General features: G+C 37.2%; 1 long non-coding RNA gene across 1 annotated transcript; it reads right to left on the bottom strand.

Annotated features, from left to right (window-relative positions):
• Window positions 1-40971: 40971 nt before the first annotated feature.
• On the bottom strand, window positions 40972-59325 carry LOC116719461 (uncharacterized). Its single transcript, XR_004339184.1, has 3 exons — window positions 59272-59325; window positions 42514-42516; window positions 40972-40982 (listed from the first exon to the last, which is right to left on the bottom strand). It is a non-coding gene; the product is annotated as an uncharacterized LOC116719461 (long non-coding RNA).
• Window positions 59326-72089: the final 12764 nt, after the last annotated feature.

Below are 72089 nucleotides of genomic sequence, written 5' to 3'. Positions count from 1 at the left end.
AAGTAAAACTAATAAAATAGCATATTTTACTGTGCTCATAAAACAATTTTAAAACTCCAAAGTCTTCTTAAAAACATTTAAAAGTAAGAAGTCAGCAATTTATGTTTGTAGTATGCTTTTTAGTCAGTGCTGCTCATTTTGCCACCTGCCTATTCAGATTCTGCCTCAGTCATCACCCGAGGTATTCATGCCAGCTACAACAAAAACAAAAATCATTTTTCTGACATTTTGTGGGTAGCAGAGACTGAATTGCATTTAAGGCAATGCCACAATTTCTATTTCTTTATTTTGTTCTTAGGCTTCCCCTAAAGTTTTGTGATGCAACACCACTGTCATAAAAAACAAGCTTCTGTCAGAGCCCTGCTGATGCACAGTCCCACATGTGAATTTGTTGTCATGTTGAAGAGGCTGGCAGAGACACCACCTCAAACCACCAAGAGTCAGCTTGACAATTTCACCAAACATAGGAGAACCCAGCGGGACTTTAAGTTTTATACACTGTTATACTGAGAATCTACATAACAAATATTACTTCAAAGGGCCATTCTAGTCACTTTTTAACGGGCAGAGGAACAGATATTATGTTCAAGAGAGAAGCAAAAACACGTTTTACAAGACTGCTTTTTACATAGATTTGATGTCCTTTTTTTGCCTTCACTGCTTTTGAGAACATAACCCTCAGATTCTTTGCATATCCAGTGCAAAGAAGCACGATTCTATGAAAGGGTCTTTACTCAATCTCACATCTGTAGTTGCCTCAATGCATGTCTCAGCAAAAGATGTGCTCATCACTTCTGTCATTGTGGCTATTGATTTACATCATTACTATGTCCTCTCAACCCCTAGTTATTGTTCTAATCATTGTAATTGGTACAGCATCTAAAATGTGGTTAGTAATTTCCTTCTTTGAAGTTTTCAGCGGCTTTACTAATTTCCTTCTGTTGCCAACCAAAAAAAGTCTAACTTGTGCGTAAATGGGAGGGGAGATGCAAAATGTTCAACAAAGTTGTTTTCATACTAGTCTGAGCAGTCCCAAAGCTAGCTAAATCATGTTAGTACTTATCCCTCTAAAAATAAGTACATTTACTATGCAGGTGCTTTTCTTTGTAGACATCACAAGTGGGACATGAAGGTTCGCTACACAATTAAAAATGATACAAATCCCTCTATTTTTGTCCATTATTACTCAGTTGTCCTGTTGGCTGCACTTTGTGTTTCTTTGGTAGGACAACAGAAATTGTGAAGCAGCAGAAAAAAGGATATATGGTTTTCAACATTTTGGACATAACAATTCCTTGAAAATATCATTCATATATTTTCAACTATCTTTACTTTGATACCACTAAATAAAACTCAGCACAAACATCTGTCAAAACCACCACATCTCAAATAATAACTGGGGTCACCTGTAAATTATTCTCAATATGAATGCAATGTGAGTGAACAAACAGCTTCATGAAGCCCCCCCAAAAAACAACAACAACAAAAAAAACATGAGACAGGTCAGAGCACTTTGGAAACGTTTAAGGCAGGGTTACATTGAAAAAACAACATCCTAATCTTTGGAAATGTAAAAGTGGAAATAGTATTCAATCATGGCAAACGCATTAGAATATGACTGTCCACTTAAACTGACAGGCTTGGCAAGGAGAGCAACTAATCAGAGAAGCAGGAGGAGTGCAGAAATCCATACCTCAGTTGGAAGATTAGCTAAAAGAAAGCCAAAGGAGTTCCTTTAACATTTTTCCACAAGACGTGTAAGAGAGACAGAAAGATTTCACATTTGCCAAAAAATGTGAAGTGTACTATTATCCAGATCCTGCTGCTTGAGGACCTCAATGACTTGCCAAAAAGTCATATCTTGTTTACCCATAAAATCCCCAAAAATAATGATCATATGATGAATAGATAAACAACATTCCGATTGTGTGATTGCACTCAAGCTTTACACAGCAGGACAAAAAGCCAGAGAACATCAGAATATCTACCTCTAAATAGCTTCAAGAAAAACATGCTAAATGTCAAAGTTTGACTCCATTTGGATTGAGATGCCATGACATGGTTTTAAACAGGGCATTCATGCTCCAAAACACTTCAACGATGCCAAATTTAAAACAATAAATAATTTTTGAAACAAGAAGATAAAAGGATAATTTGTCCACTGTGATGTAAAAAGCCTAATTGCCAGTTATCAGAAATTTGTGATGGTAGTTGTTGATGCCAAGGTGGGCAAAATCAGTTAGGTATTGAGTAGAAATGGTCTTTTCTCAGGACATGAAAAAATTGTCTTTTTTCAAGACTTTTTAAGTCGACTTTCAATTTGACTTTCAAAGCAACTGGAAAGTAATCCAAGTTGCTTTGGATGACTTTCATCCCGTTTAGTGAAATCAGCATTTTGCATTTACTCAGGTGATTATTGCCATTACAATTTGTTTGATTATCTGAAACATTTAACATGAAAGTCGAAGACCTCTGTGATGGAACAAATACTTTTTCACTGCTCTTTGTGGCTCATTTTGAAAGACACTGCTTGTGGGGTTTGTTCTTGCAGTTTCTGTGTAATTTAGTTGTTAACATGCTCTCATTAAAAAGTGCTCACCTACAGTACAGAAGAAAAGAAAGCTGAACAGCGCTTACCCAGAACTGTCTTTGATTTTATCTCATGTTTCTATATCTGGTCACTGTTTTCTGACTAGCTGAGGTTTTAGATCTGCTTTTCTGTGATCATTGTACTTACTCCTGTGTGGGTGGATTAAAAAAAAGTGATGTAGGCAAAGAGAGGGAGAAGGAATAAAAAAAAAAAAAACTTTTTTCTTGCCTGTGTCATTCCCCTCATTTCCATTGTTACTGTTATGTTTTTATCTCCACTTCGCCTGATCTTCCACCACTTCTTTCTTCTCTAGAATCTTCTGTGGACACAAAAAAATAATTCAGTCATGCGTGTACGCCATGTGCGTACACAAGGCTGCCTTCCCAATAGGATGGAACACTGAGAGAAAGACACACACCAGTGCTGCCCAGTTTGAGCACTGATATGGATCACTGATGATCCCTACAGTGGATCAGTACCACTGTGCGCATTTGTTGAGACAAATAGAAAGTGTTTTCAGTGTGCTCTGCTTGATGAGAATCACATCTGTGGAGATTAGGACACACACACACACATCATGTATTTACAATTCTCCCATATTTCCATATTCGCATCCAGTGTCATCCGCCTCCTTTGTTGACATTTTATTACTTTCACTACCAAAACAACATGTCTATTCCTTTAAATAGACTCATTGTCTCACACACATATCCACACCGACACACACAGAGAAAACCCATCACCACACTACTTTACATTCATATCTTACCTTGGCTGTGCTTGTGATTAAATTCCCTGTCTCCAAGGACAGCAGATGCTATTGTTTCCCCCCTTGGCTGCTATGAACGGGAATGAGACTTGAGATTCCCATTCTGGCTCAAGCGCCTCGCAGTTGCACCGCATCTATGAGCCCCGACACATAGTGGGATGAAACTACAGGGGTAATATATGGTTGCCATTACCTTAAAGCCTGCTAGCTTAACCTCTCACATAGATCTCCCAGCTGAATCTCCTTTTATGTAGTTTTCAGAGTCAAGGGTTTGCTCTTTTAAAACCCTACTTTTTGTGCAGCCCCGGCTTAAGATGGGTCCTCCGGTCTCGTAGACGAGCCTTGTTCACATATGTATGAGCATGTGGTCGTTATCTGTCCAGTTTTATGAGCAAAATAATAATTCATCCAGCACAGGCATCCTCTGAGTAGCGTTCTTCTGATGTCAGCCAACAGGTGGCACTGCAACTCTTTATTTTTCCAGTCTGGAGGGGGGGGAGAGGATCTGTCCGTGGTGCTGAATGTAAATCTCTCTGATCTGCCGTTCCAAAGGGAGAGCAGAGGAAAAGAAGAGAATTTCAGCGAAAGGAAGAGATTCAGAGAATCTAAATACAACGAAAATGATGAGAAGAAAAAAAAGAAACAGAGAGTATGGTTTAAAGGCGAAGAAGGAAGCTAGAGGCAAGTTGCTAAAAAATTTAAGGAAAGAGTTAAAGAGAGGTTTTGAGAGGTAGAGTGTAAAGATAAAGGGATGATAATGATTATAGTAATGACATAAATGCATAAGTAAATGGAGGAGACAAAACAAACAGCAGACATAAACAGGTCTTTAGTAAAACAATATTAGATAAATGAGACAACAAAGTGAAAGAAGCACTCACACCATGCTTGGCACTTCTAAACTAATAAAAAAAAAGAAAAACGCATTGCAGGACAGGAATATGTGAGAAGAAATTGTGGCAATCCAGGAAATATATGTATCGTGATTCTGGAAAGATCAAAAGATATTAAAAAATGGATGAGATGAGTTTAAAAAAAAAAGGTGTGGAATAGAAAAAGGAAATTGTGTGTACATTAGCTCTTGTGCCGCTGCTCTTAGTTGCTGGTGTGTCTTACCATGTTTGTTTGCATCTGCAAAGTGAAAACAGTGTTTATTTGAGCATCAGAGGGAAGAGCAGAAGAACAGACGTAGACAGATGGGGCTAAGAGGGGTGGAAGACATTAAGTGTGTTGCGTCCGTCTGCGAGTGTGTATATGTCTGTGTTTGTGTGGGTGAGCACAGATGATCTCCGATGCAGCGGCAACATCAGTACTGTATGCATGACACAGATAGGAGGATTTATGCTCTCCACAAGACTACAGATGGTGACAGGGGAAGCCTGTGCTTCCCTTCATTTCCCAAGTATGACATTGTTTTTTTTTTCTTCTTTCCTGTTCTCAAACAATCACTGCTCTTCAGCTCTCACCTTCTGCTTATATTTGCTTTGCTTTGTCATAGTCATACACCGATTTGCTAATGGAATCGTCAAACTCTCTATCCTCGTGCACTTGAGGCCTTTCTGAGCAAAGCTTTCAAAGGGTAAAATAGCATTGTGGCAGAGGTTAAATGTTTCCCATTCTGTGTCTAAGATGTCCACTCAGGACATGATAGAGGAGGTGCTTTATGAGTGACTGTGAATGTGTATATCAATCAGTAAATCAGTTTTTAATATTAGAGCAGCCTTACTCACCAAGGGCGGCACTCGGTGCTTTCAAAGCTGAAATAACAAAATAAGAAAACAAAATTAAATAAAGATGTGGAAATAAACTAATAGAACAAACAGAATATGAAAAACTGAAACGTGTCATGAATAAAAGTGATGTTGGTTTGAAAGACTAGATTAATAATAATGATGGGACCAGAGTTGGGCAGGAACTAGTTGGATTTATTTGAGTAACTTTCTGGGAAAATTTACTTTCAGGAGTATTTTTATTCTGCTTCTTACTTGAGTAAATATGTTGAACTAGTGCTGCTCTTCCTTGATTGGTGGGTAATCTATCCACCTCTGGATGAAACAAAACAGATACAATAATTATGAGAACTAGAACATATGAAATTCTAAAAACGTTTACACAATACAAAGAGAAAGTAAATACTAAAACTAAAAACTAATTACTAAAAATGAAATTAGGAACAATCGTTGAAGTTAAATGTTGAGCAAAACAAATAGTCTTAAGTTTGCTTTTAAAGAACACAAACGGTCTCCACTTCCCTCAGCTCTCAATAAATGAAACTCCACAGATGAGAGCTATATGAAATCATGTGAAAATAACGACTCACTGTTGGTTTTTGCTAATCTTATGGGTATAATCAATAAATACTTTCAACTTTCCATGAGGGATGTGGATGACTCATACAGTAAAAGAAGCTGAGAAACATGTACATCAGTACTGAAAAGATTCAGTTGGAGACTTCTAATTTAAGTTTCTGTCACTATTTGTGTAGCTGAATTTTAGAGTCGCTGTAGATGGGTTGCTTACTTTTTAGAAAGCAGAATGTTTCAGTAATATATTCTGCAAACCATTAAAAGAATATAAAACTTTGCGCACTGGGACAAAAGAGAAATGGTTGAACTCGGACAGTGTTTTTCAGGTAATATTTACTGAGAGAAAAGAAACTGAATTTGTAGTTTTCCACTAAATCTCTTTGAAAGTTAAGAAAATATCGTATTTGCCCTGAATGAGCTGAAAAAAATATTGGTTATCAATGTTTAATATCTTGAAATCATTTAAAGTGCCATCAGTGATTGGTATAAGGAGACACGGCAATGTAAAGTTGTTTCATCCACATACCTGTCAAAATTGCTGTTTTGTTTCTTGATTATCTCTACCAGTGAATGGTATTAATTGAAAATTGAGCTTTCTGAAACTCCATATCACACTGTTATGTTTTTTGATGGGGAGTTTCAAATGCGTCTGAAAAAAATCTTTTTCTATTGAAAATGATTTAAACCTCCAATAACAGTTGTGGAGACACAAACACTAAGTGTCTGAGCTTATGATTTGAGTTGAAAAGATTCTGTTTGTTGAAATTTGGTGTTATTGGCCACTGACCGTTGTATCACTGTTCAGTCGGAGGGAGAAAATAGTTACTTCTCAACATTTACTGATAGTCATGTCTGATGTCAATGCCTTCTTTTAAGAAAGTTAGATTATTTCAATTTCCTGAATAAAAGAGACAGGCTCATGCAGATTTTAAAAGAAACACACTCTCTGCGGCATGCTGGGTCTTGCATCTGGTCTCTCCTGTTGTTTCTCAGTATCATGAAAAACAAAGAATACACCATGCAGATTTTAGGATCAGGGAATATCATTTATGTTGTTTCTTTCTTTGAATCACTATGTTTTGATTCATTTACTGGAAAATCACTGGCTCTTTTTTTCATGTTATAATCACAAACTTCTACATATTCTATTGGAGTTGTTACACAAAGCAATGCATAATTATGAAGGAGGAAAAGGACAAATGTGTTTTTTTTATTTTCTTTATACAAAGAAAGGTCTGTTATATAAAGTATAGTCTGATATCTCTACCCCTAATTTAAAGCCAATGTAACTAGTTATCTTCACACTCTTAACATTAACCTGAACACATGTTGCTCTCCCTGAAAAATGTTGTCAACAACATCAAGGTGTGGGGATTCATTTCTTTAACAGGCTGGAAGAATTGGTCAGAGTTGATGGGAAGATGGAGGGAGATAAACAGAGAAATAGCAATCTATTAGAAGGGACCAGTTAAGGTCCAGACCTGAATCTAATGAAAAGTCTGAGGAATGTCTTTAAAAGACACTCAGAGATGCTTGATTTATTTTAAAAAGATGAAGGAACAAAGCGAGCAGAAACAAATACCAAACAACATTAAACTTATTTTTTTTATAGAACTGGTTTCTACAAAGTATTAACATAAATCTGAATACAAATGCAAGCCATGCATTTCATATGTTCATTTCAAGGAAAAAGCAAAACCATGTTATTTCTGCTTCACAGTAAAATTACTTTGAGGTGGTCTACAAAAAGATCCCAATAAAATATATTGCAGTTTCTGGTTGTAACGTGACAAAATGTGATAAAATTTATTAGTTAATAACACTTTTGAAAGGCACTGTCAGATTTCTTGGGGAAGTGAAATGTAGCCATTTACCTTTTGCTTTGGAAAAGCAGCTTGTCGGCTCTACAGTCGGTGGTTTTTGGAACAACATTCCCCTTTTGCCTCGAGGTGAAAGATAAGCACAAACACCGTGACAAGAACCTTGCTCTGCCAATACTTCTCTCTACAGGTCTAAAGTTAACCGTAAGTGGAGATGTCTGCTGTCTGGCATTACCTTTACTTTACTATGTAGTCAATTCAAAGTACAAGAAGAATAGAATTGTAGACATTTTTTGGAGAAAAATCTTCTTTCTATTCTCATAACTGGTCACTAAAAACATATCTACTGTGATTTTCCTTTTCTTAAATTTACGAACATATAATATATAAATTATAATGTTTATGTTGTTTTTTCTAAGTATTGGTGCTGTTCCAGATCATGAAATGCACATTTTGCTGCATGTAGTGGGTGGGTTGGCTTCACTCGGTTACATAATGCATAGGCTGTCTTGGAAAAAGGCTGTGTTTTCTTTGTAAGGGTGCTATCTTTGTAATTTTATAAGGTTCACTCAGTTTGACTTGGGGATCCTCAGGCAATTTTTGATTTTAGGAGATGCAGAGATGAGCTGATCTCTTTAACAGCCTACGTTGGATGGCTTTACCTGTGATCTAAATAATATCTAAATAATTTGTGCTGTTAGCTTTTAACACCTTCATTTTGCTTGCCTCGGAAACAACCAAATGCGTAAGCTGTTTGCACATCTGACAAGGATCAAAATATTCTTTTCTAACACTGAAATCCAAGGTGGGGGTGATGAAAGAACATGCTACGTTTGAATAATCTCGTTATTATTGTAATATTCCTCTGACTTTATTTGTTTCTTCTCCGTTCGACTGTTTTCTAGTATGTGGTTTTCTTTGTGTCTTTTGTTGTTGTTTCATCTCGTTCGAGTTCCTACTTTGAGGAGATTTACCTGTCTTCCCTACCTTTTTGCAGTTTTTCTTTCTACCATTTGTACACACACAGATGCACACACTCTGATTTGTTCTGTCTTTCTCGACCTCTTGTTGTGAGATCAATGCCTCCCACAGGTAGGCTGAGTCTGAGTGTAGCTGCCACAGTGTGGGAGAGTTAAAAGGCAGACCAATGGCATATTCAGTCAAATTTGATGAGCACCTTCACAGCAGATCCTTGCATGCTTGCTATATTTGAAAATCTCTCAGACAAGGCTATTTCTGCTATCCAAAAGAGATCTGAGAGACATATTTAATACTGAAGGGGCTCTAAAAGAAACAGTTTGCCTTGGAAGTAAGCATAGTAAAATATGCCTAAATTTTACAGATGAAATGCTAAACATCAGAAAACTCTAAAAGTTTGGATTGCTTTGACATTTTATCAGTTTTCTCCCACTGACTTGCACCTGAGCAACATAACGAGCTTGTGTATTAAAACAGAAATAAAGTTGCACAATTGCTGCCTTAACAGTACTCTGACCATTTCAGACCAAAGCAGATTAATATTTGGCTCATAAGTGCATCTCATTTCTGAATAGTATGTTGACTGGTATTTATAGTTTAGCATAGAAGGTTCAACAGATGAATGAGGTTGTATTTTATTCACCTCCTTTTCCCCTTTTTGATATTTGGTTATTTTGTCACAAAGATTTTAAGTTTTAGTTACACTTCAAAACATGTTTTTAGCTATTGTTTTCCTTTATCTTAGTGTTTCCCAGAAACTGCTTGTGTTTCATCATTTTCCTTAGTTGCTCCTAGATTCCCGCTCCACTCACAGCTAAAGCTTGTTGAAACCACATACCTGTTTTCACTTCAATAATTAACCATACCTCATGGAAGCTCCTGGTAGCTCTTTATCATTTCCTTCCATCAAGTCTGTTTATTGGGGATCTTCTTGTTGACAAGTATAATCACTTGGTTATTTCAATACTTCTTAAACCTCTTTTTCCATTTTTCTGCCTACTTTATAATTCACCACCACCTAAAAACCGCTAAAACGGAACCTTCAACATGATACTACCATCACCATGCTCAATAGTTGTTATAATTTTATGTTTGAAAGCCTTAAACAAATTGTAAACCAATTTCACAGTATGTATCACCTCACAGTAAGCATTTTTTCCAGAAGGTTTATTAATTGTCTTTATTGTTCCTATTTGCAGATTTGTTATGTAAAGCTTGTATTTTGTAGTTTTCAGATGACCTTTTTAATAATCTGTTTTAGACATTCTTTACGTCTTTATATTTTGCTCAATTCTGTTCAGTAAGTAGGCGACCATTACCACCATCTCGGTGGGTAGACTAATCCCAGACCAAGGCCACATCATCTGATCCACCATCTGTTTTATTTCCTTACGCTCAAGAGATAAATCATATCTAAATTGCTGTATCTGAAATTCACTACCATGCCAATTTGTTTCCACAACTTTTATCTGAGTTTAAGTCTTATCTAATTTCCAGTGGAAGCGGGGGGTGGGGGGACTTTGCGATAAACTGTAGATGAAATGGCTTCTAAACAGAGTAGCTGTGTTAGCAAAAGGATTTAAATTAAGATAATTAATTGATTAATTATGCAGCTTCAAACTCTTTAACAGATCATTTTAGGATTTCTCGCACATTGGCTTCTGTGTTACTGTTTTAGGCCACTAGTTTCTTATCATGACTTTAATTCAAATTTAGCACATGGCTAAAAATAAAAGCTTTCAATCTCCTTTTTCCTTCTTGTTGAACATATTGTAAAGTTACAACTGAAGGGATGTAATGTAAGTAGTAGAGTACTGCCCAGCTTCAGAAAGCTGTACTTCCCTATTGAGGTAGTAATTATACCAAAGAACAGAGCCAAAACAGAGAATATGTGTCCTTTTTTTACTTAATTTAATGTTTTTGTTGGTAACCAACATATTCTGAATTCACTATCTACAACTATTGCCTTTCTGCATATCTGGATAAACACAGAAAACTAACTTTGTTTTTTTGTTTAAGTTGTTTAAAAAAAAAAAGAAAAAGAAACAAGTAACTACTCTTTCAGCAGCTTCTCACTGTTCCTCCCTGGGACCTTTTAACATTTAATATCCCACAAATACTCAGAGAAATGAATGCATGCAAATACATTCTTCCACTGTTGAAAGGATAAAAACAATCCTAACAGATTGACATAACACAGAATGAGAATTTATCATTTCAGAGATGTAATTTTAAATAATATAATTTGTCCCCACTGTGACATATTATAGGGCTTTTTCTTTTATAGTATTTCTATCTTGCAATCTGTAGTGGCAAGGACAGATTTTTAAAAAAAAAGGAAATCCTTAACACAAAATAATTAACTCATATTATTGTAAACATTGTTTCTGTGTTTCCAGCAAGCTTTCAGATTGTAGAAGGGATTGTTTGCTGGAGATGTAATTAAAGTAATTTAGCGGATTTGAGTTTTGTTATTGTGAGACACCAGGATACCAAGTCTGTAATAAACTTTGTCACCATCACATATGGTGATCTTTGATTTATGGAATAATAAGTATGACGGCCAAATAAATGTCCACTCATGTATTTATGTTTAATGTAATGACATCCATCTACCCTGATCATCTACCACACAGATAATGTCATGTTAGGAGTTACTGGAACAAAGATATTGTTTTCTTAAAGAACTCATCCATAAGCACTTCAAACTTAGGTTCAAGTTCTATATGTAATTCTAAACTGAATTGGAAACAAACATACCTTTAAAAGAAAAATAAAAGTTTATTCCTTTGTTTTCATTTTTTTATGGTTTGGCATTTTTTTATGTACAAAATCAGCAAGTCAGGGAAAATTTCATTGGTTTGGTCATAGACATGCCTTTGGACACTAACTAATTTAATCCTATCAAACATTTGAAAATGAGAATTTTTTAGGTCCTGGGTTCAAATCCCGGCCAGGGGTATTTCTGCATGGAGTCTTCATGCTCTCCACATGCATGCGTGGGTTCTCTAGCTTCCTTCAACAGTCCAAAAACATGACTGTTTGGATAATTGGTTTCTCCAAATTGTCCTTATGTGTGAGTGTGTGTACAGGGTTGCTTGTCCTGTGTGTCCTGGTGATGGATTGGTGACCTGTTCAGGGTGAACCCGGCCTCTCACCCAGTGGAGATTGGCACTTGGTCCCCTCCATAGATATGTTGGTATGGGCGGACAGATAATCTCAGCATTGACTCTAAATAAAATCTAGGAACCTTTCATTTGTAGCAGATTTCTCAGAGGAGTTATTATGAGACTCACTGATTGGTTTATAACCTTTAAATCAAACAAGCTTTAGCTTAAACACACAACAGTCAAAATCTCTGTACAGCCATCTTTATAAGCTTATAAATACATTTTTAAAGGAAACATCAAGTAATCGCTGACTGCTATTTCATGCTAAAAAAATCTGATTACACAGCTGTGCTGTTTTCCTCCCACAAACAACAGCCTGTTGTGCCTTGGAATGATGCTAATACATGGGAAATAAAAATATAATTTAAACTGTATTGCTGCCATAAACCTAAACATAAAAACATGGCAAAAAATATGAGGCTCTAGCAGTTTTCGTTAGTTCTAAATTGCCTAATTAAGGCGGTATCTATTGGGAACAAAACACAAGCTTACTGTTGAGACTTTGTCCTCGCAAGCATCACTAGACTGTATCCCTCCGACATTGTTCAGGAAGAAAAAGTTGTTACTTGGCTATAATTTCTTCATATAATTGTGAGTTAAACCTAAATGTATTTATGTAACTAAATTAGGAAAACAGTCATTCTTTCTCCTTCCATGGCATTTCAACCTGCATTGCTATTTGTGTTTCTTAAAATCCAAATTAGGTAATAAATTAATTACTTGGTAAACACCCATTTTGGCTGAGTCCCAATTATAGGCTTCTGTCAGTTTTTTGAACAAACAATGAGAACCGAACGTGGCAGATTGTCCTAAAGCTGGAGCTTAAAGCAACAGACAACTCTAATTTGTTTTCGAAAGGTTTATCAAGCTTATTTGCGATGTCATGATAAATATTAGATTTCATTTGAACTTTGACGAAATTACTGCAGCTCACTCTGTTTCAAACCCACCAGGGGGGATGCAGCCTGGGGAGATGTAGATGCGATAGCGTGGTGAGGTATATCTGCCTGGATTGGCACGCTGCTCTGGCTGGCATAGCGACGCAGTCACAGCTGCAGGTAATTGGGTCGTCACTGTTAATGTCTATTTATCGTTTCTGCAGTGAAGCTGCTGCCTTGCTCCCTCTGTGGTGTCTTTAGAATTTTTCTTGGACCACAAGATGGTTTACCATCAGCAGAAAGCCTTAATAATACAAAGAAAGAAAATCACCAATGAGACAACAACACCCCTCCCAGGTGCCCCTTATCTGTAATGCAGGTATGAGCCATCTGTTGGCCATCTGTTGGCCTTATAGCCTCTAAATCTGTTTAACCTGAGCTGCACTGCTTCCCGTTGTGGCTGTAGATAGGCTCACATACTGTACCTCCAACCTACTAAATGCTACATTAACTAGTACATGTGGTCCTGGGTAACAGATCATGCTTGTTCAACAATTTGTTTAATGAGGGACTTAATTTGTCTCCATTACAGTTGGACATCATTTCTCATTTTGGTGACAGTCATCATAACACAGATCTATTTTACTCTCCTTAATCTGCCAGCTTCAATTGACTTCCAGGCAACATACAGGTGAATCTCAATTAATCAGACTTTTGTTAAATAGATAGTTGATATAGTATCAGCTATCATACCTGTTTAAGCTTTGACCAGATGTTAAAGCTTTTCTTACTAGTTCCAGGATTTCTTCCTCACTGGAATAAAGTTTATGTGCCTGTGTTTCTGTGAGTGAGAGATGGTAAGAGTGAGCTTTGTTCACCCTCAGTTGTATTGATTGAGTCTCCGGAGCTAGAAAACAAGATATCACACAGCGAACCAATCACAGCACGGATTATGTCACATTTTTCACCTTAGCTTTTCACTCCTCTAGTGGACAGATCCTTAAGGTGAGAAGAAACCCATCACACATCCAAAGATATCAAACTCACATTTAATCCCCCCACTCTGGTTTTTAGCTTCCAATTATATACGATGCCCCTCAACTTGGTTGACTTTGAAAAGTCATTAGTTGCTAGAGAGGTCGATACAGTATCATAAATAACTAACCTAAGAATAAGGCCTTGTTTAAAGCTGTAGCAGCACACTTGTATTTGTGTTGTAGCTAAAATATATATCTGCCAGCTCTCCAAAAGGCAGTGCAAGAGACCTGCATGCACAAACTTTACCCTTCATGTCACTTGTTTTTTATTTCTAAATGGAAGAAAGTCACTCGTGCTTATGTTTCATGTGCAATCTGCTCTATTTGCTTTCTATGTAAGACACAACCCAGCAGCAAAGCCTGGTTTGAAACTTGTATGTAGCCATATGACATAAAAAAGTGATGCAAAGTTTCTTAGCTTTTAACAGGTAAAGATAAGCAACTCGAAGTACTTGCAGTAAAAAATATATTTGTTGTTTTAAAACTTGTGATGATGGAGAGTTTGTTGTTTTTCTGTATTGTTTTCTCTTTCTCAAGGGCCCAGCATGGTTGCGATGAGGTGGAACCATTGACATGCAGTCATGTGGTTGAGGGACATTAGTTTTCGCAACCAGCCTTCAAGATCCATAAGACATACCAAGCAAAGCTCCTCTGAAATCCTTCCCACTGCAATGTCCGTCATGGTGTTTTGTCATGGGTCTGGTTTACAACAGTACAGTAAACACAGTGCTCATGGCAGAAAAGATTGACTATTATCAGTTCACACATTCAGAGGAGGAATAAATAATGGTTGACAAGATGCAGCAAAATTCTTTGCCAAAAAATGAACAAAAGGCATCAGTGAGATGTTCACCCACTGCATCAGACCGGAACCGAGCAGGGGAGGTTCAGTGTTTTGGTCCAACAGTACGTATTTCTTCACGGCCTTGGACAATTGTTCCTTAAAACTGTCCATCCTGCTTTCTGGTAGAAAAACCAGCTCCTGGAAGTTGAGTAGTTGGGGCTGTTTTGTGTATAAACAAACACACCCACAAAATTCTGACCAATCACACATGAATTTTGGATGTAGGGTGAGTCTAAAAGAACCTCTAGGGAGTTGTGAAAAGAAGAGGTGACCGACATAAGGCTGAGAACAAAATAACAAGATTTTGGTCACAAAACTGTGACAATGAAATCCAATTTCGGTGTGTCAGCTTGACCCTGCTGGGCCCTGTCTTCCTCCTCCCTCTAAGTGTTTCTGATACTCTGAGTTCCTGCTGTCCTATTCACACACCTGTAACCTATTTACTCATCAAGCTATTGCATAAAATGACCAGCAGGATTCACAAACGTTGACATTTTATATATCTTATATATATTTTGAGACTGAAAATCCAATATAGTAATTTTCTGCAATGTTTTCACAACTGATTTCAGAGTCAAAGTAAACCACCTGACAAAAACACTGCATGTTTTTTTTTCTTACTCTGTTTGATGTTTGTCCAACTGCTGTGAAGGGACCTAGTTGTAGGGCTTATATCTGCATCCATTAATTGATAAACTATGCATAAGTATCAAAACTAATGTACTTAGTTCTTTCACAAGCTTATCGAAACACAAAACTTACAAACTTCAGGTTGTGATGAGATTATAAAACCAGGAGAGGAACAACAACAAAAAAAACACCACTGAAAATAAATATTGAGAGGACACATTAAGAAATGAGTAAGTCATAATAACTGGCTGATACTTTGGCTGACGCAGGGAACAAGAGGGAAGCTAAGGTAACTGGTTTGGGGCTGACACTACATAAACACACAAGTTGGGTCAAGAACTAAACTAATGGAATAACAAAATTATTATCAGTGTTGTATAAAGTACTGAAATCTCAGAGTCAAGTAAAAGTACAAGTACCTCTCCAAAATATGACTTTGGTAAAAGTCGAAGTCACTGACTGAAATGTTACTTGAGTAAAAGTCTTAAAGTATTTGAAACTTCTTGTACTTAAGTATGGAAATTACTGTAAAAATGGATGTACTCAAGTAATGTAATGAAAAGTACAAGTAAAAAGTAAAACAAAGCAAATGCAGTTTGAATGACATTTTTTATATTTTGGTAAACTTGTCAAATACACTTAAAATAATGTACCCAACCAAGTGCAGGCAAAATTAAACCTGCTAATAGATATACCTGCAGGCATCATTTAGTTAAGAAAATTAGGTGCTTTACCTATAGCACAAGGTTAACTTAACCTGCTTTACAACTGAACCAGCTTCTTAGTATACCCTCCAGGACAGAAAATACAAAGTTTTTGTAAGCCTTAAGTTTTCCCTTCAAGTAAGGTCAGTGCTGAAAATGAGAAAAATAAATAGTACAGAAAATGCGGCCAACATGAAGAAAAAGAGCTGTTACGATTACTCTACTTCACAAATCAGTGAATCAGTCAATCCTACAGTCAGTAGGTGGTGCACACAACTGGTCATTATGCAAAAGAAAAAAAGAATTGGGAGGGAAATGCAGCTTATTGGCATCTGTAAACCTGGTTTTGAACTTGCATGCCTTTCCTATATTCGTTAAATTTAGTCTAAATTGCTATCGCTATGGCTTCTGTCCCCCCTTGAACAGAGGAGACTAGGTAGCCTGCTACAGTCAACATTAGGCCTAAGCTAAATACACCACGTGTGGAACTGAAACAATGCCAAACAAAGTTCATTTATGGTCAAGATTTCACAATACAGTAGTGCCTAGTGACCAAGCTATAGTTACTGAAACAGGAGGATTATAACCATTTCATAAGAAGTTACCTCGATGTGTTTCTTCAAGTTGGACGGGGAGTTTTTGTAAGATAGAATTTCCATGTGACTGCTACTGATTGCGAGACTTGCTTTGTGTTTAATGGGAGAAGCGAAACAGGTGTATCCTAATTAAAAGTAAAGAAATCAAGAAATGGCAAAAAATGTGGAATGAAGATAAGAAAGGAAGAAGATTATATGAAGTACAAAAGTCAGTTTGAATTCGAAGCATTAATGAACGAAACAGAAGAGAAGAAATAATAATTAGTAGATTAAGAGTAGGTCATACCTACTTAAATGACATGCTTTATAAAATAGGGAGGAAAAATAATGATAAATGTGAGAGATGTGGAGAGAAAGAAAATGTAGAACACATATTGATGAACTGTAAGTCAAATGAACTCGAAAGGGAAGAATTAAAGAGAATAGTTAGAAATATGGGGCATGAATGGAATCTTAAAGGTATATTAGGAAATGAAGGAAACATAACAGATATTCACAAATTAAGGAAAGCATTGTTTATTTATCTTAAGAATACAAAATTAAAAAGTAGAATTTAATAGATATGAAGTAATGCTACTACACACTCATGTACAGTAGGTGGCGGTATGCACCTTAAAGTTGCTTGTGATCCGCCATAATAGAAAAGAAGAAGAAGAAGAAGTATCCTATTGGTGGTGATGAACAAGCCCAGGCAAGCAGGCTACGGACTTTGTTCGGTAGCCTACTTGCTACTTGCTAATCAGTAGGTGGGATCAAAACACTTGCGTTTCTCTCTCTCGCTTTTTTGTAACGAGTAACTAAACCACACATTGAAAATGTATCGGAGTAAAAGTACGCAATTAAGTTCGGAAATATAGTGAAGTAAAAGTAAAAGTCATCAAAAATTTTCATACTCCAGGAAAGTATGAAGTACTCCAAAATATACTTAAGTAAAGTAGTGAAGTATTTTTACTTCGTTACTATACAACACTGATTATTATAATGGTAACTTTAAACTTTGTATGTCTTGTATGACTATAATATTTCTAAATCTTGCATAAATAAATACAGTGTCCACATTTTAAGTCCACATTAAAGTTTTTAATTATTTTTACATTATGTGCTAAAGCTTTTCCTTCTTTTAAAAAAAATTGCTTTCCATCTTTAATTACATCCAGAGGAGGCCTGTATACATCTTGTTTTGACGATGGCCACTGCAAAGCTCGACTGCAAAGAGCTACCGATTGTTCAGCTTTATGTATTCACTAGTTTGCTGCTAACTCTGTCTGATGTGTGTGTGTTCCTAAGAGGGGGAGAATATAATGTTTCCCGAAGGCTACATTGATGATATTGATTGTGTGAGATGGTTTCAACCTCAAACTGCAACATTTCCTGGAGAGAAATTTTATCAGTGAGCTAAAACCTACATTAAAGGTTTGTAAAGGAGAATTTAGTTTTAGCCCACAGTTCTTCATAGGTTAATTCCTTTAAGATCTAACTTTCAAATCCCACATAATATGATTTGGTGCATCATAAAACATTTACGTCAGAAGTCGTGTGAAGCTGCGTGTTTTTTCAGTTGGAAAAACACTAAAATCCTAAGGGATATATTTATTTGCCCATTTACCAATTTGATTTAAAAAAAAGATAAAAGTCAATAGGCAGCTCTCTCAGTATGAGCACAAAATACAGTAAATGAAAGCAAAAAGTGTGCATGCTAAATGTAAACTCATAAACATCTAATAACTTTGTGCAAAGTAAAAACTAAAATTACCACTGAACAAACATGCAAGTAACATAAAAGTAGAAACGAGCCAGCTCAATGGCTCACTGTCACTACAAGGCAATGTGATGTGACTAACATTCCTCCTATAAAAGAGATGTCATGTTGTGAACAATTAACATCATAAGTAATGTATAAGACATTGTTTCCTGCGGGGTTTTAAGCTCTTGACAGCAGAGCTGTTTCACATGGCTTAAAAATATGATGTTGAATGAAACTATATAAAGTAAAGTATGAATGTCAGGCATTTATCAAAATGGAGATGTCGTTATGTGTTCTTTAAGGAATAAAACAAATCTCCATGTTCGAAGTAGCATCAGCCTTACAGAAGAAGGAGTTTAAAGGAAATCATCTTATCTCAGGCTCTGCTTTTCATTGTAACAGGATAAAAGATTTTGCTGTAGATTTGTGTCAGAGTCCACAGTGGTGCAGTTTGAAGTAGCAATCTCTGTGTTGGCAGAAGCACTTTCAAAAAGTAATGTAAGTCTTGCATATTAAAGTAATGAGGCAAACATTACCGACAAAAAATCAAAGGCACTCTTCCTCGTTGCCACAAGAAAAAGATAGAATTTATGACATGAAAAGAAAATCAAAATGTAATGAAAAACCGACAGAAGAAAAGGTGCCACAGATAGTCCAGAGGTCAATGTGAGGATAAGGTAAAACATGCTATGTGCTTTCTTCAAGGGCTACACCTATTGGATGAATTATGACATATTCACACAGACATCTCAGTTTTTCTCTTTTTTTTTTTTGACAGGAGAGGGACAAAGATATTTTTATTTAATCGAGATCTCATTTCGGTTTTCAGCAAAGGCTCTCGGTTTAATAGGATTTCCTTGAATATTAAAAGGAAAATGAAACTATGTTAATATAATAAAGTAGCTTCCTTCTGGCTCATATGTGGCAATAATTAAGTCCCAAGAGTGGTGCTGAATGCGTGCGTCGGCGTGTGTGCGTGCGTGGATGTGTGCGCCTGCCTGCATACTGTAAGCACATGTTTAATAAAGCAATGTCAGTTGTTAACTACTTTTAATGAGTTTTTGCACAAAGCTCTTCATCTTTTTAAAATCCTAATTCAGTCATTGCTGTCTGTCAAGTGGACATATTTTGACATGGACATGCAGGGGTGGGTGGGGGTGTGTGTGTGTGCGCCTGTGTCTTCAAGTGGAGTGCGAAATTTATGCAGACTTTGCTTGCAGCAGCACCTGCAATTAATGGAAATCAATGATGTGCCTGCTCCAAGACTGCAAGGGGAGAGAAGTTTTAAGTTAATTGCCGTCAAGAAAGTCGCCACTAGTCGTAAATAGAGCGTGGGATTCTAAAACCTATAAGTATGAAATCTGTGACAGAAAAGGCAGCTCTAGAGGCAAAAAAGGAGAAACAAATGTGGTTACACTTTAGATTCAAAGCAAAATAATCTGTGCTCAGCTTATGTGCACCACTTTCAAAATGAGGATAAAACTGGTCATGCATTGGCAATCCTACCTTAATTGAAGCTGGGCACAGTTTTAATGCGGCACACATGGTAATGATCTGTGAGCTTTATTATGCAGATGGGGTCTTTCAGAGAAATACTTATTCTATTAATAAATAGTATAACTTAGTAATCTGCTTTGCTAAGAGTGTTTAACTTTAAACTGAATAAAATCAATTATGTAATGAGTTTTCCATGTCAAAGAATGATATGAAAATCTGTTTTTTCAAGGGATAAATTGATAACTGTTCTCGCCTGCATGCAATGGTTTGCCTACATCCAGGTTGCTTTTCCATTTTTATGAAAGCGGAAAGTTGTAATTTGGTTGCTAATGTGTGCAGCGGGAGCTTGTCTCTTGCAGTCAATTCAGTGTAGTTTATTTATATTTCACAATACATCGCCTCGAGTGCCTGGAGAGGACAATAAGGTTTTTCACGGCATTATTGTGGAATTCCTGATAGTGAAGAATTACAATAGTCCAGCCTTGAAGTAACAAATGCATCGACTACTTTTTCAGCCTCAGATGTGTACGAATGCCGAGTAAAGAGACAAACCCCTTTTCTCTCTCTGTCTTAAATCAAACAAAGAATTACCCTTTTTTTAGTCTGTTTGTGTAATGTTGTTATAATGAGAGAATATGCCATAGATTTATTTGTCGGTTTCCTGCAAGTGTGCTACAAGAAGAGGAACAATTTACTGTTTATTAACCATCATCTGTGCATATGCTAACTAGGCTTAGCATGCATGACAGGATTCTGTAGTGGGGAAGGAGCTGCAGCTGAGCAGAGTCCAAGTGGAAGGCTGTGAGCAGCCTGTCGAAAAGCATGATTGTCAGTGCTAAGATCCTCCTCCTGACTCTGATTGGTTGTTTCTGACCGAGCAGTGTATTTTTGGAGATGGCAGTAAGATCTGAGAGAGGAGGCAGAGGAGGTCAATTTTTAATATTAGATGTGGCAGTTTATGCACACATACTGGAAATGGTGAGGCATTTTAAGTAGAATTTACTAGAAAACTAAGTCATCGCAAAGAAAAAGAAGTAGGCAATGGAAGGAAAAATTAAATTATTCCCTGACTTATTAATGGAGATCAAAGCGCATACTGGAGAGTACCGGATTTAGATTTATAAAATAAATGATCTGATATTTGCCTGCTAATTGAAGTAAAATAAGGGGAAAGTGTTTATAAGTTGTTCTAAGACATCAATACAGTTCAAGTCAGATACATAAAATCAAGATAATGGTTAGAAACTCTGTCAGAGGTGGCTTTTCTCTTGCTACCACCTGACTCTTATTCACTGTTACTGCGCTTTGAGGAACTCAAAATGCAGGGATTTCTCACAAATAACTTCAAACATGTTTTTCATATAAAATCTTAGACATGTGACTGATTTGTTCAATTTATTCTCATATTGTATATGTAAAATACTCCCATAAAGAGTTCCTGAGAGTTAATATCCCATTATATTGCCCCTGAACTCTAGTAGATTATCTGAGTTATAGAGATATGCAGTAAATCTCGGTACCTGATTTTCTGTTGTTAGCCTCCCAGATCTTACAGCTCCTGTTTTCCTCTTATCCCAGAAGCAGAGGGGCCATTTAATGCTAAGTGCCAATTACTAGCTCTCAAGGTTAACGGGCCAAGCAAGCCCACTCTGTCTGCACTTGAAGAAGAATACTCACCTGGTTTCTGACCAGACAGACTTGTTCGCTTTATTGTATCTTTCTTATTTTTATTGTTGTATTATTGATATTTCTCCTATGTTTGACTCCTTGTTGGTCATCCCTTATGTCTTCATCAAAGTCAATTTCTCTTCACAAAGCTGCAAACAGAGGCTGCACATTTAAAGGCACCATAACATTTGTGTAATCCAATAGATCCTCTAAACAGCCCAAGTTCATTCACATGGGTGCATATGCGTCAGTGTCTGTATTGTGGTTGGTGTTTATGCATGCCGTCAGTGTATGTGCATTTGAGAGGATCTGATGTTTTGCAGGAATAGCAACTTTCTCTTCCATCTCTGTGTGCGTGCGTGCGTGCGTGGGTGCGTGGGGGTGGGTGTGCATGTGTATGAGAGAAGTAGCGATACGGGCCTTATGCTTCCCCTATGCGATCAAATCAAATGGGCCCTCATCTCCCAGTGAAGCTCATTCAAAAACGACAGCAGTGACTGACAGTTGCCGTGGGCGCTGAATGCAAACACAGAAGCACAAAACCAGAACTCAGATTTATCTGTCACAGAGCAGCAGAACAGCATGGCTGCTAGATGGATCTCAAGTTGGCCAGCTATATGCACTCAAGCGTGGTTATGCTCATAAGTGGCAGAAAAAGAAAGGAGTCTGGCTTCACTAAGAGTTCATGACACTGGTGATCTGTAGAAGTGAGATGCTGATCTTTTTTTTTTTTTTGCGAGCATGGCCTTTGTTTCCTGTTTTTCGCCAGACAGGATATGACCTTGTTAATAGCAAATTGGGAGCTCTACCCTCCTAGTAATAAAAGATTATTGTAATTTTGCAGGTATGACTACACAGAAGCTCATTTCCATTAACAGGCAGACAAGCCCGTATGAAATTGTGTGGATGAGATGTTGAACATTAGATTGACAAATTCTGTTCTGCTGAAATAACTGTGTTAAAATCCGCGGTTTAGTTTTTTGTTTGTTTTTAATCATTTAAAAGAGTCACACATATTCAGAATGTTTAACAAGTTTTTAGGAGCAAGTTTCACATAAAATGACATTCTCTTCAAAACAACAAGCCCATGAGAATTAATACTTAAAAACAATGTAATTTTTTGATTTTTGAAGCATTTAGAGGCAATAAATTAAACTAATAATGTGCTTGGCTAGGATGAAACACACTTTTAATTTGTAATTCATTTTCAATGTGGGCTATATTCCTCCAAAACAAAAAAAACCCCTTAAGCAATTGTTTTTGAACCAAAAGAGGAACAACTAAGAGTCAGCAGGCAGCTTGAGCTCTTACAACTAGAAACAAATCATTAGTCCTGAAATCCGGGTGTAGTGATGGACCTTAAGCTGAACATTCAGAGCCACTTAAAAACAATTACAAAGACGACCTTCTATCATCTGAAAAACATTTATAGAGTTAAATAACTAATGTCCCAAAAAGGTCTTGAGAAACCAATCAGTGCGTTTATCTTTAGTTGAATTGATTACTGCAACCGTGTCTTCACAGGCCAAGCTGCTGCTTGATTTCTTACTAAAATTAAGAAAAGACAACACAGCAACTTTTTGAAGTCCTTACACCGGCTCTTCCAAAACAATGCTAAAATACGGTCTATTATCATTCTATGATAACCAGTATCAGGTTCCAGTCAATTTCTTGATGTATCAATTTGTTTTAGTATTTTTTTTTTTTTAAATATGAGAAGCCAAGTGAAAACGTTTAAAGCATGACAGTCTCCTGTTGCTGAACTGCTTCTTTAACCTCCCTGATCTTTACAATAAAAATTTACAATTATAAAAATAGGAATGAGAGCACAGGTTAAACAACCATTGATTCGATTTGTTTTTTGAAGTTGTTCTAATTTAAAATGAAAATAAATTAAGTACACAATGTGCACAAACAAATTTCTATTTATATGCAATGTTGAAAGAGAAACACTTACACAGAAAATGTATTAAATAAATTACATAGATGGTACATTTTCATTTGTTATTGTAAGGTTTATCTTTTACGCAGAAGACTCAAATCAATTTAATGTTTCAATAATTCATTTAATCTACCACCAACACATTCTGACCCTGAGATTTGAGAAAGATCATACATACAAGCTCACTGAAGGATACGTGAGTTAATTATGCAAATACGTTCTGAAAATTATATCGCTATATCTACAGACATTGGCAATAATAAATAAAGCTGCAAACATCTTTACACAGCTGTAACTAAAGGAGAAATAATAGTTGAGTAGAGCTTTGAGAGCTAGCATGCACATACATAAAATTTTGCGAATGTTTCCTGTGTCAAAAAGAAATTCAGTTGAAGGGGATTAAACTGTTATCACTGCAGCACTGATGGCATGTGGAACATCAACGGTGTTGAAACATTCAGCTCACAAGAGCATATGTTGTACATTGGGTTCATTGAAATGTTACATTAAAACATTTTGACAACATTTTTGACAAAACTAACCCCTTCACATAACACAAAAGACTGTTTTGGCATAATTATTGACCAGATCTGGCCCGTTATATATATATATACAGTATATATACAGTATATATACATACATATATATATGTATATATACTGTATATATATATAATTCGATATATAATAACAGGTTTCCATACATTTCTTGGACTTAAATGGAGCTGATACAAAAAATATTGAAAATGCTCATTTGTGTGTTTGTTCAAGTCTAAAAAATATATATATCATATATATCATAAAGTATTGTGTTGCGTCATCAGTTTCAATGCAGCTAGTTAGATTTTCAATTACAGCTGATTCTAAAGTCTGGAGCTCTCTGCTTATGGTGCTGCCTCTGCGACATTGTGCCTCTGAAAAAGTGGGCGATAATGGATGGAGTCAGAGCTTATTAAGTATAATTCAATTTTTGTGATTTACCAGAGTAACTGCTAATGACAAAAAAAAAAAAACATACAAATTCTAGGAACTCTGAGTTTAAAATTTGTGCTCCAGTTCTGGCCAGCATTGTTACTTTGATGCATCAGCTATGTAGTTTCTCTGAACAACTTTCACCAGAATACCCCAATATTATGGAGTCATGCAGTGATAGTATACGTCTCATTTCTCTGTACATAACAAGCTTACAGGAGCTCAATTCTACTAGCAAAATGTATTTTCAGGGAGGTCTGTATCATGTCATTCAAAATCTGTTTGCACACAATATAACATTGGTTAGTCCTAAAAAGTCACTTCTATTGGGAACATTGAATGCTCACAAAAAAAACAACTAAAAACTTTCTTGACAATTCTGTGGAGATACTTATTCTTTAACTTCATTGCGGTTAACTGTATACTTTTATTGCAGTTGTTTTGTGTTTAGAAACATATTGATTTATGCTAATGTGAGCAAGATGCAAACTATATAGACAAGCAGAATAACTAGGGGAGAAGATGTTTATTTTTATGTGACTTCGAAGACATCTGAAATTCATATACACCAATATTCAAATCTTTTCTTTTTTTACTGGCAAATCTACTTTCAAGTAAGCAACATTTAATTATAATATCAATATATCATATTGCTTGTCATGCCTAATTACAAGCCAGGTTACTTTCATACTTTCTTGATAAGCACTCTAAAGAAATTATATAAGTGATAAGGATTAAGATGATGCTGTTATCAAAATAGTATGATTATCTATACATTATCATACTATGCCTTCCTGCTTAAGTAGTCATGACTCAAAAGACTGATTTGGACACTATAACATGTTGGCATATGCCTTAAAAAGGAATAGTATGTATCTATGTATTTATCTTTCTACTTGGCTTTAATTGTATTGGATCTTTGTACCCAAAAGCATATTTTTTATGTCTCAAATAATTTTTGTTCTGTTTTTTGCTGTATCCTTCAGTACAGAAGAAATACAAATCTGAGTGTTAACTTTAACATTTTGCCATAAACACACAAAAAAAATAAACCAGCTCCAAGTTGAACTGGCTCCACATTTAAATTCTCCTATGAAATTAGTTCCCCCCTACTGCGGTTAAACACCCTCTTTTCCCAAATAGCCTTCACATTTGGGCAGTGCACATGCTCAGCGTGTGTGCTGTTTTCACACACACTGGAGAAAATGCATCAACCAACATCAGAGACTAAATGAATGCTGCAGCAACAGATTACACATTTCCTTGCCCTTGTACACGCATCTCATTTTTTTATTTGTCCATTTCACTTTTTCAAGGACAGTTTGTGGTCATTTTTTGCAATCGTGGCTGGTTTTCCTCGCCCCCTGCTTTCCTTTCTTGTGCTGTCAATTTGTTATCATCTTGGTACCAACATCTTTTTTTTCCTACCTACATGTAACAAACATTTAATCAAAAGCCTTGTAGTGTCCAATAGGAAACATTGTTTCCTCTCAGCTTCATTATGAGAAGTTTCCTTTCATATTTTCAACAAGCTCTTCTCCTAAGCAGATTTCAGCTTATTTATATAAAAAGCACTTGTTACTTTACACTGATTATCCACTTTCCTCTCCTTGTACCTAATCCTTTACCTTGTTCTTTTCTCAATTTAAGAGTCCCTGAACTTCATGAAGTAGTAGCATCTGCATTTCTCAATATCTCATTTTCAATAGAGCAAACTTTCTTTATAAGAAGAACTGTTTTTGTAATACTCTTGACTGGTGAAGGTCTGTCCTTCAGGTGAGTGAAGCATTGGTTCTTGCCTATGAAAACAACCTTGCTTCATAGGAGTACTTTGCCATTTTGTAGCTTTCTTTGCAACGTATAAAAAACAAACACAAGCAATGACAACTGATTGTACAAAGAGCATAGAGTTTTTTGATCAACTGTACATCAAGTATTAAGTACAGTACGGGAGCAACTTAACAGCTCACAGCAGTGCTTTGCATTTTACAGGTAATTCTCTTTCTGAATGTTCCAATATCTCTTAATTAGTAATAAAAATAAAAGGGTTAGCAAAAGCAAACATGGATACCTCTTGTCAGCCAAAGGCCATTATTAATGTTAATTACACACTAAAATGTTATATTGAATGAGGTCTGCACCATCAACCTGTTAACACCCACTCTCATTCATCTATCAAGAAAAACTAAAAGCTTGAAAGCTTTCAAGTTATTAAAGTTTTTTTTTTTGTATTTACAGATGTACCATTGTTTTCTGAAATGCATTATAAAAGTCCAGGCTTTTGAATTCATAATCAAGTGAAAGATTGTAATTACATTTTTGGTTAAATAAATAAAAAAAACTGAAAAATGTCCTACAAATTAAAAACTAACAAATTTTGCTTGCTGGCAAGCTGGCTATATCATTATGTGACCCAAAATATTTAAACCAGAACAAACTGGAATCAAAGACTTATCTCCAAAATGTATTCAAAGGTAAAATAAGACTGTTCTTGCAAACTTCTACTATAGTGGTAAAACAATTGTTCAGTGGAACTGCATTCATTTATCACACTAATATTGAATGACCATTAACTAACAATGCAGGTAAGGTCTGCCACATCTGGGGATTTAAACCAGCTAAAAAAAAACACTTCAGTATGCACACATGCAGAAATAAACATTCATTGAACACATAATTAAAAGTGCCTGCGTTTTCAAAAATGGAACTCAACTTGCAATAAATCACATGCAAGAAATGAACATCCCACCCTAACCCCCCGTCCCATGTGGCAGAGATCCCTGTAAAGGCTCAGTTAGCCATTACAACTACGTAGGCAGAAGAAAACAGTATTTGGAAGAAAAAAAAAAATATTGTTTTGTTTGTTTCCAAGTTTAACACATTGTACAGAACTAATGCAAAGAAAGAATCTGGAGAGAAAGATAACATCTGGCAAGCCTCATCTGCCCCTGAGTCGACGACCATGGGATAAACAAGCGCATGTTGACAGAATCCTTTTAGCACATTCCTGTGAAAAGTGCAAAGCGTGAACTCGGCGCACACGGGTAAACTGTTAAATGATTATGCTCAGACAAATGCACACACAGACACATACCAACGTTATGTGGTCCTGCTGAGAGGGATGTGTCGAGCTGCACATTTCCATGGAGCCACAAGCTACGATCACTATCAACCAGCCTGGCTTTGATGTATAAGCCATCATTGCCTCCAAAACTCTCCCCGTTTTGTTTCACAGTAATATAGATGACTGCCATTCCAAAGCTCGACAAAAACATGGCTGTGTGCGTGTGTGCCTGCCGAAGGTTTTCTGTTAGAAATTGTGCCGTCTGTGTGTTTGAGTGTGCAGTTATGTCTGTTTCTGTAAATCTGTTTGTACTCTGAGTGGAGATAGAGGCTCGTTTGCAGTGTCATTTCGTGATTGCGCAGCGGGTTTGACAACATCAAAAGAGCAAAGACAAAGCCTGGTGGCTGGAAGAGCGTCTTCATCCCTGCTTATCATTGTTTAACTTAACTGCTTTATCAAGATTGAACTGACGTTTGTTGAGCCCATTAGATGGATTGAAGCCACCACATTTCTCTTCCAGCATGTATGTTTGCTTTATTTTTTGTTTAAAACAAAGATATGTATCATTCCTCCTCCACCCACATACATCTGCAGATTTAAAAGCTGCTCCTGCTGTGACCAGTTCACAGCAAATGTTTGCAGATGAGATGGCATCAAACACTTAGCACATCACATTCATTTATTGCAATTATTCAAAGTTACAAAGATTAAATTGTGTGAGACCAAAGCTGGCAGCAATAAAACACAAACACCTTTCTATTGGAATGAACCTGAAATGTAAAAAAAAAAAAAAAGAAGCATAATATGCACTGTTATCCCAACATAACTTGGACTTACACACCTAGGGCATAACTGCACACACATTTGCAAAACAGTGCCTTGAAACTAAAAAACAACTGAAGAAGTAGAATTAAAAGACAAAACAATATTTTTCACAAAAGCCTATTTTGTGAAAAATAGGCTTTTTCACAAAATAGTCTTTTGTGAAAAGCCTATTTCCACAAATAGGCTTTTTATTAACCTATTTGTGGAAAAAAAGGGGGGAAAAAAACTGAAATAAGAAATATTTTTATGTTTCAATAATGCTATTGAATCATTTTTGGTTTAACTTGGAATGCTATTTTATGACTTGGGCTGCACAGAGGCACAGTTGTTAGCTCTGATGCCTTGCAGCAAGATTTTGGGTTTGTATCCCAGCCTGGGGTCTTTCTGCATGGAGTTTGCATGTTCTCCCTATGTGGATCCTCCAACCATCCTAATTCTGTGTGTGTGAATGCTGGTTGTTTGTCCCGTCTAGCAGTCCATCCTTCCTACGATGGACTGCTGACCTGTCCGGGACGTACCCCACCTCTCACACGTTGACTGGTGGAAATGGGCACCAGCCACCCTCCTGACCCTGCAAGATAATGGACAGATGGGCTATTTTATGAATGCTTGAGCAATGGTCATGTTTTCTTTGGATGGTTATTTACATTACACAGGAAATGGAGGGAGGGGAATGATCATCAATGGGATGGCAATGATCTTCCTGTGAAACACATCCGGAGAACGGAACATGTGAAGCATTTCTGGACAGAGTAAATTTCAAACAGAAACAAATATGGCAGTGTAAAAATTGCAAAGTAGCATTCGCTTTTTCAACACTTCACATTTATTCCCAACAGTCAATCTGAGCAGAAATGCTTCACGTGTTTCACACAGGAAGACCATCATTCCAGTGTAAACATTGTTTTCTTTGTAAATAACAGCACATAAACATAACAAGTGTCTAATGGTTCATAAAATGGTGTTCTTATGAAACAATATGATGATTGAAGATAGGATTTGTTTTAATGTAATAAGTTGTTAGCTTGCAAGCTTATACTAAATGAAGTTGCCAAGAGGTTTACTGCAGTTAGGATATACGGTTAATATCTTAACAGAATCTCACTTAAAAGATCTTGAATATTACTGGTGGTCATTTTGGCATTTAATTGGATGTCTCAGAAGGGATCAAGGTCACACACCCATTATTCTGCCATGTGTTCCTGAAATTCTAATAATCCTTTCCATGGCACTGATCTTTATACTCTATTTGCCTCTTAGTTCAGAGAACATTTTTCACTTGCCCACATGGAATGGATATTCTCCCCCCCCCCCCCCCAACACATATCAAATTAATAAACATCTTGCTGAATCTTCATTTAGTTATGCCAAGGAGTTAATGATCTTGAGCTTTAAATGTTGAATTTGCTTCATTTACATTTTTTAAAATTAATTATTTGAACTCCTACAACTAGGCTTCCAGATGTTCTTGACACATTTTAATTGCCATCATGGATTTTGGATTTATTTTTTACTGATATTTGAGCCCTTAAAGTATTTTGTGAGCTTGTAGAATTAAAATGTAAAAATACTTTGCATAAGTAAAATAAATTATTTATTTTCACGGCCCTCTAGTAGTATTTTATTTTATTTTTTTGAAGATTTTCAGATGGAAAACAAAAATTCCAGCGCATTCACCGGTGTTCCACTAAGAACGCTGCAAGTTTGCTCAAGAAACCATTTTCATGTTGGATTAGTTTTGATCAATGAAACCACTGCTTACACCTATGTAAGCAACTTTACTTTTTCTTGTTCAATTCACTTCCGCCGACAGCATCTTTGAAAACGACAAGCAGTCACGCAGCGTGCAATTATCAGGAAGCACTTTGCATTTGATGTTTTTTTCATACAAAAATGTAATAGCTTTCTATTTGAGTATTCTCCAATGTAAACTAAAACCCCGCAGAAAGATAAACAGCGATTGCACTTCAAAAAGAAAGCTGTTGCAGGAAGTGTCTTCGTGTTCTGCTATTCCTTTAGAAACAATAAACACAATCTTTTAACTTTCAAACTCTCCACGGTGGCATGGCAGCAACTCACTCAGCACGGGCAAGGCAAGAAGCTTTGAAGGAGAGCGAAAGGAACTGAAAGAGACAGCATCTGAAAATAAACATTTCTCCTGAGATGCATAGTTTCTGTGTATGGACCATTTTGATGACAACAATCCCTTTGAATCTTTGTGTGTGTTTTCCATAGCGCAATATTTTGGTATCTGTGCCATTAAACTTTGTGCCTCCATCCAAACAACGTTTTTCTCAACACTAGTGCAGTTGAGCTCTTATGTAAGGAAAACTTGATTTGCTCATTATGTTAATATATCTTTGTACATGTTTGTCAGCATAAGGCTTACTGAAATCACAAATTACCTTTCTTTGAGTCAGATCATGTCGCATCCATGCTTAGTTATGGACTTATAAGCAAGAAACACTGATGAAATGAGCTTCGAGTTCCAGCGCAAATGGATGGTAAGATATCTCTTGAAGAGAAAGTGGAGTTTGTGACGCTCAGATGGGCCTTTGAGGTATTTTTAGCTAATTTTTGACACTGAATTGAATACGGTTTTTACCATTTGCATTGATCCTAGATTAGAGGCACACTGCAGAGGAACAGGGTGGCTGCTCATTCTTGATCCTTTGTTTGCAAGTTGATGATATTGTGGCTAGCGTATTAGGTCAAGGGTGTACAAGTAGTTACCACGGGCCATTAGACTTTATAATCCTGTAACAATGGGAGGGGGATGGATACAGAACAGGAAATTTCATGTCTTGTTCCCTGTCTTGTTGCTGCTGTGGCTTTCTTATTGTGCAGTTTTATTATGTTTTTAATTATTATTTTTTTTAAATCTAGTATTTTTACTAGACTGAGTGCCCACCATGCAACTCAATGGTCAATCGAGCTTTCTGGTTTAGGGCAAATCGTTTTAAATATTGTTTATTTTATTGTGTTTTGCTAAGCTGCTGAAGTACTAACAAGCTACTAAACTAATATAAATTAGTTTTTCATAAAGTTGATGACTGGTAAAGAGTCCGTTTACACTGGCAATGAGTGTGTTCTTCTTGATCAGTGTTTTGCCTTTAACTCCTTTTACTATACTAACATATATATATATATATATATATATATATATATATATATATATATGTATATATATATATGAAATGGAGTACTTTTTTCAGAAATGCTTTGCAGATTCGAACTGATTTATATCAATATGCTCCAAAATAACTTGTCAGCAAAAAACTTCACAGCTTTTATGCTTGTAAAAGGCAACCAGCACAACAAATGTATCACACTAACACACGTCAAACTAGTAATTTTAAGCTTTTCTGTTTTTTCGTTCAGTGATAATACATTTTTAATTGAAAAACGCCATGACATCCTCCTGATTTACTGTTTTTGTTGAGAAGAATTGACAATGAAGACAAATAAAAATAATGAATATCATAGCACATTTCGTGATGGTTGTTGTGACAGTAACACATTCAAAACTACAATGCTGTTGCTTTTTTCCAGACACTTGAAAAGCCTCCAAATATAATAAATTTGAAAGCATCGAACTAAATATTGCAATGGTTGCTGTGGCAGAAAAATGTTTGAACATTTGTCAAGTGTATTTACAAACGCAGCTCATATCCCTTTGTTTGCAGAATTTCTGTTATAATGCTGTTCCCATAACCTTCCCCTTCGCCCTACAATACCAAAACAACTCCCATGTCCCCTGTTATAAATAAGCAAAAATGTGGAATTAGTCCTCATATAGAGAGAAATACTACATTCAAATGTGTACACTGTCTTCGATATAGTGTCATGTTTTATGAGCATATTGACATTTAGCGAAGCTACGATTAACCAATTCCAGAGGGAGATGTGCTGCAAATAAGGAGGTTTTCCAGTACCCCACCTTTACTTGCATCTGTTTTTGATTTTTTTATCAGACAAGAAGGTGCTAAAGTGGTGAGAAAAGTATTTTAAAAATGTTCTTGTCCTTTATATCATTTTTTTAAAAGTTTGTGGACTGAAAGATATCCAGTCACAAAATTTTATCCATGGCGGTATTGTAATGGTTACTTGGTACAGTACTAGCTGCTTTCTAGAGAACCACAGTCAGATTATCGCCACTGGCCCTGTCCGTCTATTTAAACCCAAGTGTACCTATTTGCTGATGGCCACACCCAGTGGGATAATGTTCCATGTCACAAAGCTCAAATTACCCCTACATGGTGAGCCTGACAATGCACTTTAAGGAAGATCTCAGTCCAATGGAGCACCTTTGAGACATAATGGAATGCGACATTCCTGTTACGGAGGTGCAACTGACAAATTTACTGCAGCTTTGTGATGATACCATGTGAACATTTTCCAAAATCCAGAAATACTTTCTGCCTTTAAAACCATGTGTGAAAATAATTCAATTCAGAAAAAATTGAGGCATTTTTAATACCTTTTTTATTTTTTCTTGAAGGTCTTTAGCTATGGATTCAATTCTGGTTAACAGCCCGCTTCAAACTCTTTAACTCTATGATGCATTGGAAATACCCTGTGTTGGAGGTCATGGGCATCTCTTATTCCTTTCCACATTTTTGCCTTCCTGTTAAAACGTTCCTTGTGTGATTTCTCTGTGCTGTGTATTTGTATGACAAATACAGTTAGTCTCTTAACTCAGAAGATAAGCTGCATTTTTCTTTCTATCTTTAAATTAACTTGACCCTAGCACCATGAAACAGAACAACCGTCATTCTCTTGCAGAGTGAAATATAGTGAAGTAAACAATTTGTTTGTTTTTTGTTTCTCTTAACTAAAAGCATCCAACTTAGACCATCTAAAGAAACTTCACGGTCTCTATCGACATCACTTCTACCTCCTCAACTCCAAACAGCTTTGATGTACAAGGTCCGCTAAGCATTTGGAAGTCTGCATGACATTCCATCAAAGCATGTTTTGTGCCTTGGCACTAACTGCCAATTCTTGTGTTGCATTTGCCTGTCCTTGACAGAATGCAAGTGTCAAAATAGAGAGAGGGAAACACTTAAAGATAACCGTGAAAATCAAAAAAGCTTGAAGGGGGAAAATTTGGCCCAGCTGTAAAAGTAAGACGCAGAAAAAAGGAAGACGACATGAGAGAAGATGAAGAACAGGTGACATGCATAACCCAAGCATTGGGGAATCCTGAGTGCCTTCTTCGACATAGGCTGAAGGACGTGAACAATGTGAGACTTGATTTGCAAAACTTTTCAAGCGAACAGGCATAACATCACATGAAGTAGGAAGCTGTTTTTCAGGAGTTGCTTCATAATGTAATAAGCAATGCTGTGCATTGTGTGTGCTTAGTTAGACATACTTGGCCTTTTAATGGCAACATCACATTTCTTCTCCTCATAACCTCCCACAGGTTGGGTCTGCTATTCATCATCTGCTTAAACATGTTTTCTTATTATAAAAGAGGAAAGTGCATTCTGTTAAACAAAAAAATACATTTTTTAGCCTACTACCTGTCTGATAGTCACTGTAACCATGGAAACAGGTGACTGAATAAGACACCTGCTTTTGAAACTTGTTTGGGTAAGGTTATGTGCATTACCATAGACCTAGCATGATGTTAACATATCTTATCAAGTCTTTCAAACGATGAAGCCTCTGTAGTACAAAGTCACAACAAACATTTGTTAATACTGAGACACACATACCATATCCTTCACAGTAATTAACTTCTGGCATTCTGATTTTGCTACAGTGAAAATAATTAGGATTGATATATAGTGGTCCAATATATACAGTACACATAATTTTAGCAAATGGAATCAATAGATAAGACCCTTTTGCATCCTTTCCACAGTCAATGAATACGATTTCCGTGTTCATGCTGCTGAAATTATGGATCTAAGACATCTGTTGCTGCTGAAGGACACTTTTTAAAAGAAATCTTAATGTTACTGATATTATTCACTGCTGAAGCTCATATGCAAGCAAGCAATTGAGTAAAGTAATAAGAAAAAAATTACTTTAATTCTGTTGGTGGGATTCACTTTACTGTATGTCTACTATTTCTCCTTGCAAGACAAGATAGAATTGCAGAAACATCAGAAAAATATGATTAATAACAAGCCTTTACTGTCCTGCAACCTTGGTCCTTGGCACCTAAATGTACTAGATTTTCATAATGCATGCACAGAAATGTTGATGTTTACTTTTTGTACTGTTTTGGATTGATTATTGGACAAGCTTTTTTTAGCACCCTACTTTGGTGATAGATGGATTAAAGAGAGAAAAAAAAGCTTCTGTAACTTTGTTTTATTTGAAAATGGTGTCTTTCAATGTTTTCTAATCCCCATATTTTGGCTGTTCTTGAACTGTTCACTTCCAAATTTCTCTTCTCTCTTAATGTGATTGGACAAGCAAGATTGACCAATCGAGAAACAACTAAGTCATGCAACCTCTCAAGTTTAGGAGGAGGGACGTTGACTAGATTGTTCAGTGAGGGAAAAGAGTTACATGAGAAAGATAAGGGACAAATGTCAGCCCTTCATAGAAAATTGTTCTTGTAAATTTAAGGTGTTAGTTTGATGTTAATGCTAGTATTTTTTATGTTACAGTGTTATAGGCAGTATTTGATATAAGTCATACACTGTAAGAGAAAGGAAATTGTTCACTGACAGTCCCTGGTGTCTAAATGCTGAAAGTTTGCATTTCTTTTCAGGACTTTTTTTTTAGCCTTTTACAACTGATTTTATTCATGTTTAATACACATTCCTGGTGACTCCACTTTATTACACATAACTTACGTAATGACCTAACTTGTGTTGATATTTTGTTGTGTGTTTCATGTCAGGCCCAATAGAAATCTACCAAGAACAGTAATGCGTTCCATACCTACTTCCTGTGTAACACAAAGAAAAGTTGGCAGGCGAAACAGCTCTGCTGATCAGACAGGAGAAAGTTTCAGAAAGAGTGAGTTCTGATCGCTACAAGGGGAGTACACAGTAGTCCACAGCAAGATCCATAAACACTAACTGGCAAAGACTCAGCTGGCAGATATTCACCAACCTCCACTACTATCAACACACACACTCCCACACGCAAGCACACACAGTGGGAAGTGTCCTAAGGACATGGATATAGGTCCTCCCTGCTAAGTAACAGGGGAGGTGGTGGCCACCACACAGCCTCATTGATTTATCCAACAGCTTGCTCCTGTTAAAAACCCAGCTGTCTCTGTCAACTCGTGCACACACGTACCCACGTTGCATGTCTCCAGGCACGCAATTCACACACACAAATTTTGCTCCGTTCACGTTTAGTCCTTTGCTGATATCCTGCCAACCGCTGCTTCTGTCACTCTACCCCATCTCATCTGTGCTTGGCCTAGCGCCACTGGTGCAGTGAGCGTCTGTGTGTTTTCGGGGAACACAGAGATGAGTCTGGAGCCTATTTGTTCTTAATATCTGCCAGGAACCATTTTTACCTCATGCTGACTCTGTTTATTATGGCTGCGTGAGTACACACGGGCTCTACTGACCCATCACTTCTGCTGATGGTCGTTTTTGATGGAAAACTTGACTCCTCTGTCTGTTCCCATCTGTGCGCTGCCAACATTAAACTGCTGAGAGATTTGTCTTTCGTTTCCAAGTGTCTACCACTTTTTTGCATTTTTTTTTTAAATTTGGAACTGGTTTGATTTTCATTCTTATAAGATGTTTATGAGGGTCTCTGCTGCAGCAACACAGAAACACCCTGCCTGCATCCACCCACAGGGAATAAGCAATCAACAAATATTATGAAATATTATCGTGTTAAATATGGAGGCCTGTGGCAATGGTAACCTACAGGAACATTCTCCTGTTCCATATTCGGATGCCAGGTTAGTCCTAATCATGTTATGAGGATGTGAGATCGCCAAGGTTGCTCAATTATACATTCTCCCCTGCCTTTCATTCGTTCTGCCACCTCTTTTTCTCTTTCTTTACCTCTATCCCGTCACACAGATTATGCTCTCTCACTCTATTCTCAGCGGAGAGGCAGGAATCACACGCTAAGCTTTGAACATGAAAGGAAAAGCTGAAAAACAACAACAAGGACAACAGATCACTGCATGTGTCTAGGAGTGTTTGTGTGTTTCTGCTAACTTGAAGGCATTTTTTTTTTACTCGCTGAGGAATCTTTCCCTCTAACTCGGGCTTGTGTGCATATTTACGATGTTATTTTGGATGTGTCTGAGTGTGTTTGCGGGGGTCCTGACTTTCATGCTTAGCTTTTGCCTTTACCTGTGCTGCTCTATCAAGGTGGATGTAGATATGAAAGCATGTATCATTGCGTGTTTGTGTAGAAAAGCTCTTTAACAGGTTTACAGGCACCTATTTGCCAAAATATCTTCAATGAAGTAGTTATGTGACAGTATCAAGTCATTAAAACTTTGGTTTTGCTCAGGATGTGTCTGAAACCAAGTAACAGGGAAACTTTTTCTTAACCCCAAATAGCTGCGCTTTTCGAAAAGAATTGAGAAAACATACAAGTCTGTACCTTAAGTCTATCTGCACAAGGTGCTTGCTTTCTCAGTCGCTCGTTCTCAAGGATAAAGCCCTGAGTGAGCATAGTTTCACGGGAGGCTGGAGGTACAATGCTCACAATGTAATTCTAACAGTTTTGGTGCACAAAAGAACCACCCAGCAAGGAGTTAGACAGAATAAAGCTAGTCATCAAATGACACTCCATGGGATGTCACTTAAAACAAGCTGCTGGATGAAAGACAAATGTAGATAAAGAATGCAGCGCACACCACCAGCTCAAGTAAAATGGCTTCTCTTTCTCAAAGTGACACAATCATCTTTTAGAAACCCTCAAGCCATCAGTATGGCTCCAAACGTGAGTTTTGACTAAAAGCAAGTGTTGAAAGTAGATGGCCTGAGCAGAGAGCAACATCACACATGTAGCTTAATTTTAGCATACTCTGCCTCAGAGTATGCAGGGAGGATTTTATCATTTAGAGGCTGTAGAACAACGATCTCCACATTCCACATGAAGATTGGCATTGACAGTTGTGTGAGAGGTACAACTTTTGTTCTAAAACAAAAAGCCTACACAGTCTAAAACGAAAGTTACATATGTAACTACGGTTGTATGAATCCCTCCAGAGAGCGAGGTGGTGGCCAGAGGACCTGGTGGCACCATTGCGTGGCAGTATTGCCTCTGTCAGACTGCCCCAGGGCAGCTGTGGCTACAGTCCAGTAGTTTACCACCATCAGAGTGTGAATGTGTGGGTGAGTGACTGAATATAGTGTGAAGTGCTTTGGGGTCCTCTGAGTCGCCCCAATACAAATACAGGGCATTTACTATTTTCTTAGAGACTCCATGAAAACAAGACTTGGGTCATCCAATTTGAATTTATTGTGGATTTTCTCTAATCCAGGCCAGGCTTAAATGTTACACACAGGCTAAAACATTTAAATACGCCCACATTAAATAAACTGTCCCTTTGCTAGGTGCAGAAAAGCCACATACTGCTTTGGTCAGAATTAGTAGAGTTTGTCTAAATTGCACAATTTTCTGGCACTAGCCAAGCTTTTAAACATAATCCAAAAAATTTCCAATAGAGAATAAGGTCAGGGTCATAATAAAGGTTTATTGTTACCTTGCTTTATTTAGCCCAAAACTAGTTTAGATAATTTTGATTATTGTTCTGTTGGATTACTCAACTGTATCAAGGTTCAACCATTTAACTGTTGATTTAAGAAGCTAAAGACCATTATGTATTATATCCACCATTTAGGCAATGCACCAGAAACACTGGCAACAAAACCATAAGCATTAACCTGGCAGCAGGGGTCCTCAAATCCAGGCCTTGATGCCCAGTGCAATTTTTAGATGTCACTGGTCCAACACACCTGGATCAAATGGCTGAATTATCTCTTCAGTATGCAGTCCAGTCCTCCAGAGTCCTGCTGGCGACCTGATTATTTGACTCGTGTGCTGAAGCAGAGACATATCTAAAAGTTATAGAATGCTGGCCCTCATGGCCTGGAGTTGAAGAGGGCAATATAAACCTAACTTGGGGGGGGAGTTGTTTTTTTTTTCTCGTCTGACCATAACACTCAGGGCCTTACGGCAGTTTTATTTAGAATCAATAGTATATACTTAAAACCCAGGTCAATGCCAAGAACTACCATTTCTGACAAGAAATGTGGTCAAAATCCAGACAGAATTACATTCAAAAGCTGGTTGACAGCAACAAAAAGCATCTGAATGAGATTCAACTGGACAAGGAATGTCTAACAAAATATTAGTGAAGCTGTATGTATATCATTCCACATGTATGTGGGATTTTTATCCTGTGTGGAGAAAAGAAAATGCACAAATTGAAATTTGCACAGAGTACTTCATTTCAAAATTATTTGAAGAGTTATCTTGCAATTCCCCTCAAAAGATGTTTCCAGGCATTCTTGCCAATGGTGAATGCATGTATGCTTCTGATGGCTCTTAGTAGCCTCCTTGTGAGTGACATAATATATATGTGCGAGAAAAAGAAATCTAGAAAATCAAATATACAACTAAACTTTTGTACACTGGCCATCTGTGATACTACATTTGTACATCTTGTTGTAACCTGCTGACAGTTGAAGTGAAAACTCATCAGCCATCATGAGCTTCACAGGCCCCTTGTTGATACATCATCAACTCTCATTATCTGGCTTCTTCACTTTTTCTTCTTGCCATTTGTTGTAAAGCAAGATAAAACCTGCTCTTGCGCAACTTGTCAATGAGGCCTCTGCAGGAAGAAAAGGGAGTAAATGAACAGAGCACAAGGGGAAATATAGATTTATTGGTACTGGGGCACGTCCTGCTGTCATCTGTGGACACATCGTTGTCATCAAGTGTAATTTATTATGCCGCACAGGCGGGGGACAGTTTTAGTTTTACATGTAGTATCAATCACCAAGGCTGTCGTTTGGTTTTTAACTCAGTTGCGCACATAAACAGGCACATAAACATACACATGCACCTTCATTCACAAAGCCTGCTTTTAGAGGGAAAGCCAGGGCTAAAAAATGAATGCAGCAAACAACCATCCATCAAGCCAGCAAAATAACAGCGGCGACACTGAGCAGATATGTATAAACCCCTGCAATATCTGCAATCCCCCTGAGTACACAGACAATCAGCAATCACTGGCAGACCTGCACCACACTGCCTTCAGCCAAGCTTTGCAGAGTCTGTTCCAGTGTTGGCCTGAGCTTAAAGGTGCCATGCTGGGTCAAGGGTAGGTTTACTATAGCCTTGTTGACAAAGCTCCCAGGAGGACTTGTGGAGTAACAAACAGAATTTAACTTGCTGTTACAATTTTTAAAGAAAGAAGTACTTTTTCAGGATACATTTTCCTTTGGTAGTTTGTTTGTACCCTCTTTTAGAGTGGGTTAGCTGTTGCAAATTCATGGCCTTAACTGAACAAGTATTCTGTCAGTCCGTTAAATACTTTTAGATAAAGGGAGCATCAATGTATTTGGCTTGATTTAAGCCACTGGCTGATAACACATGTAGTTCTTGCACATGTTTATAGCTATAAATAGCTATAAATAAATATAGTTATTTATAGTTATAAATAACTATAAATAATTGCGGAGGCCTATTATTAACAACCAGCTGAATAAACAATACCTACTGTAGCTTGGCTAGTATTTAGACATTTAACATGTTTTTTTTAGGAATATTTCACATAGCTTGGTCCAAAGGAAGGAAAGCAAAACTCTGGTTAAATGAAATAAGCTAATGTTGTCCTCAAAAAACACTGCTTATACCAGCTGCGGTTTTCCTTACATACACAAACCCAAACACAATATATGTCAAGTCCGGGGTGGGATGATGGAGCCATGTAGATAGTGCTTGTTAATCTAGTCCTGCTGGGTCCCGTGTAGTCACTGACCTATTCCGCCCCACCATTTAAAATATCTGTTAATTTGATTGCATCCTGCACTAACTTTTTAAGTTGATGTTTTCCACAGGTTTTTCAACTGATGTGCTTTATGGAGTAAAAATTAATAAGAAAATAAGTAACACATTCCAACCACTGGCCCATTCGGCCTGGAGCAGACCAGCCAGCCGGGACACCTTTTCATCCATGGCCAGCCCATCCCTAATTGTGGGATTAATCGTTCTTATACCAGTCTCTTAGTTCCCTGTAGTTCAGTCCTTCAGGGCAGGAGGCACAACATGGTTGGCTATTATGTGATAAGAATTATTAGCAGTCTTAAACCCTCTGGGTGAGAATAAGCAGCTTCAGATTTAACTGACAGCAACAAGTGGCATGATAATCTCAGCACTCTGTATATTCCAACCTGATTTGCCATAGTAACAGGCTCAAGTCACAGATGGTGCGAAGCAGCAGCTAAAAATACCTTCACAGCTGGCGGACAGCTGTGTGGCTGTTGTGGAGCCAAATTTATTTGGAAAGCTCCTTAGAACCTGGCCTTTCCCCCCCAAGACTCACATAGTATGAATGACACCCTCATGCAAGCCGCATCCCTGAACAAAAGTTAAGAAGTAATCTCATAATTAAAACCAAAAAGGATATTTTCTGCAATGTAAAACTGAGGTAGTTAGAAAAATAGCAAAAGGTTAAGAACAATCACTCAAAAAACATGACTGAAACACTAGATAGGATAAAATATAGTTAGTGTGTCAAAAAAAATAAATAAATTAAAATACTCTATAGCATTTCACTACAGAAATGTTTTTGCCTTCTTAGACATTAAAGTCCCTGTAGTGACAGTGATCATCATCAATCAGAATTTCTAATAAGTCTAAAACAAAGGATTACATTCATATTGCTGTCTTTATGACTGTGTGTCTAAATTGAGCATACACAATTATAATAAAATTCAGTATTAAACAACAAATTTAATAGTTTAGGGTGATATGACAATGTCTACTTCATGGCAGTTCCTGAAAATGGATAACATGGGTGCTGGTATGATTTTGATAAATAGTAAAAAAAAAAAAATCCATGGGAAAATATAAACTCATTACTTTGAGTCTGTACATGATGTTTGGTTGAAAGAATAGTTCATAAAGGCCAAATATTGTCTGTCACACAATGTCACAAAAATGCTTAACATTGTTTTATTAACAGTTTGTCACTCTAGCATAATTACATGCAGGGTAATCATCTACATGTTTCTGACTAATTACCTCTAACAGCTGATTCAATCCACTAGTTTTGTATATGGTATTTATACATTACATTTCTCATCAAAATGAAGACCATTTAAAGCTACTATTATGAGCGGCGAATATAAAATTGTTTTATACTTTAAAGTTTACACACTGAATTTATGAAGTAAGTAAGGAAGCAGATCTTCAGTTGCCCTTTCTGATGGCTAAGTGAGGGATTCTTGTCAAGGTGGCTGACTAAGTAGAAAACAAATAGCAGCTCCTTTATTCCGGTTGCTGGTTTTGAGTTTCAGAACCAGCAACCAGGACAAACAGTATGAGCCTTCTTTTGCATCACTTTTAATTGAGTTGCTGTCAGATTAGGGCATACAAATGACTTCATTAAGCTAAGGTTCAAAAGCAGATACAATTTTTGAAAGCTACAACCACATAGCACTTGGTATTGGTCTTAATAATTTATTAATGTTAAGGGACTTATTTTTAAATCTATTTGAAAACCCTACACCATGAAAAACGAGAGCACAGAGTGCATGCCAGACAACTTTATGTGAGTGGGAAGTGAGAACATGTTTACAGAGGGCCCATGACTCTTTCTGACAGTCTAACAAGGAACGACGAGAGTGATTTATGATTTATAATTTAAGCATGGTAAAATATAGGGAATATTTGAAGCTTTGGATGATATTGTCAGAAAAAAAGCATGATTGGAGTTCACTGCTGTTTATGATGGCATGGACACTAAATAAGAAAATGTCAGTCATTAATTAAGAGATATTTGACTTAGATTTGGGAAAAACAATTGACCAACACATATAAAAACCTTTCGAGTTTCATTATGATACCACACTAATCAGCCTTTACTATGACTATTGTAAAAAAGAAATAACGCCTTTCTCGTAATGTTTTCCTTCTTGTTGCCTATTTTGCCCATTACATATCAAAGCAATTTAGTGTGCAAAAGGGTCCCGATATGAGCTATAAAGCAAATTCACCATTTATTAGCCACAGCATCCTAGACTGCTTTTAAAAGAATATTTCGCCCAGCAGAAAATAAGCTCTAAAATGACAGTCCTTCAGACCAAATCTTAAATCCCATGGGCACCTATGTGACACCATTAAGAAAAAAATGTCAGCTCGCTGATGCTCTGGTGTGGGTGAAGTGAGATCTTTGTTGGCTGAAACATCGAGGAAACTGTCACAGCAGCTATTAAAGAATCTGCTGATCCCATGCACAGACACTGTCAGGCGGTTATGCAAGCAGAAATATGGCATGCTGAATAGTGAACTATCTCTGCCGTCGTGTAAGAAACCAGCTGCGCTTCATCATTTGTATCTTTTAATGTCATGTCATTTAGAACTGGTCTTCTTTCTACATGTAAATGATGTGTTACTTTTGTGTATTTTTAGTGAATTTTATACATTTTAGGTGCCCTTAAGGCGCCTGAGTAGCAGTGAGAGTTACAAATGAAAGCACTTACTTCTACACTTATCACACAGCTGTAGCATCACAAGCAATTATTTTTCAGTTTCATCAAAATGTCCAAACAGCTCTCCCAAAACAGCTGTCCCACTTCCACAACAGCTGTGCCACCCTTTCCTAATCTCAGTGATTTCCCCTCAATGTCTTTTTTTCAGACATTGTTTGTGTTCCACATCAATAGTAAGGATTGGCATTGTCATGTACAGTACTTTGTATTTTTGTTGTAGTTAAGTCAAATTGGTAAAACCTGTTTTGGACTGTTCTTGCTGTTTAAGTGTCCACAAATTTTTGATGTTTATTAAATAAATATGCTCAGCAGAACAATAAGATTTTTTGAAAGTTACAAAAAAAATGTGGCTCAGTTTTGAGGAGAGGTTCCCAGGTTTCTTAGGATTCTACAATTTGTTTGTCATGTCACTTATTCAGTGCACATTCTTGCTTCTCTTTGCATTTTGTTGGTTGTAATAAGGCTGGGTAGTGTTTATGTGAGTGACAGGAGGTAGGCATTCTTTCTCAGACAGCACTCATGGCTGCACTGATGGATTTTAAAATAAACAAACTGGAGCATCTCTATTTTATTGAGGCAGGACTCAGTCAATAAGCTACACAATTAGGCTGAAGTTACCTTACAGGAACCCACTTATTGCCACATTTTTACTTAATTATTATTTTCTTAATGCAAACTTTTAAGGCAAATCAGACAAAGCTCCTGGTTTTTTAAATTGTTGAAGTACTGTAGTCCCTACATACAGAAGATCCCAGGCAGTAAAATCAGCATAACTAGAAGTGAAAGCATTCCATGCATGTATTGTAAGGATATTTTTGTTATGTATGAACCAAAGAATGATCCTACTAAAAGCAAGCTTTAATGACAAGTAACTACAATAGTATTCAAATAGTCTTTTAGTGATGTGATATGATTGCTGTCTGTCAGTTACATTAGTGTTTCAGGTAAAATAGTGATTTTAATAGTTTGTCAGGTTGAACAAAGCATAAAATCTGTCAGTTTTTATCTAAAAACTTCTGAAAGCACATCTATAAATCCATTCAGCACCCGCTAAATGTAGCAGTGTTGCTACATTTAGCTTAAACATTAACTAAAGCAGTTAATTGTTAAGAGGCAGGGCACACCCTGGACAGGCCAACTATAGTTCATGAGGAAATGCATGCATAAACTTACACATAAGGGCAATCAAGAGTTTCCAATTAACATGCAGGCTTTCAAACCTTGGCAGTAGGCTGGTAGGAAACCCACATATACACAAGGAAAAACATGCAAACTTGCACAGAAAACTGTTGGCCAGGATTGGAATCAAGGTCCTTCTTGCTGCAAGTCAAAAGGGCTAACAACACACAACTTGTAGTCTACACAGTTTCTCTCCATATAAGGGAAAATTTCTTCCAAATATCAAACAGGAAAATAAAATGTTTGTGCAAATCTATCTATTTACAACTTGCATGTCCACACAAATTGGTAAGTCCCACTAATGGGATCAACCAGGCATGAATGCTTCTCAATGCCTTCAGGCTTATTTACTTTCTCGAGTAAACACAATGGTGCAGCATATTAACGTCAGGAAACCCTAATTCTGTTTAATAGTTGAATGTCTGAAGTACGCTTATTTTTGTATGTTGTAAGGATCAGTGGAGACGAACAACATTCATTTATAATGATGTTTACATGTTATGCTTTCTATTCCAGTAGGAAGGCATGTTGAAGAGCAGCATCTATTTCATTTTCTCCTATCATTAATTTGATCTAAATTTTTCTAATTTTTTTTTTTTTTTTTTACAAAACAGATCTTCTGATATAGTCGTGTGATTTGATTGTGTGCATTTTAAAACTGGGATAAAATAATTACTTTTTGCAGGGTTAAGAACTATATAAATGGTAGCTGCTGTTCAGATTGTACATCTGGATTATGTGGATTAAAAATAAGCCCATACACTTTAACAATTCTGTCAGAAATGTCTTTTTGTCATTGTGTAACAGAAAATATAAGGAATGAAAACCATTCACCAATCCTTTCTCTGTATTAATTTATCCTGGCACTGTAATGTGTCTTGCATGTTTTTTTTTTTTGTTGTTTTTTTTTTGCTTTCATCATGAAAAACACTTTGAATTGTCTTGTTGCTGAAATGTGCTATAAAATTAAACTTGCCTTACAATATAGTGGGATGACAGCCATCTCAAGCAATCCTTAGTTACACCCTGAAGGAGTGACAAATATATCTCAAGGTACTACAGACACACACAGGCCATTCGATCTACATGTATGCACTAACTCCTATAGGCAATTTAGACTGAACAGTTAACCTCACATGTATATTTTTTTGGACTGCTGAAGGAAGACATGGCACCAAGAGGAGAACATGTGAAGTCCAGCACCTTCTTGCTGCTTTCCTTCCTTGCAGCAACAACTGCTCCACTGTGCAGCACATAATCGACTTTAGTTTAAATCAAAATGCAGTCTTAATCAGTCGCCTTTTATTCAATATTGTACGGTGGATTAATGATGTGTCAAGAAAAAAGGAACATGCAAATGAGAACATCGCTATTTGGAATTTGGCAGTAGTCAACTAGAGGAGAGCGTAGGTAAGCAGAAAGACTGGATGAAAGTGTTGTGTTCATCATCTTTGTTGTTGTGCCAGGCAAGATGTGTGTTAACTGTGTTTTTGTAACCCTATGTACTGAGTCTGGTGGTCATTTAGGAATAAAAGACAAAGAGAAGTCTTTTTTTAGGTGAAATGTTGTTGAACATTGTAGAAGTTAACTTTGTAATGGAGAAAAAACACTGTCTGCAAACTTCCAAGAAACATTTGTTTGCTGTAGTAAAAAAAAAAAAAAAAACATGGGCAAGGGTTTGTGTACAAAGGAACAAAGAAGAGTAACCAGACAAAACCCCCTTATGGAGATAAAATGCAAACTCCACTCAGAAAGACTGAGATTGGCTGAGACTCAAACTGGCAACCCTGTGGCTGTGAGGCAACAGTACAAACAACAGCATGCACAGTCCCCGGTTTGAGACCAATTAAATGAAATCTGTGACCATTAGGACAAAATGTTGTCCTTGTCAAAGGTGGTTGGGTATGATGCAAACCTGTGAAATTTAATTATGCCTTGATTTATATAATAAATTGTCTCATCAGCTATATGCTGCCAAACCGAGGATGATTTTACATCTGACTTTGTCCTTTAATTCGGCAAATAAAGCAAGCAAGGTTCCATCGAGGTGAGCTGTTTAATGGTACTTTCCTCTTCTGGTATTAGTCCTGGAACTAATTGGACTAAATAAATACTCTGTGGACTAATTTGATTCAATTGTGTTCTGTGTCTGTCAATATGTCCGCCCTTCAGTTGCTTCCCTGGCTAAATTCGTCTTGTTAGCCTGGGGTCTGTCTTTCCCCGTGGGTTAGTTGACTGATGGAGACCAGCTAAAAAACTGTCTTTTAAAATGAGGCAAAATTAGCCAGAATCAGGTGATTTTTGCACAGAGTGGTCAGAGAGGAGTTTTATGCCGTCTCTTCTCTCTTTCAAATAAGTTTGTGGGAACAGATACAAACCGGTAGGTTTGTACATATGCATGCAAACAAATCCACATGCACACATTCAGTGATGCAGAAATTGACTCCAATTAGCTGTCCGCTGGTCTCTTTCCTTCCCTCATCAGTGCAAGAGTGAGAGCCTCATCATTAAGAGAGCATGTTTAATGACGGCAGGCCTAACCCATCCTGATGCGGTGGCTCTTTGATATTCTGGAGGTGATCCTGTACACCTTCCCTCTGCTCACCGCAACAGCTAGTCTTTCCATCTCTGATATTTCTCTTTCTCTATTTACTTCAATATGTGTTGGATTTTTTAAAAAGTGTGTTGGATTTACAGTGTCGTGAAAAAGTATTCATGCTACATTTTGTCTGGTTGCAGTCAAAAACGTCAATGTGTTTTAATGCAGTTCTAGGCAGTGCAGTAAAACTGATGGAAAATGATTCATGGTTTTAAATTTGTTCCGTACAACAAACAATCTGACAGGTGAGTCATGCAGTTGCAAGTCAGTCCACTTTGGCAGCCCGGAGGAAATATTGAGTTGAGTCCATCATTTCTTTAGGCCTCAGAGGTTTTTTAGTGAACATTGGTTAAGAAACAGCATCATAAAAGTAAGAAGAACTCCAAACAGATCAGAGACAAAATTGGGGAAAATGCTAAAATAGGGTTATGATATAATGTATTAAGTTATGGTTATCTTAAAGGGCACTGTTCAGAGAGTCATCCAAAAATAAGGTAAAGTACAACTGCACCACTCAACACAACTGACAAGTTGGGCAAGGACAGCATTAATTGGTGAAACTTGGTAACTCTGGAGGAGCTGCAGAAATCCTCAGCCCCACACCAAGATGGAAGAACCTGTTGACATGTCAACCATCTGTAGGAGAATAGAGTAAGGATGCTTTGCTTCTGCTGGATGCTTTTCTTTTGCAGAGTGAATGGGAAGATTAATGGAGCTAAACCCACATCAGTTTTGGGGAAACAATCTGTTCAAGAATGCCAAAGACTTTAAACCAGCATATAGGTGATTATTGCTGTAGGCTACACATACAGCCAAGGACACAACATTTTATCCAAGTCCTGACCCAAATCTATGATGAGATTTAAAAATGAATGTTCACAGATATACTCCGTTCACTGGAACTAAGCATCTGCTATTTTGGAAAGAATTTGGAAAAAGTTCTGTTTTGAAATGCTACTCGATTTGCAACTAACTACAGTAACATCTGGTTCTGTATTAAATTGGGAGGGCAGGATACAAATACAGACCACCTTTCTCCTCCCAAAATATAGTTTTCTCAAAAATACAGCAAAGAATATCCACCTCCTAAACAGATTTCCTTTGCTTTTTATTTTGGTGAAGACATGTATGTTTTATCTCTTAACCTTCTGAGGAAGGATCAAGTGCTCATTTTGCACATTTGTCAGGGTTAAGCTATTTGTTTTCATGCTCTACAAGGAATTGTGATGCCATGATTGACATCTTTCATTGACAGCTGCCCCTCAGCTATGCAGCGCAGGAGCTTTGTTTCCTGCAGCTGAGTGTGAGCATCTGTCAAGGGGAGATGAAGCAGGAACTAAAATTTATCACTCTTTCAACTTTGAATTTTTTTCCTAATTTGTTTTTCTGAAAATTGAAACGGCTTAAATGGCTGTAGTACTAATTAGTAAATTCATGCTAACAGATGCAGTATTTGAACCCTTTGTAGTTTATAAGTGTGCTCTCTTATGAACAATAGCATTATCCCTAAATTTTATATAATTTAATTTTAATGTAGAGAAGCAAATTATCAATAAAAGAACTAAAAAACATTAAATAAAAGTTGATTTGCATGTCATTAAGTGCGAAAAGCTCTTAGTCTTGTCAAAAATAATTTGTGGATAAGGCTGGAAAGGGCTGCAAAAATCATCAGCTAACACAGTTCCACTGGCATATTTTTCCCTTGCTTTAGGTGAACAAAATCTACCAGTGGATCTAATACTTTTATCACACAGAATTACTTACTAAAAGCTCCTATGTCTTACTGAAAAGTTACTTTTAAGTTAGTATTGTCTTATTGTAATAAGATATTTGGACTAGAAACTAGACAAGCAATACTTATCCCAAGTTGGACATGGAAGCTATGTTAAGCAATCTGTGACTTTTTTGTCTGATTCTAAAAAGAAGAGCTGCAAAAAAGGCGCAATGAAACGCTGAAGAACTCCAAGAGATGTTGGGATGCAGCCTGTAACTCAACCCCCTTTGCCGATCAGTGACCAACCCCCTTTGCCGACATTGCATGTTGAGCCCGACTCAGCACGCTTGGAACTGCATGGCAAAGTAGTTTCTAAAAAAAAAAAAAAAAACGTTCAGGGGGAATATTATGTACTAACACTTAAATATTAACACTGATTTAAAAAATATAGTGCAATGACATCACTCTTTAGTGTCATACATTTCAACAACTGATAGGAGGAGAAGAGTGTAAAGAGAAATGCAATCCTGATACAACTCTAACTGCAAAGTTTGCAAGTGGACATATCATGAGCAGATGCTCAGTATGCACATTTATCAGTCCAGCCGTGGCCATACCTGAGCAGACAAAGTGACATGCTGACAGCAGCTGCATGGCTCTTGGTAAACAGACAGAATTTTGTCTAATATTGTGAGATATTGTAACGTTTGCTACATCCTTAGTTTATACATTAGAATTACTTAGCAAACTACGACATCCAATTTAGAGTAGAGAAATATGGATGCTGTATCACCAAGCCCGAAGCTAGTTAGTTTAGGACAAGTTGCCTTTGGAAAAAAAAAAAAAAAAAAATATATATATATATCACAAATCAAGAAATTCTGCCACCACTGCAATTTATCTTTTTATTCTTTGTTGAATCCAGTCAGTAAGTATGTAATTGTTGCGCATACTTTCAGTAATCTACCAGAAACCTTCTACCAACCATTGATTATGAATGTCATTTACTGTGGTCTGCTTGAGGAACAGCACTAAGGTCAGAGATGACAGCAGGATCAATAAACTTATTCACACGGCAGGAGGCAAAATTGGTCAGAACTTGGAGATGTTTTCTTTCAGTTAGTGAGGAGCAGTAGGTCACTGAACAACCCGCTTTAAATCACGAACAATCTATACCACTTCTTCCTTGACTCCCTGCTGAGATAGAGGAGCTCATTCTCCAGAGGACTTATCCAGGCTTTTGGAAGCAGTAAAGCTGTTCTTAGCTTTCCACAAAATAAAACATTAAGGCTGAAATGGGTTTTACTTCGCACCTAGTTTTAACGCTTTGTAAACAGACTGTTGATTGTTTCATTATTAGATTACTTTTTTTTTCAATCAGATGTGAGTTTGCCAATTTATTAGTCAGCTTTAAGTCCACGAGGACTTTTATAAATAACATACTTTTCCTTTCATGAGCTCTACAATCCAAATAACTCATGGAAAATACAATAAACAACATTGTATTTTCCATGAGCAGATTAAAGTTGATGTACCTGGTGATTTAAAACTGTAGGTGTCAGGAAACTTTAAACTCCAGCTTAAGATAGGCAAATGGCACCAGCACATATTCAAATATAAGCGTAGAGACAGTTGAGTGTCTACTTGACCTCCTACCATGCAACTTTCTGGTCTTCTGACATTACCTCTGAATGGTCCTTTACAAGTTTTTTTTTTCTTTTTTATACATCATATAATTTTTTTGAACTGTTATTAATAGCTCGAGGCAAAGAGCCTTTGTTATCAAGGTTACTGTGGTTTGAGCTTCAAAGTTTAATTGCTTGCATTCTTTTTTTTTGTAAAGAATTATCCAGATAATGGTGTCCAACATGTGCACATATGAACTTCTTCCATTTTCTCTCTACCGGATTTTCTCTGTACCTTTCAAAATCTCCAGTTCAAAGACATAAAACCTAAAACCACTACCCAATTTAAATAGTCTGTTTCTACACATACTTATATTTGATATATTGGTAAAATAAAAAGAGAGGCTTGTGCCAATAAATCAGAACTAAAGTGCTGATTCAGGATACTTTTACATGATCAATCTGACTGTAAAACAGAAACCAAACATGCATGAAACCACCAATTTTATTCTAAATGTACATTTGGAATTCACTGCTGTTAAAATGATTTTCTTCATGTTCACTGATGAATGCAGTGTGAAATTGACTTTCTCTCATGTTTAAATTGGGTCACACTTAACTAATAAATGTTTATATTCTCAACTAAATGTAGGTCTTCAACATTGTAACATATGCTTAATTAAAACTAGTTCATTGTAGTTCTGGATGTGTGTTTATAGTCCTAACAGGACTTTTTCCAACATAATCCTGTGACCATCTTTCCATCAACTTTGACTAGTTTCCATGGATACTGTCACTTTTGCAAGCAGTGTAATTCTTCACATTACCTCTCTGATTACACAACAGGACTTCTTTTAATAAGTAGTTTTATTAATGTCATTATTTTTCTCTTCATCAGTTCTACTCCCTTATTCCACCCATTATTCATGAAGGCTTTTACACAATGTTATATTCCTTGTCTTTGCTATTTTCCATTGCATTTTCATGCACAAGTTCCTCTGAATGTTGCCTAATAAATATCCACCCTTCATTATCTACAGAATTACCTAAATGAACAACAAAGCATATTGCTACAGTATCAATTTTAACTTCCAACCTAATTATGAGTAGGATTAGTAAAGTAATGGTCTAGCTGTCGACAATCGGAGAGCTTTGTTTCAGACTACTGCTTTTGATGCACTGAGCTGCTTAAAGTAGCTGGAACAGCAATTTCAGATTTTATTTGAATTGTGGATAGCAGCATTCAACAGAGAAGCCACTAAGACCTTGAGAGAGAGTGGCAGCAAGGATAATTAACACAGCTACGAGGCTGAGAAAGTAGACTTATAGACATAGATACAGACAGGCTTATTTCTATGGATCATGGCTGGATATGCTCAAATGTTCTTAAGGGATTTACTTCACATAACTGTTGTTTCAGCAGCCAATGTGCTGCATGTAAGACTTGGAGATATTCCTTGTCAGGGGCAACAAAAGTGCATATATATATTTCATTATTTGCAAGGGGGAAAAAGCTTGACATGTGATGGTTATTTGATTTATTTTCATTGGCATTTTAGAGAGGCATGTTTGTTTTGTTTGTTTTGTTGTCATTGTTTTGGATACAAGAATATAATATTCTCTTGTTAGGGAAGGTTTACTGTCTTGGACAGCTGTCGTATGTGGTTTGCGGAAATATAAGTTTTATCAGCCAGAGTGAAATCAGTGACAAACTTGGCAGATTCCATCCATACAGAATGTATCCAGACAGAGAGAAGTTGTTTTTATCTAATTCTACAAGTGGGCGGCACAAAGCAGACTTTTAACTTTCAACCTGGTTTGCCCTTGGGAATCCACAACTCAAATTGATATACTGTACATCTCCATTACCATTACAATTATGTAGTTTCAAAACCCTACACTTGCTGTATGCAAGTTTTGTAATAATGCTTTTGGCTTTGGCCCTCTGTCTGTAGAAGAGTACAGGCCTCAGTGGAGCATGCATATAAACACAGCACTTCCTGTATTGTCTGGCTAATCAGAGCCTCTCGGGGGATTAGGAAACTGAGAAACAATAACCAGCTACTAACTTTTATCCTGTAGCAATTAGAGCAGAAAATAGGCAAGTTCCCCGTACCTAGCTGTGGCTTTCCAATGGTCACTTATTTTAGGAATTATAAAAACAACCAAATGCCAGTACTTCTGAGTCTGTAATTATGTCTCAGAAGTTGAGCCCTTCCCAAATGTTGATGTTAATAGATGTTTTTAGAGGCTGAATGTCCCCCTCGATGAATGTTATGTGTTTCTCTGGCTCGTCCTCTCTCCACTGGCGCAGTACAGATTAGTTAGCTGCTACCAGTTGGTACAGACTGGAGCTCCAAACGTTCACTTAATGAATTGGCAGTCATTTGTGTGTATGTATGCGTGTGAGTGGGAGAAATAGAGGGGGAGCAAGACCAAGGCAGGCCAGTGAGATGCTAAATTAATAGCAGTCATCTTTACATGCTTCCCTCTGCTAGCTAAGCCTGCTAATGAACAGACTTGGACGCCTGCGGTTAGTATCACACAAAAGTGCACATACACACTGATGTACTTAAAGGTTTCAAAAAAGGCCTGTGGATTTGATAATGACGCCAAAGACACACAGATACACACCCACACACACAACTCATTGACCCGCCACTATTGTTTCAGCAAGCAAGGAAGTGTCTAGCTACATTTAGTTTGTTTTAGCCCTTTGCGCCTACTTTTTATATCAAGTATTTCTTTCTTTCAGGAGTTTTAAAATGAGCCACATCACCAACATAAACACAACAATGCACTGGAACATGCATTGTTCCAGTGCATTGATCCAGGCATCTGGCATCCAACATGCCGGATGCCTGTTGTGCAAATTACGCGAAGTAACTTCAGATGTTGCCTCTCTGTCACATTAAATTAGCACAGTGGTTACCTGCGTAACACATATTTTCACCCAAGAATATTGAAAAAAATTGTTGAACGGGGATGCCACTAGGGTGCTACAGGCGCAAGAAGACGATCCCCGACTGCTTGCCATTTCTTCCCTGTCATCCCCGTGGACTGACTGCGTGCATCTGCAAGTATCTGCTGGTGTGTGAAGGCAAGATTGCAGGGTTTTCACAGGGGGTGTGATGCAAGCCAAGCTTGTGCTTTTGCATGTGTGTGTTGTCCCACTGGATAAGGCTGAAGCCAACTCCAAGAAATGGATTGGCATGGAAGGCCTCAACAGAGATTGTGGGGTAAAGATGAAAAAGTTCCTTCACAGAAGCAGAAACCCGCTTCTCCTCTTTCACCTTTTTCCACTGAACGCACTCATTAAAGCTGCAATTTGGTATTCAAGAGCGTATGTTTACATGGTAATGTTTTACCCCAATTAACATTTAACAGAAACAACAGTTGTAATTATGCTACTCCTTGTAATGAATCTATATAGAACACTAGATACACTTTTAAAGTTGAATTGGTCTTAGAAATGATCTTTCCAAAGAATATTTGAAATAATTTAAATACACCTGTTTCTTTTTTAGTCAGATGATGCACCAAGATTTCTTGCTTTACACTACCAGAACATGACTAACCACAAGTTAGCTTCTTTTTGGAAATAAACTGTGTAAATGTTCCCCTAAATATGTTACATTTTATGTTTTTGTGCATATTTTTATGTAAATTTGTTTACTTCTGCAATATGTTACCTCCTGTGGTTGGTTGGTGGCTACGGTAGTTTTTCTATTAGTTATAACCACAGCTTGGTTAGCTTTCACTAGATTTGTCGCTAGTCACTTGTTAGAAAAAAAAGTCACTAGAAGGGTCTGAAAAGTTACTAAATATAGTAATGAAATTGCTTCATTAACAACAGTGCTTCTCTTTTCCTGACAACAGTCCCGCTTTACCCCCTCTGCTCATCCCCACACTTGACCACGCCCCTAGGTGTATGTTGGCTCCGCCCACTTTATTGAAATTCGTTAGAATTTGTCAGGGGTGGGGTTCTTCTTTTACAGACAGCTACGCTTTAAAGAATTTGAGCATTAAAAAGAGGCTACAGTTCATCTGCCAATTAAATATTTTCAGCTTGTTTTTGTAAGACAAGATTTGTGAATAATTCTTATCCAATTATTTTTTTTGTTCATCTGTTTTATAGGTGTGAATTCCTGAGGTGAGGGGAAATAGTCAAAGTCTATTTCTGGTTTATTTTTTGGCCCCTCCAAATGACATGTTTTGACAGAACTGGATGGGGCTGTTTGCATATCAGATGACGTGAACAACAAGTCATGCAATTTATTTTCGTGTGTGGATGTCTGTGAGTAAAAGTTGTGTACTTGTGTGTGCTGTGTGTTTTTTTATGATTGGCATGTAAAAAGGCACTGATTATCTTTTAGATAATTACTGCTGTGGAACAGCGAATGTTCAGTTCTTTGATTGGGTGACAACACCAAAGAAGTACTGAACTGCATGTTTTTTTCCTTTATTCCCATTCTCTCCTCTGTTTTCACATCACCTCTTCATTTACATGTGCATTTGTGGCGCATTTATGTCCTGAACTAGAGATGATAATACTCTTCAAGTTTAATAACTATCATTAGAGCTGGTAAATATAATTTAGAAGTAATGCCAGCAATAAGCCTTTGAATTTTTCAAGCGTGTAAAATTGACTTTCAAAATGAAAACAGGAAAAATCCTGCTAAAACCTGGTGCCAAGCTGCTAAACACATTTAAAAATGTGTGAGACTTTTTGTAGACTGTGTCTAAAATTTAGGTAATGGCATTGCCCCCATGGCTTAGCATTTATGTGTAGAGGTCATTGGTATTTTGTTCCCTTTCTTTCAACGATCAAGCTCGCCATTTCTGTACCACAAAGTTTGTGGGAAGATAAGGCTACAAGTTCAGCAGGTTTGAACTTAGAGAAGCCTGTTGTTTGTCATGTGACAGTTTTAACAAATAAGTAAATAACATATTTTTATAAAAGTTACCTACTGAATTTTAACACGTTAGTCCAATCGAAAATCATCACCGTATTTGGTATTTGGATTAATATTACCACAAAGCATAAAAACACTTTGCTGTGTTTTTCTATCCAAGACATTTTATAAACATTTATATTAGCTGTATATTGGTGAATATTTCACCCCCCACCATTTCTTAGTAAAATTATTAAAATAACTAATTATGTGGCTGAGATTCTTCGAGACATAATATTTTGACATATGCTCACATATCAGGCTTAGCATTATGAATGTGATTCAGAAGTAGTACCACTTTATGCATGCAAATCTACATATTAATCCATTATCTAACACTCTTATCCCTAGTGGGGTAGGAAGGATTGCTGGTGCCTATCTCCGGTGGACAATGGGCGAGAGACAGGAAACAGCCTGAGCAGGTCGCCAATCCATCGCAGAAGTGTGAAGATATACATTGTTTTTTGCTTATTGCCTTGGTTTGCATCTTAATTAACATTCCATTTGTACATTATTCCCTTAAGTTATTGTAACCCTTCAAAACCTTCTTATCTTTCCTGACCAAACTGGAAAATAAAGTCCTAAGTATGTGCGCGTGAACACGCCTACAAGCACACAGCTTCTCTTGAGACAAAGTTGGCAGACGCAGAAACTTGTGCAGATGGCTTGTTTGGGACCTGTGTCATGAAGTGTGAGAGATGCAAGTGTTAGTAGCCAAACTAAGATAGTGTGTGTATTTTCATGCAGAAAGTCAGCTCAGACAAAGAATATGTTTGCTAGCTATGAAAGTTGTGGCCAACTTACAGCAAATAAAAACAGAGATGCATTCAGTCTGTTATCAGTGCTTAGAAGTTTGTTGTATCAGAAATGGGGCATTTTATAAACATACAATAATGCAGTGCATCAACAGTCCCTATGACTTGTGGCAAATTGCAGATGTGGCATATTACGGCCTGCATTTAACAATTAAACAATCTTGATTTTCTTTCATAAAAAAACATATTGGTAAAGTACGTAACAAACAGTTTTGCTGGCATCCCTCTAACATCTGCAGCTTTTCCAGCATTAATGTGGAGCTTTTGACCGCTTTTCTGAATAAAGCTTTCTTTGGACAGTCATGTCTTGGTGGCTTGGCCAGAGATCTTCACAGGAAAACTCTATTTAAACAAATATTTTCTTTCACACATATGGACTTTATTTAAAAATTAGGTCACCCTTGTGTTTGGACTGAGTTTTAATTTGGGTATTAAAAAGGGCACTTTAAATAACCCGCAACTTTTTGTGGGCCCAATGCAGAAATGTCAGAGAAATAGTTTTGTGTTTGAAAAGAATTCAAGTTGTACCGACACTTTTGCAAAATACCATAAGGCCAATATAAAAGAAAAAAAGATATATCTTACTGTTTTGGTACTGTGTTGGCACACTGAAAAAGACATTGCCTAAGACTGATGTGTACGCCAATCCTACAAAGACCAATCCACACTTTATTCTGCACCACCTACTGTAACATAAACTGGCCATCCTTTGAAGTCCACACAAGCAGACTTAAAATATTCCCACTGAGAACAAGGCAAAAGAAAAAGAACACAAACAAATCATGAAAGTACTGCAAATCTTTTCAATACTTGAACTGGGCCATTGTCAAGTCAACAAAAAGCAGAAGCAGAAAACAACACAGCTTCTAAGAAGAGGGGAACAAGAACAGGTGCTTTAATATTGGTATTTGAAAATGTGTTGTTCAGACACTTTGAAAAAATGCTCTCCAAAACATCATATCCTGGTGTTCTTCAAAGGGCCAAACCGTGCTTCCTGTAAAGATAAGCACTATAGCATAAGTTGCTTAGGGTTGTATGTAGAGGTTGGCGCAGTAAGCAGAGAAAAGTGTGACCCCAACATCTATGAAAGGAATGTTCCCACAACTAAGCTTGAAATCTTCACACACAACTGGAGCTTCCAGATTTAGAAAAACAACAGCAGCAACAAAAACAACAACAGAGTAGCAGTCTGAATGTAGCAACAACCCTTGTAAAGCATTTCGCTTGAGCAAGCAAGAGTGCATATAGTTAAGAATCACTTTTTAATCCTCTTTTAGTGGCCATTAGATTGTTATATTAATCTGTTATTCTTTTCGCGTTTTAAAGAAAGCACAACAAAATAAATGCCTGCACAATGTACCAATTGTCATTCAAAACAACTACAACTATATAAATACTATTAATAACAGTTGGTCACAATACATAAAGGCAGCTGAACATCTGACTAATCAATTACACACCAATTTACAAGGTCACATAAGATAAAAATCTTTGAGGGAATGACTTGTATTTCAGAAATTAACTGAGGCTGCAGAAATTTAACGCCATGATGGATTGATGACAAGGTGTGGTGGTGAGAAACAGGGTCTCAACACCTAACAAGGACATTTTACATTGAACAGTCAATCAAAGAACACTGAAATACTGTCACACATGATTTCCACTGGTGAGGTTCAGCAGAAATACCAAGGGAATCTGTCATTCCTTCTCAAATCTTCCCCCAACAGTCGGCAAAAAAGCACAGCTCTTCTTACCAACCTTGTGATTGGCTGACAGTAACTGTGACTTTTGCTAGATCTATTGTCCTCTGGGCATGTGCGATCAAAGCCACTCTCTGGAGTTGACAACCATGAGACTGCACTCAGCTACAATTCAGCCCTTTTGCCAGCTCAACCTTATTCACCAACATCATCGGTGAGCTGGATGACAAACTACAGTGGTCTCAACTCTTTGTCTGAGCAGAGGAGGACTCTGTGTGACCCACTTGAGTCAGAAACTCAAGGAAACAGCACAAGCCACATCAACTTTTTTCAATCAAGTTGAAAATTGAGGCAATTGACACAACATTTCTTAATGTGGCAGATGGTAGAAAATACATACTGGTTTGAAATACAAATAAGCAATTTCACACTGTTGTCTCTATAAACTAAAAGCTTTACTTGCTTATTTTCTTCGATATTTAACAGCAGGTTTTGTTCAAAGAAATGCCAAAGGTATTATTTAGTCCAAATAAAGCCATGTGGAGGCATATGAAACAGTAGTGTGTTTAAAACTGATATTTGTGCTGGCAGTCTAATTAATCCATCTTCCACATGTCATGTTGAATTTGAGTTTGCAGTGATATTAATGTAGATTAAGCATAAAAACAAATTGGTTCCTGAAAAGTGTCCTTCAAACCAAAGTAACTGAACTTACTGTACTGTTTGATAACTCAGATCAACTTGAATGTATGCATGTTTGAATCAAAATTATTTTTGTAAAATACCTCAAGAAAGGGATTTGTTGTTAATTAGCACTATATTAATAAACTGAATTGAATTGTAACCTGTTCCTGCTACTTTTGGTGTTACATGGTTGTATCATAGGTGTATATGTTAGCCCACAAAGATTCCTTTGTGCTAACTTTGTTGCAAAACTGTTGAGCTTGTTTTCGAAAACAATGCTAGGTAGTTATATTAAAGGCTCTCTTCCAATGAATGGTTTCTTAAGTGATAGTGCTGTTAAATTTTGACTAAATTGAACTTGGCATCAAAGTCCTGTCCAAGTAATTCACTGTACTTGTGTGTCTTATTTAGTGCATTTAGGTAATTTCTTATCCTTTGTCTCACATATGAGAATTCATAGGAACCTCGTTTCATTACCGGAGTTTTAATTCTGATTAATTGACAGTGGCCTTCACATTTTTCTGCAACCTTGCTAAATATTTGTAAAAAGCTTGGAAGTAATTTTTTTTAATGAAAATAATTTTGACTTAATTTTCTTTCCTTGTTGAAAAATTCACATTAAAATATTTAGTTTTAAATAAAGTCACTGGTGTCACACTGGTGTCACTGAATCAACTTCAGACTTTTGACAAACGTTTAACATTCTGATTTCCAGTTTTCCTTGGTTTCTGACATAACAAAATGTCCCAATTCTATAAGTTGCACTCAAAATTGAAAAAAAAACTACTAAAGAAAATGCTACTTAATAAATAAGTGGTTTTCAAATGTCAGGAGACATTAATATAAACAGCTTCTCTCATTTCTACATAAACCCTCTGATGCATAAGTGGGTCCTTTTGGACCCAGTGAGGTCATCTTTTTGCAATATCTTTGTAATGAAAGGTTTTCATCATTTCAAATTCCAGGTATTCCCCAACAAACATGTTATTGATATCATGCAATTCAAATTTTTTATTTACCTTTTGCACATTTTAAGAAATAGCAATGTACTATATTACTACCCCATTCTTCCATAAGTGGATCCAAAATTACCCGCATTCATTTTCTATAGAATTTAATGGGAATCTTTGTTTCTTACCAGCTGTGACTGTCAGGAACCATACACACTGAATCCTAAGTCTCAACCCTGAATAATAATATTTTACAAAGCAAGAACTTTTACATATAATTATCTTTATTTTTACCTCACAAATGTGTGTGTGTGTGTCAATCATCAGCGCTGTGACAGTGTTATTGTCACAAATCAACCTATTAGCCTTCTTTAAAGTTAGCTAATACTAGTTATCTAACCAAGCTAGCTAACATTACTGCCAATACTTTATTGTCCATGTGTATTATTTGCGTGTGCATGTCCGTGTGTGTCTCTGTGTGTCTGACACCCTGGATCAGAAAACCAGGAGAAAATGTGTTGAATGACATGCAAAACCTGTTGATCAATGTGTTCAAGGTTCTTTCTTTTATCATCTCAATAAAAAAAAATCATAGCTATATAAATAAATGCATAAATAAATGAGCTGAAAAAGAATAGAGTGCCTTCTCCTGGTCGGGGAGGATGTCCTGCCGCAAGTGGAGAGGGAGATTGACAGGCTGATTGGCGCAGCGTCCGCAGTGAAGCAGGTGAAGAGAGAGTGAAGAGAGAGCTAAGTTAGGCTCTTGATTTACCACTCTAAGTTCCTACCGTCATCTATGATCATGAGCTTTGGGTCATGTCCGAAAGAACGAGGTCACGGATACAAGCAGCCAAAATTAGTTTTAGTTTTTAGGGTGTCTGGGCTCTCCCTTAGAGAGAGAAGCTCAGTCATCTGGGAGGGAATCAGAGTAGAGCCGCTGCTCCTTCATGTCGAGAGGACCCAGATGAGGTGGCTCGGGCATCTGATTCGGATGCCTCCTGGTTGCCTCTCTGGTGAGGTGTTCTGGGCACGTCCCACCAGGAGGAGGCCCACGGGGAAGACCCAGGACACGCTAGAGGGACTATGTTTCTCAGCTGGCCTAAGAACGCCTTGGGATTCCGACAGTGGAGCTGGAACAAGTGGCTGGGGAGAGGGAACTGTGGGCCTCCTCACTTAGGCTGCTACCCCCGTGACCTGACCCCGGATGAACGGAAGAAGATGAATGAATAGATGGATGAATAAATGCACATACATACACTCAGATACATGATGCACACAGCACAATAGAATACAGACAGTAATGTTAGCTAGCCAGCATGTTTAGTTTCACAAAACATGCTCTTTCTATCCCTTCCTCCCCCTGCCCACACACACACATAAGGACGCTGACATTGATCCAACATTGCTGTTGTTGTCATTTCATTTTAAAAATGTTCTACAAATCGTCACAAATGTTCTACAATTTCTTCTAAAATTGCTTAAAGTGAAAATAAAAATATTTCAAATGTGAAATAATTCTTGCGTGAAATAAAACACAGCAGAAAGTATCATACTAAATATTATTTTGAATCAAAATGACAAAAGTAGCATAAAAACACAATGATTTAAACACGGTTCCACAAAGACCCACTCATGGAAGACTGGTATAGTCAATATGTCATGCATCAGAGGGTTAAGTTTATCTTGCTGCCATGCACAGTGAAAAGGATGGTAAGGGAGGCAAAAAAATTTCTGAAGCTCACTCAAAAAACTGGAGAAGATATTTGTGAGATAATGTTATGACAAAAAAATAAACAATAAAAATGAGGTTTTAGCACTTTTCATAAGCTGAAGTGGAGATAATTAATGCACATCACAGCCTCAATTAAAACAATATTTTTCAACCTGGAACAAACTTTTTTTTTCATACTAGAAAAACTAATACACAGCTGAAAACTAAATATTACTTGCACTGAAAAAAAACAGTCGACACATTTTGTTCTCAAAGTCTTAATCCAGATCAATATACTTTTGTGTATGTGTATTTTTGTTCGGTGTATGCAAATATCTTTTTTCAACAGTGGACAGATTTAGACCCTGCTGAGATGAAATATGAATTTTCTTAATTAGAAATTATTCATGATCTTCCTGTTACTCCTGTAACAGTTGTGGTATAAAAAATTGTATTTGGCTTATTCACTGGTTTCTTCTTTCATCGAAGTTAAAGTTCTTTGTTTTGTTGAGTTGCTCGTATTTTCTTCGAGTATTACCACTTTAACTGCTGTGCTCTTCTTTTACAATCTTGCTGATGTCAGCCACCACTCTCATGTTTTAGCTTAAATCAGTTTATTTCTAAATTTAGCATTCAAAATTACATAGAAATAAGCAGTTTTGGGTATGTGTACTCTCAACAGGTTTCCTCTCCTCAGCAAGACCCATGAGTGTTGTTTTATATAGATCTGTCTGCCATGCAAAAATTACTCAGTTCTGTGTAAAAGGTGTAATATGAGACACTGTGAATCGCTTATGACAAATAAGACTCAAAATAAAACTATCAACCAATATTAAAACAAACATCTAGAAAACCTGCACCTTCTAAAGATTCTGACTATTGCAAGCCAGGCTAATATCTACTCTGCTTTTACCCTGCTCTTTGCAGGAGGAGATCTTTCTAATATGCTTAGCTGGGTAATTTATTTTACTGAAATTTGTTATTGTCCCCTACGGGCAATTCATTTGCAGCATATAGAGTATGCAAAATCTACACACAACAATAACATTCATAAAAATGAAACACAAAACACAAAATTATATCGCAACTTCAAGCGACACAGTTCATCTTAAATGGGTTTGCAACACTCAGCTCCAGAGATGCAGATGGTTCTGTGGACCGTCCACAATGACTATAAACTTGATAACCGAGGACTAACTAATGTTTTTAAATGTAAACATAATAACTAGGAGAGGGACTTTCATGCATTAATTTTAATTACATAGATTTTAATGTGTTAAGTTTTTAACACGATTGATTTCTCTTTGTCTTTTACAAGCTCTCTTTTAACTGATTATGACTAATATGTACAGATAAGACTCACAGAGGTATTGCAACTCTCAAGATGTTTCATATAATTTCAACATAATAAAAAAAATATATTATTATACATTTTTGTGTCATGTTGACGTTAAAAGTCTCACATAGGTTATGTAACAATGAAAAACAATAGTGAAAAAGTGCTTCTGTAAACAATAAATTTGTAACTTCATCACAATCAAGCGCCTTTGCGAGCAGACACTCTGGTGTTATGTGCGTAATCATTATATTCAACATAATTTTTATGAATATATCAGTTCATTGTTGAATGCCTACTGTACAGGCAGCACTGCAAAGCAGGGTTTGACGGGTGGAACAAGCACACAAACACCAAAACACTCTCTCTCTCGCAGTCTGCTGACGGTTCCAGCTCGTGACATTTCTGAGCATGCCATAGGGACAAGTGGTGGAAGGTTGGCGGCAGGCTAAGTGTCTGTCTGTAGGCCTGAGATAACGCCTGTCACCTCACCAAGTTGTCTCATTCACACATGCACTGATGCACACACAGAAACAGAAACACACCAAAATATGGTCTGTCTTGCTTCTTTTTTCCCCACACTGGTCCACTATTAAACCATCCATCCACTGTGACAGTGAATGCTACTCAGCCGTCCATTCAGCAGCGCTCAATATCAATAGAGTCCCTCAGTCTCTGTTTTGCACTCCATTGTTGCCTTAAAGAAATGGAAATAGCTTTAACAGTCGGTAGAAGTACATGGACTGTGAATAGCTGGCTTATGGCTGTGCTTATGCATTGTTTTGCTTTCCTGTCGTTCAGCCTGAGATCCTTAAAAGTGGCAGAAGCAGTGATGATGTATTGTTTTTCAGGCCATCATGATCGCTGCATGCAGCATGTGTGGATTGTCTTTCCTCTGAGCCTTTGCATTGTACTTCATTGTGTCACTGGCTTATTTAGCTGTGCTATGATATAAATGTATGTGTGTATGTAGTAATGTGCAAATAATGAGGGAAAGAGAGAAGACGTCCAGGAATTAGGTAGAAGTGGAACAGTCATTCACAGGCCTTTTCACATGACAGCAGACACACGGCTGCAACTTTCTTCTAATGTACTAACCCCTTTCTTTCAAAGTTAATCACTTTTTCTCATTCAAGCATGAGGTAGGACGGGCACACAGTGGAAGAGGGTGAGGGAGGTAGAGGAAAAGCCTGAATCACTGAAAGAATAATACCAGTTTCTGGGCTTCATTGATTTCAATAAATGGGTACACATTATGGTGACGATAGCACAATGGGGAAATTTTCTGACAAAACGTATGCAGAACCATTTTTGTTGGATCCGCGGGGGAAATAGTGTGTGGTATACGGGTGTGCATTTGTGTGTCTGACTATGGAATCAAAGCCTAAAAGAAATAGCGACGCACTTAATTGGCTAAAAACAGTGTAGCGCTCTTTTTTCATTGTACGTTTTGTGTTTGAAACGGCATCTGCATTTCCAAGCAGGGCTATTTTTCTGTGAAGACTATAATTGGGGGAGCCAGAAAACCCAGAAACAATCATAGCCTGTTTATGTGCTTCTACATCCATGCTTACATATCTGTTAACACCGGTATCTATTTTGAAAAATAATTTCAGTGTCCTTCATTGAAATGTCTCTCATGACTGCTCTCAGTTAAAAAAAAGGCTTCAAAGTTATTCTCAAAAATATTTTGAGATGTACCAATTTTGATAGGGATGCAGGAAATGCTCAGATTTTGTGACTCAGCTCAAGGATTCTCAGTAGGACGTCAATGTACTTAACAGAACATGATTATATAAATATGGACTTTATGGATTTACCGCTTACTGTTTAAGAAGTTCATTAAATGGGGATCAGCTTACATACATCATGATGAATATAAGCTGATAAATTCAGTTTAGAGAATGTGCATCAATCTGTTGCTGCATTTAAGAAATATTAGTTAAATATTAGTTTATTATGACAATCAGTTTAAAACAAAGAAACAATTGACCGTTTATCTATTAATTTTTCATTTTGTGGTGTACAAAAACAATGTTTTGAAATATTTGTCAAAGTTCTAAACATTCGTCTTGGTCTTGGCCTTAGAGATAGTGATTTTAGTCTCAGAAGAACCAGCTTCCACTCCATCCCTGACACTTTAAGGTGTGTCTGTTGGGGTACTGATATGCATGGTGGTGCATTTGTTGGGACTACCTTGCAGCTTAAAGGTACTGTGTTCAATCACAGTCAGAGCCTTTATTTTATATGTTCTCTCATGTAGGGATGGGTTCTCTCAGGTGCTCTGGTTTCCTCCCACATTCCCAAAACTAGCGTGTTAAAACAATTAGTTACCTTAACTTGCCATTAAATCTGAGTGTGTGTGTCCATGGTAATTTGTGCTGTTCATTATTGTGTTGCCCTGTGATGTACTGGTGAATCTGTTCAGGGTCTCTCTCACCCATTGACAACTGGATATTGGCATTAGCCCCACAACCCTGCAAGGACAAAGGAGTACAGAAAATGGATGATTGAATGTTGATGCTTTAAATCTTTTATTTTAACTTAGATTTTTCAAAGTAGAAAGCAACTTGAAAAAATCAGGATGTAGAATGAGAAAATGTTTCCAGCTATTTGACTTATTAACACCTCTCTGTCTTCGTCCTGTCATTGACCAGTGTAGACATGCTTCAGAGAATCACAAGTGGAACTTGTCCCATGTCCATTTTTATGCTTAGATCTACACATTTTTGATGGCTCTGAATCTTTTTGGCCTATTGCCAGTTCTTGATTTTGAACCTACACATTTTTATTTTATCCCTGTGTACTCCATTTTTTTTACCCATCGTAGCCTGGCCAGATACATTTCTAGGAGCCACAAAGGACACCTGGAGAGATCCCACAATCCTGGACTAGGCTTTTTAAACCAAAGAACTAAAATGTCTGGTTGCTAGATATTATTTATTAGTCATGTAATGATAATTGCTTACAGTAAGATATTGGTAAAACACAGAAAATGACCTTCAAATTTTGGTTGTCAAAGAAGAAAGACAATGTCCCAATATCTGGGATGAACAGACTTAGGTTGGTGTTAAAATTTTCCTTAGCTTACAGCACCTTTTCATACACAAATTTGAGTATAAAGTGACCAAAATAGCAAAGGTGCAAAAGGAGGGCATTGAACAACATCCAATTTTGATAAATGAGGCTCATTGTGTCTTTTTTACTCCCCGCCCACAACCTACAATCTCTCAGTGAGCACGTTCCTTCTTCCGCTTTTGCCCCCTAATTCATTCACATCCCATCCGTCCTTATCATTCATCCCTCCTCTCCCCACTATTTCATTCTGACTTCCTTGGCTCCACGAATACAGAGCTGTCTTAGAACTCTCAGGTGGTTCAAGTCCATTACTTTGGGAGATAGAAAAACAGTGCTGAGGTGTTCTGATTGAGGCCTATTAAAATTCATAAGCTGTGGAATAAGGCCAGATAAAAAAAATGCAGCTGCAGGAATGAAAGGCAGGATGGTATATGGATGTTCATGTGTATATGTGTGAAAATTTGTCAAGTGCTTATGAAGAAAAGCGAGAGGCAAGCAAGGGAATAAAGAGTGATAAATGCACTGCGATCCCATGAGTCCCTTACCTCCTTAATTTATCTTCATACTTTCCCTCTCTTTTTCAGTCCTTTGTATTTCTCTCCCTCTCTTCAGTTGGTCAATACCTTTTGTGTACCTTCACACCTTGCCAAGTTGCATGGTGCATAATTTTTATTATTTCTCGCCATGCTCCTATGTATTATGTAGGCAGCCATCATCCTTCTTAAACTCTGATAAAAAGAAAATTCCCCACTGTTTTTGATGGCTGTTAAAGATAATCAAACATATTTTACGGACACACAAACATCTGCTACTCCCTGTTTTCCTCTGTATCACACATACGCACACTCTTGGCATGGAGTACATTAAGCGGATGTGGATCGATAAGGAGCAGAGGTCAATAGAAAACGCGTTTAGACTGATAAAACTTACATTTCTCTGGGAGACTGAGACTAGCTCAACGCTAGCCAAACCCCTTCACCTCTCTTCTTTCTTCTTCTTCTTTCTTTTTTCATACTATCGCACTAAAATAGACTCATCTTGTATCATTGTCACTTGGGATATATTAACACAAAGGCAGAAAAGAAAGCAGGTATGATGCTAGTCAGAAAATGAAAAGTCAGAAGATTTAGCTGACTAAGTGAAAGTGAGGCCAGCACTTGAAACAAAAGCAACTGATGCAGTCAGTGGTGCAGCAGCACCAGATGCCACTTTCTAACATATTATAGTACAAGCATGGTTAGAAGAAACACACCTGTTTTTCCTTTGTGTATGTATGACAGTGTGTCTCTGTGGTTACATACTGTAAAAACACTGTAAACAAGCACTTGACATCATGATTGTCAAAGCATATGTGCTGTTTACATTATAACATACTGGTGACAACTAATTTTGAAAAATCAACTTTGTTGGGCTTCTTGTTCATTTGTTCCCGAAAGGATGTCTTTAGAATGGTATAGGTTTCCTTCGCAACATTGTGTCAGTTTGTGACATTATTTAATGCACAAAAATCTGTTAATTACTTGTGGTGTAAAAGCTCTACAAGTGATGGATTTTTACAACATAAATGATACATGGCAAACAGAAAAAGGGCTGTTAGATACATTTTCATCTAATATACATCAACTTATTGAATCTTGTAAGTACTACAAAGAGTAAACATAACCATGGTTTGCTGAACTTGCTTGGTGGACCTTGGCTAATTGAACTGGGATTGCAAACGACCATTCAAAAAATACGTAGGCAAGTTCGGCAAATCTATAAGTTAGTTCCATTGCTTTATTATTAATAATAATTTCTATTTATACAAGTAATCCCACTGAAACACAGGGTGTAGAACACAGAAATTGACTGACTCTGGTCTTAGATTGCTGACATGACAGCGTAGTGATAAAGCAGATGCATTATTTGAGATAAAATGTTAGCTATTAAGAGGACAATAATTTAGTTCTCGGGATACACGAGGGTGCAGCGGTACATGTGTGAGCCATGTCCATTCAACAGGAAGATCAAGCTGACTAAAAGTTAAGGGATTGGCTACTCAGATTGCTATGTTGTGACATTGCCATTATTTTTGTACATTGTCTGAGATGAACTTAGCATTTTCTAGGTGTTGAGAAGATAAATGTATTATCTGTGGTGATTTGACATTTTGGGAATTCATAATCATTTTTTAATTGATCTTTTATTACTACTGTGGTCTCCAAGATAGCAGGTTCCTAAAATGTATACTATAAATCTAACAGGATTTCTACAACAATAATATAGCCTTTAGCCATGGCAGCTTACAGTGCAGAAGAACAGCATTGCTTCTCTTCCCTGATAAAGCTCTGTGTCTACTCACTCCTTTGTTCCACAGTACTTACTATTATTTCTAAGGGTAACAGGAGAGCTTGATTAACTATACTCACAGCATGTATCTGTATAATTGTAGAGCATCCATGAGCTTAAAATGGAATCCATAGTGACAGTTAACAGGAAATAATTTAGTAAGAAATCTGACAGAAACTGCTTGGTTTGTTTAAACTCACACAAATTGTTTTAATTGTCCAACAAAACTAAGCAGCAGAACATTTTGGCACACTTCCAAAAAATGTCCCCATATAACAGGCAGCTGACCAAGAAATATAGGTTTGGGTGTTAAAATAATGGTGCCAGGCTCACAGACAACCTGCAGCAGATCCAATAAAGGACTCACTAGGTACCTACTAGATGAGAAAAAGGACCTGAGTGTGCTGTGTTTGGTGTTTGCTGGTGAAAAAGAGGAGGAGTGCAATTGCACCATTAGCTGAGGGAGGAGTTAGGGGACACACATTTCTATTGTGTTGTGTTTACTCCTGTGGTAGACAATATGGCCTTATGCTAACAGATAGCAACTCAATGTCTTTAGTGATGAGAATGTTTTGATAGTTAAATGCCTAGCGTTACACCATCCATCATTTACAAACACAGCAACACCCCCGACCACCCATGCCCATTTCTCTTCTTACCACTCTCCTTGGTTCTGTTGGTCTGAAGTAGATGAAAACCATCAATGTTTATGAAACAGCCTGGAGTTAGTGTGGTTAGCCATGTTTCAGTCAAAATGATAGGGTTGCTCTTCCTATAACTCTTTTGATAGTGGATAAAAGCTGCTAACTCATCCTCTTTGTTGGTAAGAGATTAGAATTTCTTATGATGATAGATGGAATGATGTGTCTGTACCTTCTCCTCCTCTTGCGACATCTGATGCCGATGCGGATCCAGCATCTCTTCCTCTTTACCTTACTGGGTAAAGGTCTTGTCAATGGGTAGGATGCCATGATGAGTTAACAGCTGTGGCCACTCACATGGTGTCTGAATATAAGTACCTTTAAAACCTGAAAGTTGTGCAGGAAATGGTCAGCTCTAAGCAAGAAAGAGAAAACACACAGGTTGTCTAAAACTAAATTTCTCAAGAATGAGTGGGAGCTGCCGAGACTGTCTTCCAGCTCGTGTAGCACTGGAAGTGGTTGATTAACAGTACATTTCTAGTGTTTTTGTTTCACTAGAAAACAAAAACACTTCTGGAATACGGTGAAATACTATGATCCCTCCCGGTACATATATTTGCATTTCATAAGGCACAGAAATGCTCATGATCAACTGTAAGATTTTAAAATGAGTTTACTTCATAGTAATAGACGGATTTAGTCAACTGTTTGAAGCTGAAGCTGGATGAATATGTTCAGAATTTAAGAAGTTCAGACAGACTCAGTGTGTTAGGAAAGAGTTACTAGATAATTGGAAAAGTAGTTCAGATGTCATGAGTAAAACTGCTGGGGAGGTAACTGTTCTAACCCACACAGGAAAGAAGTCTATCAGATTTGATGGTGAAATTAGGAAGTTTAGTAAGCTAAGTTTTAGTTAGCAGAAGGAAGTGAGAAATATACAGGGAGATGGAAAAAGAAGACAAGTTCTTGAAGACTAGGCATAACAGCAAAAGAAAGAGCTAGCAAATGAAAATGATTATAGTATGTGAGTATGGACACTAAGTAGAGGGAAGAAAAACTTGTACCAATGACCTAGACAGAGACAGATCAAGGTAGATCTGTGCAGAAGGCTCATTATTGGAGATAAAGATGGAAATGTACCAAGCAATGAAGAGAGTGTGTTATAAAGACAGGAGGAGTACTTTGAGAAAGTGACAAAAGACGAGAATGAGAGCAAGACAGTAGCTGATTTGAAAGGAAAGAAGTGGCCCCTGGAGTTTCTGACAGACTGGCCCACCTGCTCGGTTGAAATTTTAAATATTTCTTAACTTTTCATTGTTACCTTCTGGTTTTGTAGTTTGATTTTGGTGCTCTGTCTTCACTACCAATGTGGACTTGTTTAATGTTGCCTATAGGTTCAGTGATTCAATTCAATTCAGTTTATTTATATAGCCCCAATTCACAGGGTCTTCTGAAACAATCAGATTTAAGGGCTTCATATGAAAGAAGAATAATTTGAAATTGTATTCTAGAATTAACAAGGAGTCGGTGAATGGAAGCTAGAATAGGGGAAATATAATCTCTCTTTTAAATCTTGCCAAAAACAAAAATTTAATTCATGTGGCATTAGCAGGGGCAGAGGTGACTGTTCTACGTGACTGCAGAAATCGCTGCTCTTCAGGTCGACTCTACCTCTGCGTGTTGAGATCGGCCCAACTGAAGTGGCACTTGATAAGATGTTTCAGGCATTGTGTCACAGCAAAACATCAGACTACAGAGTGACTATGGGCCAAGCTCGACAACTCCTCCGTGGAATAAATCACTGACCTACTGGGGAATTCCCTGGTATGCCAGTCTACTGGAACGAGGACAGATGGAAAGTTGGTCAAATATAGTGCAAAAGATTAGTAAGGAGTAAGTGGGGGTAACTACAAAAAGAAGACAGAGCAGGGAAATGTGGGTTGTCCAGACAGCATACTTGTGTTCCCCTCTTTTTAAGAAGGGTTTCTGCATTCCTATTTTTTGACCCAAAGAAATCTTATCACTCCTGGTATTATGACAAATTTGCAAAGTTTATTTCTCATAATGTTAGATATATTTGTAACCACCTTCCTTCACCTTAGAGTTTGTTCTATTCAACTCACTGCACACAAGTCACTTTGTCTCAACATGATAGTTTCACTCGGACAGCTTACAGCCATGGACAGTAAAAGTAAAATGAATAAAATCGCTATTTGTCGAAGTGCATCTCTCTCACTCACCAGAAATCAGATGAAATACAGAAAAAAATTCTCAGTTTTAGAGGTGGAGGTTGCAGGCTGCTTCACCCTTGATCAATCTATAATGAACACACATGTAGGTGTATTTTACTACTCACCAGTTGTAGAATCACCATCCCAGTGACTGTTCTCATGACTGTACGTGGGGTATTTGCTTTGAAAGTATTGACTGAGAAGCATAGAGAGAGTGAGACAGAACTTTACTGTGTCAGTAGTGTGTGACAGGGTGCCAAAAAAGACACTGAGGATATGTGTAAGAAAATGTGGTGTGGTAAAGGGGAATTTGAGGGTGGTGAAGATTATGAACAAAGACCTTAACATCTTAAGCTCTGCCATCCCCAGACCCACCTCTTCTATTTTTGCTAATGCTACCACACCCAACCCATACATCATAGTAGTTCTCACAAACATCTTGGAAACACTCTTTTTTCTTTACAGTTACAGTCCTAATTCTTATCTCTGTAGACTCCACCCAATCCTGATTCTTTACTTCGTCTCAGTCATGCACTGTTTGCTGTCTTACAAGGTTGATCCCACTAACATAATTTTATACTTAATATTTTGTACAGCATTTTCATTTATTTCCTCTTCACAGGATACCCTCTCTCGGCAGGCTCTCTTATACCCATGCTCTTGTTGCAGTTCACTGTCATCTGCAAATGTGGTGGTCTATGAAGAATCCAGCATGAACTTATCACGTCACTCCTACCTAAGGCCTCACCAGTGTCTTAAAATTTTTATTACTAGAGACCAAAATGGAAAAGGTTACAAAGGAGTCGGGACAGATTTGGAAACAGCGTTACTGAAGTAATGCTGAGATGGATTTAATGTACACAAAGGAGGTTGTAATTACTGGCTAAAGGATGGTGAAAATGGAGGTAAAAGATCTGCCGTGGTGAACCCACGCACTCGAAGACAAGTGTATAAGAAACATTTTCCCTTCTTAACTCAGACATGATGCTATTTAGAGCCAGCGAGCATAGTGTATCACTCTTACCTTTTACATTACTTTTTAGTGGTAGGGTTTGTTGTGCAATGTGTGCAGTTTTTTGGCAAGTTTTTCTAACTTATATGCTAATTTTAAACATTCTTTACTAAATGGATTTCAAAAATGTGTCATGGTCAAATTGATGTTGATAAATTAATAGTATCGCCACCTACTGGTGTGGTGTTTTTTGATCAGAAGGGCTTCCAAGAATATTGTAAGCATAGTTTTTTTGTTTTCAAAATTGAAGAAAAAAAATATTTATTGTAAAAAATATATGTTCTCAAGTCTTCTGATGGTTTATTTTATTTTGCTGGTTCATGATTCAGTTTTGTCTTCAGACTGCCTGTGGCTTGTTTTTAGTTGCTAAAGTCCTTCTTTGGAACATGCCTCATACATACCTGCGCTTTATGTCCTCTCAGCCCCATTTCTTAGCAAAATGTCCTGAAGTTTTTCTTAATCTAGTATGCCATTACACCAACACTGACAGCCTTGTCATCTGGTTTTACTGACTGCGGAAATACAGGCATAACTAACTTCTTTTTCTTTTCATCCTCTACTTCTTGGCTCAGTTAGTCTTAGCCCTCCATTTATTCCTTCACAGCAATGGGATCACGACATCTGGGTCTGACACATACATTTGTTTAGTCCCCATTGTGCTAAGTGGATTCATGTGGAATGGAGATTGCCTGTAATATATCGAAGGAGAGAAGGGCGCATAGGGGGAGGTAAGATGAGTGAATGGGAGGGGAAAAGGCTCCGAAGAGGAGCAGGGAGATTAATGATTGATCCAAATAGACCCCAGTAAAACAGTGAC

This window comes from Xiphophorus hellerii, chromosome 5, assembly GCF_003331165.1.
Source record: "Xiphophorus hellerii strain 12219 chromosome 5, Xiphophorus_hellerii-4.1, whole genome shotgun sequence".
Lineage (NCBI taxonomy): Eukaryota > Metazoa > Chordata > Actinopteri > Cyprinodontiformes > Poeciliidae > Xiphophorus > Xiphophorus hellerii.
This window is presented reverse-complemented; position numbering and strand designations above follow the sequence as displayed.